The 72,089-nt window shown below is 38.0% G+C and overlaps 1 protein-coding gene across 1 annotated transcript; it reads right to left on the reverse strand.

Annotated features, from left to right (window-relative positions):
- Positions 1-5,475: 5,475 nt before the first annotated feature.
- Positions 5,476-46,240, reverse strand: PLPPR4 (phospholipid phosphatase related 4). The gene is made up of 7 exons (XM_032422876.1): positions 45,856-46,240; positions 22,970-23,155; positions 16,087-16,216; positions 13,729-13,924; positions 12,034-12,091; positions 11,093-11,266; positions 5,476-8,043 (listed from the first exon to the last, which is right to left on the reverse strand). The coding sequence occupies exons 1-7, from the start codon at positions 46,075-46,077 to the stop codon at positions 6,718-6,720; spliced, it is 2,292 nt and encodes a 763-aa protein (XP_032278767.1). The 5' UTR covers positions 46,078-46,240; the 3' UTR covers positions 5,476-6,717.
- Between the last annotated feature and the right edge of the window lie 25,849 nt (positions 46,241-72,089).

A 72,089-nucleotide genomic window follows, 5' to 3' on the forward strand; every position in this document is an offset into this window, starting at 1 on the left:
TGTGTGGTTTTGAGTAAATCACTTCTCACGTGTTCTACTTTTCTCATATGTGAAACGTAGGTAATTATAGTAATTATACCTAAAAGGATGAGTGATATCTCAAGTCCCTTCCAGCCCTAAAATTAGAATAAAGGAAAAATTGAAAATAAAGGAATATTGACATTTAGTCTTGAAGGACAATGGGGAAAAACGGGAACAAAGACTTTCCAGAGAGTTAAAAATAAACCACTCTCCGTCCCCCACCCACCTCCCCTCCCCCCACACACAAATGAAGAACCTGACCTGTTGCAGCAAATAGCTTTGTATGGAGAAGCAGTGAAATATAAGGCTCTATAGTCCTATTGTGAAGGGTCTTGAAGCTGGTATGACAGAAAATGATCATCAACCTCTGGGAGCCATTCTCATCCTTTTTCATCTAATTAGAAAAGACACAAATTTTAAGCTGGGCCCAGGGCACCTCAGCTAGAGACTACGTCCCCGGCCTTTCCTGTAGTAAGGTGATCTGGTTTGTGCCATTTGGGTAGATTACACATGACATATAAAACTTCTATGTCTTCTTTTTAAAGACAAAGTGCATATCTTTGAATTCCTCACCCCACTCCAACTGGAAAACTATGGAAGTTGTGTGGTAAAGATGACAAAACCACTTCTCCATATGTGGGCTGCCCATATCTGGACTGTCTCATAAGGTGGAATCAAACAGCGTGTAAACTTTTGGTAGTGGTTTTTTCCTTCAGCATAATTCCCTGGGGATTTATTCAAATAGTGCGCTATCAATAGTTCATTTATTTTTATTGCTGAGTAGTATTCCATGGTTTGTTAGCCATTCACTCATGGAAGAACATCTGGGATTGGGGCTATCAGTCATAAAACTGAGATGAATATGTAAGTACCATATTTTGGGTGTGGACATAAGTTTTTATTTCTGTGGGAAAATGCCCCCAAATGTAGTTCCTAGGTCATATAAGGGTATATTTAGTTTTGTTTTTTTAAAGAAATTGACAAATTGTTGGGGCGCCTGGGTGGCTCAGTCATTAATCATGATCCCGGGGCCCTGGGATCGAGCCCCGCATCGGGCTTCTTGCTCAGCAGGAAGCCTGCTTCTCCCTCTCCCACTCCCCCTGCTTGTGTTCCCTTTCTCGCTGTGTATCTCTCTGTCAAATAAATAAATAAAATCTTAAAAAAAAAAAAAGAAATTGACAAATTGTTTCCAGAGTGGTTATACCATTTTGCATTCTCACTAGTAATGGATAAATGATCCAATTCCTCCACATTCTTGTCAGCATTTGGTATTATTACCATTTTTTATTTTAGTCATTCTTATATGTGTATAGCAATATCTCATTGCAGTTTTAATTTCTATTTCCTAAATGGCTAATGATGTTGAACACCTAATCATGTTCTTATTTGCTCTCTCTATATCCTCTTTGGTAAAATGTCCCTTCATACCTTTGTTCATTTCTTATTTTACTGTTTTACTCTTTTAGTCTTAATATTTACTGTGTTATTGTTATTTTACTGTTGTTTAATATTTATTGCATTTATTGTCATTTTATTGTTGAGTTCTGAGGATTTTTTTCTATATCTCAGATTTGACTTTAAAAACATGGCCAAAGGGAGAGGACACATTGGACCTCATTAAAATGTAAAACATTTGCTCTTTGAAAGACCTTGTTAAAAGGATGAGAGGATAGACTACAGGCTGGAAGAAATATTTGCAAACCACATACCTAACCAAGGACTAGTAGCTCGTCCTAGTCCTAGGTCCTGAAGATTTCCTCCTGTATTTTTTTTATCAGAAGTTTTATAGTTTTATATTCACATTTAAGTCTTTAACCCACTTTGAGTTAGTTTTTTAAAATACTTCTTTTTATGCCTCTGGAAATATCTGTCATTATTTAAATTAGATGTAGAATGGGAAAGATTGAGCTGGGAGTGGAGTGAATTAGATTTTCCTAGTACACAAAGATAATGTACCTTTTCTCAGAAGGACATCTCAGGTTGGAAGGTATAAACCATAACATGGGGGGAAGAAAGAGTTTCTAGTATAGAGAATATCTAGCTTTTTTTCTAAAAGGCGGTACCTGGTTACAAAGTGTCCTGAAGCGATTAAGGAAAAAAAGAGATTTTAAGGGAATACCATTCTCATACTTTTTTTCAAACCCATTTCCCACTTGTCAGTTGTACTATTTTGTAAAGTTAACATTAAAGTTTAGATGGATTTTCCTCAAAGGCAATGACTGAGAATCTTAAGGTAGGGGGAGTCAAGGAGATAAAATGGGCATTAAACAAATTCATAAAATAGAATTAGTGGTAGAACAATAGATGTGCTCAGTTTGCTCTCATTATTATTATTATTATTATTATTATTATTAATCAACATATAATGTATTATTTGTTTCAGGAGCACAGGTCTGTGATTCATCAGTCTTAAACAATTCACAGCACTCGCTGTAGCACATACTCTCCCCAATGTCTATCACCCAGCCACCCCCTCCCTCCCACCCCCTCAACTCCAGCAACCCTCATTATTATCGACTACAGCACACAATCACAAACAATTAGGAGCTTTCATTGACTAACAATGGTATGGACAGTGAAATAAAAGTCATTTCTGTATCAGAGGACTCATCTAGATATTCTTTTGCACTTAGAAAGTGTGGTCACTGGGGATTTCCCATAATTGGATCTTACCTGTAATATCATATACTATTACTTAAAACTATATTTTCTTCAAACTGAACATTTGATCTTAGGACATTTTAGAAGTTTTCTACAGATTAAAGGCAGGAGACACATTCAATAAACAGAGGAAATGAAATGTCCAGTCACAAACAGACTTTTATCCATTTTCCTTTTAGAGGAAACCACTTCAATTCCTTTTGATTTCCTTCAGTTATATTATTTTAATTAAATTACTCTCTGAACCACGCTTAAATTTTCAATTCCCTTTGAGCTATAGTAGAAATGACCCGCAGGTATTCAGTAAAGACTTGACCTGTAAAAGACAGAAATGATATGATCCTCTAATGATAGCTTCTTGTGTATATGATCCAGAATGCACTCACCTGATACCTGATGAGAAAGCTACTAGGATCAGGGTTACTTGCATACCAATCACCTATTTTGACATATCATGTAATGATATGGTTGATGTAGACTCTTCGTAACCCCATTGTCTTGCTTATATCCGCTGTATGATCAAAGATGACAATTACTCATTAGTTAGTCATGTTAGGCCAGCAAGCTATTTCCTATTCTCCTGACATTAGTTTTTGCTCTCCGGATAAAATACTTAATAATTATCTATAGAAATTTAGAAAAGACTTTAGGATATCTTTTAGAAAGGATAATAGAGCTGAACATCCCCATTTTAGAGATGAAAAATCAAGACCTAGAGAGTCTTAATATTGTATTTCAGCCATGATAAGATACACATCATTATTCATATGTTAACATCTCTAAAATCAACGTGTTTTCTATAATGAGCAGCATTGTACCGTGGTTGTTGGCCAGGTGGCAATCTTGATATAGTTGCCTGGTATGCATGAACTTGATGGCATTCCTGGATAACTGTAACTTCATGTTTCAGTAAGTGCGCCACTTCAGGATCATTAGAGTAAAGCATAATTCCTGGTCGAGGTCTAAAAACTTGTGTTAGTACCTTCTAGTGAGACATACAGAGTATCAGCCGCAAAATTCATATAACAGATGCTAATGGCTTGGAAAACAATCCTTGGAGTTAATAGTAGAGCATTCTTTTAAAGACAGGCTGCCACAGAGGGCAATAATATTGGGGAAAAGAGGCCCATCAACTACTTTTAGTCAAAAATGGATTCAGAGCAATTGGACCTGACATATTTTCATTTTTACACTTTATAACATTGATACATGAGAAATCTATGTCTAAGTAGATCTAAAAAAGCTCCTGTGATAAGCATAAAATCAGAATTCTAAGTGACGTGGGAACATTATGGCATAGTTTGACAAACTTTTCTTTGTGAGTGCAACACTCTTTCTTCTAAACAGTTATGAATATAATCAGCTCTGATTCCTTCTTGTTTCTTCAGCTGTTTTCCTATAAGCCAAGTTATTATCCATTCGTACTCTGAAGTAAAAAACCAAGATGTTCCAATTTTGATGAAGAAATCTAATCTTTATTTCTATGATGTTAGCACAATATACTCACACAATAGCTTTAATCTGTACTTAACAAAATACATTATAGCACTTTACAAACTTTATCAGTTTGGAAAACATTGCATAACATTTTATTAAACACAATACTTTATATATATTATATATATTTTCATAATTTTATTTACTTTAAAAAGATAATTACTCTCTTTATTCAATACTTGGTTTTCTCAGTAAAGCACAGCCTAACAAAGGAAGAAGTGCTCTCATTAGCAAATCAGATAAATAGAACACTAAGAAGAGATACCACCTGTTAGTCTCATTTATTTTAAATTAAGGTACCAGTGGAATGTAAACAAATATTTTTTTGTAATTTTTTTTTTTACAAAAGATGTATTATCAAATATACATGCAGAGGTCTGAGTTTTAGCGACTATCATTATATTTCCTTAACAATGTGGTACAATTGGTTCAGTCATTAAAAACTGTAGCCTTTGGCACTTTGAGTAGAAAAAGAATATATCAATATTTATGTAAAGAAAAAAAAAAACCCTCAATGACTAGAGAAGTACTTTAAAATCTTTTGTTAAGAAATAGGAAAGATTAGGAAACATCTTACTGCACCTGAAATGCTGCAGCTTTTTTTTTTCTTCAGAGTTCTAAAACCAGTCCACCTTTCTCGCTATGAAATGGCAGAAGCCAGTAGGAGTGTGGTGATGGTGGTAGTGGCGAGAGGTGGGGAAGGCAATGTTTTACTCCCACTCCCCTCTCTGAAAAGGAAATTGCCAGAAGGGATATAGTTGAATCATATTTTATTGCCAGAGTTTTCAATTCTGCTGGTTTCAGCTAAATCCCTAATGCTTTTATGCTTTTAGGAGGTTGGTGACTCTAGAAAGCTTTGCCCTTTTCCTGTAGAAGTTGATAATGATATGATAGTCTTTATCTCTAAACAACTCCTTCTGTTCTCATGGAAAACGAAACAGATCAGATCAACCAGCTTTGTTGTTACCTTCTATCCCCTTGGCAATCATTGAGTGTATATTAGAATTCTTTAAGAAATGGTGTAAAAAAGGTTTGATACTAAGTTCTAAGAACGAAGTTATTTCTCCATACTTAAATTTTTAAGTTGAAAAACACCTCCAAATGTTCTGGTTTTATCTTCTTCTCATTGATAGTATTGGTTTCCTTTGATTTAGGCTGAAGGCTTTATTCAGGATAGGTAGCAAAACTGTTGTTTGCATATTAAGCACAAAATGGGGCCTATTTAGAGATTTTGAAGAAATACATTCTTAATTTATACTGTGAGATATTTTCACTTATCAATTTGCATTTTTTTTCCAGATTCTTCCTGTTGATGTCCAGGTAACAAAAATATCTGAGGGAAGAAGGTAAAACCCAACTCCTATTGCTCTAATTTACTGGTTGTTAGGATATCAAAAATTAATAATCTGGAACAAAATGAAGTTTTTGGATTACTTGTTAAGATAGCAACCAAAGCCAGCTGGTTGGAGACATCCAAGGGTAGACTCAACCAATATTGCTGGCAATGTAACCCACAATGTCAAGTGTTGGTTCAGATTAGTTGTTTATAAATTCACAGCGATATATTTTGCTCAAGGAATGTCAGCTGTTATTCTTGCTTTAAAAATAGAAAAACATATCCATAACATCAAAAAAATATTTTAATTCATAAATAAAGGAGGAGCCATAAAATGCAAAATATGATCACAACAATTTCAAAAGACTCTAAAAAGATGTATTTTTAAAATTATGCAAATTTACTCACTAAAAAACAGAATCAGTAATAGTACCTATACTTAAAAAGTAAGCAGCAAAAAAAAAAAAAAAAACCTATGTAGAAAAGTACTAGTTACTCCCTCTCACTGAAAATATTCCTACACAATTTTTGTTGTCGAAGAAAGCATAATTTTGAAGAAATGCACAAAACCTTTTCGTTTTTTTTGACTGTGACAGAGCCACTACAGAGAAGCTGCGGGGTGTCCTATTCTAACACAAAGCAGCCAGCATCTTCTTAATACAGTAGCATTTCTTTGACAAGGAATTGCACACCACTATTTCACAGCTAAATAGAATTTGAGAGTTTACATGGTATATGTACTATAATAATCAGCACCACCCTTACTGAGCTTTAGGTGCAGATTCTGCAAAATGAATATATAATACTGCATGGCCTCTGCTGTAGGGAAACATGGGTTCTGGATTCCCACAGCTAATTATAAAGAAAAATCCCTAAAGTTGGCACATTCAGGAAGTAAAATAGTATACACAGAAGGAAACCACTTTCTTCTGATACTGCCTTCTGCAAACCTTTTGAGTTTGAAGATAGGTCTTAAGATTCTTCACATTATCACATTAATTAGGTTCTTTCATTGTGCTTTTCCCTCCCCTTGATGTGAAATCTACAAGCTTGAGTGTAGTAGTTCTCAAGAGTCATTGAGCTCCGGGCTGATGGTAGATGACCCAGTTTGATGAGAAGGCTTCTCAATCCGCTGGAACAGAGCACAGATAGAATCAACACGCGGTCTTCTGGGGTTCGCTCAAGTGACTGAATTCCATCACTCAATCTTTGTAAGCCCGTGTTGGGGAGGTTCCCTTGTAGAAGATATTTCTAGTGTTCTCAGGGCTGTTACTTCTTTCAGGGATTAAGATGATGTTGCCCTTTCTCCGCAGGGTAGAGTCGCGGGAGGAAGAAATGGACAGCGTCTCTGAACCAATTTCGCTGCCCTCTACTGGGGTGACCCGGATGGTGGTGATTCCATGGTGGTGATGCTCATTGTTATCTATGTTGCTTCTCTTGCGGTCTCCAGAGCCAAAACTGTCTTTCAGGGACTCACAGCTTTCTGAGTCCCTGTTGAGATCATTGAGCTCATAAGTTTGGCGAAGGCTGCCCTTTTCAGGGGCTTTCCATTTCCAGGAACCACTACCTTCACCCTCGGTGGACGGGATCTGAATGATGGGCCTGTTGTTCTCTGGGTGAGCCTCAACCCTTACGATCCCACTGGGTTCGTGGTCTGTCAAGGTTTTGTAGCGGATGGAGCCAGTGCAGGAGACCGTGCTGCCTTCGGTGTTCTTGGGGCTGCTTTGGAGGACGCCCTGCTGCTTGGACATAGCGATTACTTGCATGATTCGGGGCTGACTGTTGCTTCTATTACAGGCCACAGTCTTCTCGGCAGCTTTCAACCACTTGGCTCGAGCAGAGCTGCTTTTGGGGGAGGTGCTTATGTTTTCCTGGGTCTCCTCAGGGATGTGCACTAACTGTGAGGATCCAGGGCGTGACTGAATGGACACTCTGGGTCCCCCAGGCATGCTATTGTTACACCCGGGAACAGTGCCAGGCTGGACCTTGAGGTACTGATTGCTGGGAGCATGGTGGTCTCCATTCACCCCCACCCTGGAGGGCTCTGAACTTGACCTCATTTCTATGGATCTAGGTGGGGACTGTCCAGGCTCAGTCTCTATAACTTGCAGGGACAACTTCCGACTTTCATTTTTATTCTTCCACTGGGTGAGAAGCTGCTTTGATCGAGCAGAATCCATAGAGGCATGAATGGAGGCATTTCTTCTGACAGGGTCTTCTACAGATGGGGTGTTGGCTCTAGGCAGGGTATTGCTAAAGGTAACCATGTTCTCCTTCCCCATGGGGCTCCGTGGAGTGATGATTTCTACGTCGGCATTTGCCCTTTTGAGGTTTGTCAATGAGCTAGCATCTCTGTGGTTTCGGTTGAGGATGCCTTCTGTGTGAGCAATTCCATCGCTGCTGCTGCCATTTTTAGCGGCTAAAACTCGGCTGGGGTCTTGGTTGAGGTCTGTCAGAGATCTGAGGGCATCTCTGTGCTGAAACATACTCTCTTCGCTAGGCAGGAAATTCCCCACAGCATACAGGCCCTAATATTGAAGAGAAACAATGAACAGCATGCACTAGAAGACACGGTTACTAAGAATTTGTCCTAGAGGACCCACTGAAGCATATAATAAATAAGGTATGTGCTCTCTATACACCATTGACTAATACAAATAATAAAAAACCCAAACTATAACTACTCAGGAAATCATTTATGAGTTATATCATAAATCACCAAACTATCTGTTTAGAAATCAGGAGCCCGTCATTTTTTGTTCGTTGGATTTTCTCTCCTTTCTCCATCCTACTGAGTGTTTTTGTGAATCTTATCCTCTGTATGTTTTGAGAAGAAAAGACAGACAATGAGAGAAATAAGGTCATTCTTCTGCTTTTCAAAGCAATTCATTTTCCTGGATTTAGGAACCTCTTGTTGAATGACACCTTGAATAGCTTAATTGATTTATTTTACCTTCCATTTTTAATCACACCTTCTGATGGAAAGCAGGGGAGGTGTGAAAAATATAAAACAACGAATCATTCATAAAGCATGCTATCAGGTTTTGCAGTGAGGTCAGAGACGAATGTTGTTACAACTCAGATGGAGCACAGCCCTGTGTGTTCAGCATTGTACAGAGAATTCTCAAAAGAGAGGTTGACCATCATCACTAGTTTGGAGCACCCACATTCTTTCCTTTAACTTGGTCTTAAGTTTGGAAGTAATATTTGATCAATTCAGTGCTAGTACACTAAATTTGAGCTAAATTTTATTTAATCTTGTCTTTATACTCAACCTACCAATTTTTTGTTATTTTAGATTTGGGGGATAAAAATTTGGATAAGGTAAAGTTTGGATTCAGAATTTTTACAATTTTTACACATGGATGACCAAATCCCTGTTGGATTTTCATCTTCTGAGATGCTTAGTTTAGAGATAAGAGAAAGCAACAGATACCTATTTGGGAGCTAATTTCCATAGATGGTAGCCACTTTTCAAATCAAACCAAAAGAATCCCATGGATTTAACATTTTATAGAGTGCTTAACAATTTACAATAGCATTGGCTTAGAACTGATGTATTTCCAATTTCAGGCATAGAGTGCAAACAGAAATGAAATAAATCCAGCTTCTGCCTCTCTGACTATTTTAATTCTTGGTTCAAATTTTCTTCTAAATAGTATCTATCTCTGCTCTCACTGCCAGAGTTCTCAGGATGAGCAGTCCCTACCTAATGCTCTATTAATGATTGTATTTAAAGGTGTAAGTTTGGGAAAATCGTCCATTAGACTGTAAGTAAACTCTGCCATATTGTTCAACATGCAGTGCCCAACACTGTGCTCAATAAGTATAGTTGCTTCATCCTTGGTGTGATATGAAATAGCCAGTTATTATTCTCATGTAATAAGTGAAGAAACAGGCTTCTGAGAGATTATGTAACTTGGCCAAATGTAAGATACTTGAGATTCAAGCCCAAATCCTTCGGACTATGGAGCCCAGGCTAATTTCAGGACACCATGAAATCACACCCACACAAAGACAATGCATGAACTTGAGAGAGGCAGTTCTCAGTCTTCCTTGCCTATTCTGTAAGACACATTGCCAGTCAACACTCTCATGGGAAACCCAAGCTTATGCCCAGTTCCTGGCCTGCTAACTGTACTTTGATCACTTTCTCCTCCACTGAAGAAAGCACACGCGTAAGCAGGAGATTTAAAGTGACAGTCCTGACCATGCTAGTTTATAAAAGTGAAAAATAAATCACCGCTTGCTTCAGGGCTTTTACAACTTTTTGTCATCATTGTCTTGTAACACCTTCCACAAACAAGGGCATCAAGATCCCATGATTGAACTGCTGTGATAGATGATTTTCATTTCTCTGTCAGTTTCTCTCAGTTTCCTTGGTGACTGCCTGTTTCTCTGCATGCTGCTGGTATGTGGGTGTGGCCTGGGTTCCTTTCATTCTTATGACCTGGCAATTTCATATAACTCCGTAACCATAATGGTACTTCCACCAATACTGTCCATGACTTCCAAATCTATTTCTCCACTACAGATTGCCCTTTTGAGCTCCAGATGCAACTCTTCAACTGCCTATTGATCCTTAAATTGAGCTCATCAAACCCTTTTCCTCCACCAACTTGCTTCCTCCATCATGTTCCTGGTCTGCTAATGAAGTCACCATCTGCCCTGCCTTCCAAGCTAGAAACCTGGCCGTTATCTCTCATTCCTTCTGTTCCCTCACCTTCCACTTATACTTGCTCTTTCATACATCCATTTTTGTGCCTGTGCGATTTCTTTGCTTGGATGTCCTTCCTCCTTTCTTTACCCTAAGAAAAAAATTTCTTATTTCTTAAAAACCACATCACTTCTGTGAAGCCTTCTCTAACTTCCTTCTTCAGTGTGCTATTCCCAAAGCATTTTGTTCACACCCTAATATACCATTTAACATCCTGCAACTATCTATATTCTTATTAGTCTTTACACTGAAAACTCTTTAAGGCTGGGTCTTATTTCTCACTGTATGGATGCTCAGTCAAGTACCTGGCACAGATCAGATATTGAATGAGTGAATGAATGAATGCATGAAATGGACAATCTCAATTTCCTTCTGCGGAGAATATATTCACTGAAGGAAGACTGGGCTTGAAAATAGAGTACTGTTAAAGAATTCAGTATTAGTTGGTGCTAATATATCCAGGTGCTACATTTGTGTTGCTGGGCATATTCTATAAACTTCCACCAAACCTTTACTGTCATGAACCTTACTTTCACTAATACTCACTTTCCTCATCTGTAAAATTATACTAGCAAAAATAGTCCCCGACTCTTTCTGGTGTGTGTGTGTGTGTGTGTGTGTGTGTGTATGAGGATAAAATGCAATAATCTTAAAGTTGCAGTTACTGGTCCATGGTAAGGGTTTAAAATATTATTTTGCTAAAAGTGGGAAATGTGTTTTGGCTTAGGATGGAGATGCACTCAGAGATTTTCTCACAAATATAAGCTACATTGCAAGTAAATTATTACAGTGCAAAAATGTTCTATGCACATTTTCCATTTAAACTGTGGTTTATCAAATGAGAATAGTAAATTGTTTACCAAGTACAGAGCAATTCCTCCTCCTATTAAAAAGCCACAGTAGACATCAACTGGGTGGTTCTTATACTGAGTTATCCGCGTGAGCCCACAGATGATCCCACAGATGATAAAGGTGAAGACCAAGAGAGGTTTGAGAAGCTTAGAGGAATCTGTTAATGTGGAATTGAAGTACATCTGAAAAGTGAAAGCAATCTGGTAAGTATGTTAGAAAGGTCATTTTACTATTCAATTATAATCATATAAAAAGTTAGACTCAAAGTCTAATTCGTACACTTGACATCAACTTAATGCTCCATTCCCCCTGCTATGGCTATATTCTATACCTGAAAAAGAAGAAGTACATAGCAAAACTCATCAAATAAAAAAAAGATCTCATTTAATTACATGAAATCTTGAAAGATAAATTGAAGCAGTAGAATTGGCCAGATAACTATTCAGTTTCCATGTTACTTGTCACATAATTGCTGTCAGCTTTTCTCACATAAGACCTGATAGACTATTGTATTAATCAGATACTATGAGGATTCACTGTATATCACTCATCAAGTTTACACTGACTTTGAACTCACTGTTACATAAATGCTGAAAGTAAAGCACATATGTGTGTGTGTGTGTATGTGTGTGCTTAACGCAATTCTTTCAGTTTGAGAATTTATAACATTCACATAGTTCACAAGACCTTGCCATGAGATATATTACACTGAAGGGATACCAGGCTGAATAAATATTCTGACTGTGTAGAAAATTTCTTTTACTGTACTGTTGTGTACAGTATGATCGAATTTCTGCTTTTGATGCAATTGTGTTGAAGGACTGCTGTGCTCAAGTTCACTGTTCTGTTATTACACGGCTATATCATCTAATTAGTCACTTGGAGATGACACTCGTTTGTCCTGATATTTTTTAGGACACAGACTGATGAAAAAGAGTCAGAGACTTACCGAAACGTACACAGCCGCGAAGGCAGCCAGGGTCGCATGTTGAGAAGGAAATGATTTTCTGCCAAAAGAAGACAGTCAAATGATGCCTTTTATTTCAGATCCACTGCTAACAATCATCTCAAGAACGCTGGGTGGTTAAAATGTTCAACTTAAAAGCCTCGAGGTAATAAGTGATAACTTTAATTTCTCTTTAGTTTTCTGGGGAAAGATCTGAGTGATAAAATAAATACTGCTAATCACTATTAGAATTAAAGAATAGTAGTAATGAGCTTTCCAATAGAAAGTGCTGGCTTTGGAGGGGATCACTTTGTTACACCATTGGAATGATGGTTGAAAATAGAAGTGGATTGGAAAACATTGTAATTGTTCTTTGGTATTCAAATTATGTCAGCTTAAAGTCAAAGTCCATAAAACCTAGGATTTTAAAGCCTTGAAACTTTTCCTATGCTCCTAAATATATGGTTGCATTTACATAAAACTTGAAAAGACAAAATTATTTTCTCACAGCATGAGTCTCAATGTAATTTTTACACTTTAGAAAACACAAGAAGTCCAATTTTAACAAAATGTTTCTCTGTATATTCCACTTTAATGTAATTATCGTCTTGAGAATCACAGAGCATCTTATTTAGTTAAATAATTTAAGAAGAAAGCTGGGAGAGAGGTGGAACACAGGACATGGGAGAAACACTGAAAAGGACAGGTGAAGGAAGAAAAATAGAGATTTCTTTTAATGGATAAAAAAACTTAAAAAGATAAAATTCAGTTATATTAATGTCCTCCTGATTATTTGGCACCCAATAAAAAGGATTACCATTTAACACAGACAAGATATGTAAAAAGATTGAGAAAGAATAGAGGACATAGGTCTTAAATGTAGCATCAAAATTATTGAATGGACCATGAGAACTTGAATGTGTATAATTACATAATATCAGGTTCTGCTTCTTGAAGGGCACTTATTAACGTATTTTCAACTCTTAAATTGATCTTGAGAATTCACTGGATGATAAATGCAATTCTTATAGCAATCACTTATTGCCCTTTGTCCTTTATAATTTATTTCTTTTGAATTTCCAAAACATTATCTCTTACCAAAAAATTTCATTTTTACTTTATTGATTGAAAAAAACTTAATGCATTGGTATTTTCTTGAGTTTTTCTGTCTTTTATTTTCTAAAATGCAAGGTTAGAAGCTATACTGATCTACTGGGTTTATACAAAGAAGATGCACGTATAAAACTCTACCAAAAGGAAGATTCACATGATTTTTTAAAAATACAACATACAATGGAGATGTAAATATAAATATTTAATCTTCCACTTAAGCAATACAGGACACATATTGACTGTAATTCATGATTATTTATAAACTTCCTAAATCGAACCAATTGTGATAACCTAAAACCATAATGAGGTCTAAGGTAGATCGCAAAACATGAATAGGATTTGGTGATATGAAGATTAGTGGCAAGAATGTGAGGCTGAAATTTGTGAGACAGAAGGATTTGGAATGAGCCACCAAAGAGTTTCTATGGTGTAACCACTAAAGAAATCACTGGATTGAAAATAAAGAAAAGAAAAATAAAACCAAAATCATTATGACCAAAAAATGTATGTCTAAAATGATACCCCATGCTATTCATGAACAATGAAAACACTGACAGGGGAAGGTTTAAAATCTCAATTTCTGACCTGCCACTGTTGATAACCGTAAGGTCAGATCCTGAGCAAATATCTTCTACAATGTAGGAATTTTCTTTGCAAGACACATTCAGAGAGGTGTAGTTTGGCTTGCACACGGTCAGAAAGTATGGTGCCTGATACCCTGTGGAGAGCTGTATGATATCTGTAATGAGAGCTGTGGAGCACAGTCCAAACACATGAACACCTATACGCAAAGGGAAAGAAATTGTTATCAAGTTAGTTCTTAATGTCGACATTGTGCCGTCATCAACCATGTTTATTACACGTTAATGTGATGACCTGCAAATCTGTCGTGATTGTTTTCTCTGAGTTTATTTAGAGAAAATAAGGATAGAAAATTCCTAAACCTTTAAACCAGATACTTAATTCCAAAATAAGGGCAACGAGTATATCCAAGGTAGTCATTTGGGGTATTTTTTGTCAGTTTGGTTAAATAGGACCCATTCTTAATATTATTACCATAGGTCACTTGTCAGACACCTGAGACATGTGAAGATGACCAACTGTGTGATTTGAGGAGGATTAAATATGCGCAATGAAGCAAAATTCAAAATAATTTAAAATTGCTTAGCATGTCTGAGCTTCCAGGGTTCCCTCTCCCCAGTACTCCTTAACTCCAGCCACAGTTGCCAAGCTCTACGGAACTGGTTCCAACTCCCCACAAGCTGTAGTCATACAGGGAATGCTAATTAAAACAGAGAAGAAGGCAGGCGGGCCCTGTCAAGGAAATAATAATCATATCTTGGGTACAGGGCTGTGGGAGACTTCCTGCATATTTGGAATTCAGAGATGATGTTCTTGTATTTCCCTGTCCAAATTCTTTCTTTTGTCTTCTGGGGCCAGCCTCAAACCAGAAACTCACAAACTGATTCAGACTTGTTCACTGGAACTCCATTCCTGCTCCAAGTCCCTTGCGTGGGAATCTAGCTCTGCTCACATACACATGATCTGAACTTGCCAGCTTCCTCTACATTGTCTCGACACCCTGGATTCACTCTGACTTGATAGTCTGGATTTTGATTCATGATGTGCTCATAGAAATCAATACAAGAGGCAGCTGGATAATTCTTCAATAAACTCCTCCAGACCATGGTCGCCGGCCTGCCTGTTACCCTGTTTTCCACTTTCCTTTTCTGCTTATCCCCACCTAGCAACGATTCTCCCAATTCCTTCTCCACCTGATCACCTGGGATTCAAGACATAGGACCTTTCTTTCTACATTCTAATTCCTAGCAGCATGCAAGGTCTTGGAGAAGAGTATGCTTCAGTGGGGAAGCCCATCCATTTTTACCTTTGGAAAATGAGAATCTCCAGTCCCTCAGAGGATGGGGTTGCTGACTCTGGGACACTGTCCTCTAGGGTAGGATGGACCATCCTCACAGGCACAAAGCTTTTCACAGAGGTTATATGCCCCTTTGTCCAAAGCATTTGTTACATTAGCGAAATTTTTCTCTCAGATCTGTTATATGTCCTGAAGATTTCTTTCTTTGCTTCAATTTGTGACCCCACTAAGGGGCCTATTCTTGGCTTACTATCTCCAAGTACCTTGATTAGTGGAGCAGAGTCTAGGGCATGATTTAGACCAGACTTTTCCTCTAGTGGGAGAGAAGGTTGTATTTAATTATTGTCTAGATATTAGATAAAATTACCTATTCTTTAGAGCTGAGAGGTTACAGGTGAAGTAATTTTACTGATTTACTGGGAATGAATGTAAAACATTCATACTGGTGTGGTATACTGTGTTTTGACTTCTCAACTCGGTTAAAAAAACAAAGAGGCCTGTGACTCAAACATTAAGATGGTCCCAGGCTAATAAGAAGAGATGAGGGTTTAGATAAAAAATAGGAGGTAAAGTTAGAAGACAGAACCAAGGAAAAAGCCATGATTCAGTTCTCTATGGTGACATTTCCATGTGCAGTAACTTCTGGATGAAAACACTCCAGGAGAACTGAAATGGAATCATTGATGTGGCTAAACTAATTTCTGAAGAGTTATCCATTCATAATGGCCTGCTGACATTTATTCTCCATTTTAAAAAATGAACACACATCCGGAGAAACCATTTTAAAGTAAATTTATGCTTCCACCACAGCTAAGACAAAAATATACTGAAATGCATGGCATGTTAGCTCTCAAAACAAGGACTATAACTGTAAATAACACATTACAGATACAAAGCTCCAGTCTTAGTGTTTTAATAGTTTTTTTGTATAATGTAAAACTCATCATGTACCCAAAATTATACATCTAAATTATAGCTTTAAAGACTTAATATCTGTAATTAAATATAACATTTCTATTTTGAAAAAAAAAACATTTCCTTTCTTTGTGGTTCCCCACACCCACCAACGAATCTGACGGCTCTTCTAAGGAAGGAGTTGAAATTGCAGCCTCCGGCATTAATGTTGGGCTCCAGTCCAACCCCATTTCTTCTTTTGGACAGGCAACAGTAGAGAATTCCTTCCCCTACCATAATCTGCAAAGACAGGATGCTGTTCAGAATGGACTCGATGGGTACAAATGAATTCTAAGTTATCTCTTAACACATCATCAATTCAACAAGGTAAAGATATATTTTTCTTAAAAGCGTTAGAGATGTGAGCAATTTCTTTTGAGTAGTTGAGGGAGCAGTGAGAAGAAGCAATCGGGGCACTGTGGAGAGCACTAGTTGAATCTTCTGTGTGCCTATGTACTGGTCAAGGGTGTGATATCGTCCTGACATTTTCTTGCTGTTGCAGCACTCAGTCTTTGGACCTTTGCTCAATAACATCCAAGGATGATGCCTTATTGATTAATTGCGCGGTGACTGATTCTGCCCTAACTCTTAGAGTCTTGGCATTTCATCTCTTAAGGCACAAAAACAAGATGGCTGGGGGGTTGGGGAGGAATAAAGAAAGCACCAGAGCTAGGATTAGAAAATTTTACTAGCATATTATCCCAATAAACCAATTCGGAATTGAACAGAAGGTTCAATCCATGGAGAGTATGCATGAGGTTAGAAAGGTGTGATCTAAAGCCAAGCTGTCCAATAAAAATTTCTATGATGATAAAAATATTTCCCATCCTGCCCAATAGGGTCACCACTACCCACATGTGGCTATTGAGCCTTGAAGTTTAGCTACTACAACTGAGGAGCTGAATTTTTTATTTCATTTCACTGTATTTAATTAAGTATTTAAAATTTAAATCAATTTAGACTTAACACGGAAAGAGCCACATGTGGCTGGTAGCGATTTTGTTGAAGAATGCTGGGTACTATTTCTTAGGTATAAGATTAGAAAGTGTATTTACAGGGGTCTAGGTGGCTCATTCGGTTGAGTGTCTGACTCTTGATTTTGGCTCAGGTCATGATTTGAGGATCGTGAGACTGGGCTCCACGTGGGGCTCTGCGCTAGGCATGGAGATTCTCCCTCTCTCTCTGACCCTCCTCACCCCACGCTTTCTCTCTCTCTCTCTCAAAAAAAAAAAAAAAAAGGGTTTACAATGGACAGAGAGCCATACTGTAGTATCAGAAGGATTAACATGTTAGATGAAGATGTTAAGATAAAGAAAAGTGTATTTGCTGTAGGATTCTAAGACATAGGACATCAAGAAATGGACCCAATACATTTAGGCATCATTTCCTTCAAGAAGTTTTCTTTGAAACACTCTACATCACCCTAAATTGAATTATGTCTCCTTCTTTGTGGCTTCCTTAGCACCTCATCCTTCCTTTTTAGCATAGCTTGGTTAAAAGACACTTCAATTGTTCATTTGTTTGTCTCTCACTAGACTATAACCCCCTGAGGGAAGAGCCATTTCTTATTTACCTTTTATTCTCACTGTCTAGCACAATGGTTGGCATTGTGGGATTTGCATTTGTTACCTTCACTGTGGGATGCTTATTGGCTAATTACCCTGGGCATTCAGGCCGTTAGTTATGCTGTACAAGAGAAGCAGGATTTGAAATTATGAGTTTTATTTATGCAAAAAAATTTCAAACATTTAAGATTATCATGTTTAAGAGATTATTGTGAAATGCGACATTGACTTCTAGAAATGTGTGGAGCTGAGACGAGTCAAATTACAGGAGATACTGGCAGTTTCTTAGATACAAGTGATGATGCCGCTTTAAAGGTCATGGTCATGATAAGGGGCTCAAACAAATTTCCCAAGGGAAACTTCCCAGTTCTCACTAGCTTAACATTTGTTTTATGAAGTATTTAAAATTATAGTTTTTTTTTTTAAACTAATGACAGTAAGCCTACGACCTTCTGTTTTGAGTGTTCAATCTGCTATATTTAATTCTGTAGGTATTATGGTATGTGTATAATTATAAAGAATCTTAATTTGTATAAAAAAATAATTTTCTTAATGGAATTCTACCAATAACCACACATGTGTGAAAATCGTGTGGCATATATGATAAATATCCTGAAGATCAATTGTATAGAAATCATCAAAAGGTGGGTTTTTTTTTCCAAATCATCGAACAGTGAGTTAATTATTTATACTTCTTGAAAAATATCATCCTACATTATCACTTTAAGCTAGACACAGAAACACAATAGGTCCTATATTCTGCATAGATAGATGTGACATGATATACCACCCACATAGAATAAGATAATGGTTATCTCAAATTCATCATTTCAAGAAAATTAACCACTCATCCTTGAAATGCACTGCTGTATGGTTAAAGATATTGATTTCATCTTCACTTCCTCAAAAATAATTCTGTGAATAATTTTTTCTCCTCTTTTCAATTATATATGTAATGATTCACATTTTGTCCATGAATGCTAAATTCTATAAGAATTTATTTGTGTAGTGCCATTAGGGAAATCTGTCTTATCATACAACACAATAGTCATGATCTCAAATGACCTTGAGATTTCAGGAGTTTTATTTTAGTTTTTTAATATGCTCAAAACTCATATGTCAAGAGAGTGCTTTAATACTATTTGGCTTGATTATAGATAGAGGTTTCTTGTCATTATTTTGACATCACCCAACTGTCCTCTCTAAGAAACACATCAATTTTCTCCTCACACTTCTATTCATTTAACCTTGATCTACATGTCACTGCATGAATTTTCAAAGTGGTTCAATTTTGTCCAAAGATGGAATTCTCCTCAGGGGGAGGGGAGATGTTTCCTGAGGTATTTCTAAATGCGCCTGCTCGTTTCCTCATTCTGAATGGCATGCTGGGTGTGCTAAAATACGGTTTCAGAGTTTAGGCTTTGACAATAAAATTATTTGTTGCTTTTGTCATTTGTAAATAGAAAACAATTTCTGAAAAGGATCTTTTCACAATATTCTGTTTAATCTGTATACAGGCCAAAAAAGAATTTTTTTTTTTTTGCTTGTTGAATATCATGGGCAGGTTTTTGGAAGAGATTCTGAAGTGGCTCGCATTCAGGGGAGACACAGTGACAAATATATTTCCTTTTATTAATCATATGGCACTGCCCTAGGAATAGCCACCACAGGGAGAAGTCACAATCAAAAAGTCTTTGTTGGGGCGCCTGGATGACTCAGTCCATTAAGTGTCTGCCTTTGGCTCAAGTCATGATCCTGGAGTCCTAGAATGGAGCTCTGCATCGGGCTCCCTGATCAGTGGGAGTCTACCCCTCCCCTCCATCTGCCCCTCCCCTCAGCTCATGCTCTCTTTTGCTCTCTCTCTCACTCTTTCAAATAAATAAATAAAATCTTTTTTTTTTTTTTTAAGATTTTATTTATTTATTTGAGAGAGAGAGAATGAGAGAGAGCACATGAGAAGGGTTAGGGTCAGAGGGAGAAGCAGACTCCCTGCCGAGCAGGGAGCCCGAAGCGGGACTTGATCCAGGGACTCCAGGATCATGACCTGAGCCGAAGGCAGTCGCTTAACCAACTGAGCCACCCAGGCGCCCAAATAAATAAAATCTTAAAAAAAGTGTTTGTTTTGAAAACAGCAAAAGAGAATGACAAAAAGTATAATATTTATCATAGTATCTTCAGTGTTTAAATTTGCAGTGAATGTCTTTTGGAAACCCTAATACATTTAATGTTGTACATTTTGATTGTCCTAAAGATAAGGTTACTGTCTAGGAACTATAATCAAATTCCAATAGAATCCTCCTATAAAGTTAGATATACTTATTCTTTAATAAAATGTAATAAAAGTTTACTCCCAGCAAAGAGAAAGTATACATTATTTCTGTTCATATAGATTCCATGAAGATTTATGATATCCTGGGTTGTTTTCCCTGAGACAAAATCTCCAAAGGACTGAACAAAATGCTTGTTTCATTATTACTTTAAAGTAAAGGAAAAGTGAGTATTAAGGATGAAATTTTCCAATTTAAGGGCAATTTCAGAGATAAGAAAATGTATTTCACAGACATGAAAGGAATTTTTACAGTTTCTGGTACAACATCACGAAGACGGATTATATTTTTAAAATGTCTCTCAAAGCATTTTAAAAAATCTGAAAAGCAAACACTAAGTGATTTATATTTAAAGGCCTGTATCAAAAATCAGTTGATCTTCTTTTGTTCATGTAAAGATTCTTTTAAAAAATATTGCTGACATGAGGCCTTTTGTTTTACTTGCTCTTCTCTCAGATGAGTGGGTGAATACAGTGCTTCTCCTCACAGAAGTGGCCTTTATTTTTTTTTAAATTTTTATTTAAATATAATTTACTTAACATACAGTATATCATTAGTTTCAGGGGTAGAATTTAGTGATTCGTCAGTTGCATATAACACCCAGTGCTCATTACATCAAGTGCCCTCGTTAATGTCCATCAGAACTGGGCTTTAAAAACCCTTTCCAAAGGAAGGATTCCTCTTGTTTCCCCTCCGTCACCACCCCATTTTGTAACAGGTTTATGCTACCATATAGATAAAAAGAAAACAGCAACCTTGAAAGTTGGCAATTAGAGTCTACTTGTTATTTTTCACCTTCAGGAACAGAGGAGAAGGAGATTAGAGTAGTAACTATGTAGTAAAATTAGAGACAGAATTATGGATCTGGAACAAGAAGACTATAGACCCCATAAGACCAATGTTGAGAAAATGAATGTTTTGGGAGAAGTCCTTAAAGATAGAGGAGAAAATGAAATTGGAAAGAAATCTAGAAGAAGTATGATATATGTTTGGAGAGAAAGGTGTGAAAGCAGTATTTGATGTGAGCAAGATTTGTTTTACCACTGAGTTGGTTATCCAGAGCTACGAACCCATTGTGGAAGAGAAGAACCACTGACTTCCTGGAGTATTGTGGAGCTCTAAGTGATATGGAGGAACTTAGGGACCCCAGAATATAAATATTTCCCTAGTTTGCCTCTTGTTCTATTAAGAGGCATGCAGCCACTATGGGGGCCCTGTGGAGACCCCGAGATTTCGTGGGCCCTTTGTAGGAGGAACTGGCACTGGGCTCCCGAGGTCCAACTTGGTGAGAGGTAGCCATGGCAGATTTGCCCTGTCATTTCTCAAGGCTCAAGAAAGCAAGCTTTGGCCTGGAAGCCCCGGAAACATCCCTAACTGGCATATTGAGAATTTATTAAGGAAATGAAAGATTCACAGATGCCGGAACACAGCGATGAGACCAAGGTCATTGTCCCCAGGATGTGTAACAGTGTCAGCAAAGGGATTGATGTGAGGTAAACGGTGTCAGCAACAAGTGCCACAATTAGACTTGCTTTCCTAACAACTTAATAAAATACCCTAGGGAAGAAAGGCTTCTGGACACATAAAAAACCAATTATTTAAATGATTAAATATCAAACATAGTCTTGTGTTAAATAACACAACATGTTCAACATGAACATTTGTACAGAATTTTATTTATTTTATTGCAAGTATTCTATTACAATCAATTTGGGGGTTACACCCCAACTAGGAGAAATGCTTTCTGGTGTAACAGTTTAAAGCATACATTCTTTTTGCTCTTGTCAAATGACTGATGATATGGGTTTTTTAATAAGTCATTAGAGAAATGACAGGAAAATGCTGTTATTCTGAGCAACACTGCACTTTAAATATCTTTTATTGGAGTCTCAGCTATTTCCAAGCACATCATTAATAGTTCCAATCACCCTGGAGTTAACTGGAGTTCAAATAACTCATTAATTTACAAAGGATTTTGAGACCTTTTAAGTATGATAAAGTTGTATGGAATATTAAGTTCTATTTTACCTCCTGAAAATGTTTTGTATAATTTATTTAAAGTGTAAACATATGCTGTAATTATTTAATGCAGGGGAAATTTTGAAAAAACAAATTCATAGCTACATAAAAGTATAAACTTTGGAAGGCTTATGTATAGACCTTTCTAAAATTGCTGATGTGCTGAACCAGAATTGCCTGATTCATTAGGGAATCTTGTAAAAACTCCATTCAAATACAGCTTTTCATTTAATAACCACTCCCTCTGACATTCATGAGCATGATAAAAGCGAACTAAGAGCTCCTACTGGTAGAAATAAATATTATTAAACTTGAAATATGTTTCTTGTCCTTTATGTGGGATTCTGGGTGCAGAAGAGATGGTGGAAAGGCTTGTCCAGTCTTACTATTAATGGATTAATGAAAATGTGTTTATTCATAATGTGTAAGTTAGCAAACTAAAAATAACTATGTTTTAAATTCAACTCCAGTAGGTTAGGGCATTTCTTTATAGTATATATTTAAAAATACAAATGCCTGTTTTGCATCTATTTTATTTTTGTGTGTGCACGCATGCGTGAACCAACGTGCCAGGAATGTGAGTTGTGCCCTTTTTACCTTATAATTGTTGGTGCTCAGTGCTCATAATCAATAAAAAATGCTAATCCAGTACAAAATGAAACTGTAAATGATATCAACATGCTTTTTGAGAAGAAAGTTCTTGGCTATATAATTAATTTGTTTTTCCCTTCCAGCTTTCCAGACTTCAGATACCATATCAACACATTAATTAGGAAGTATATCAGAAATGTCATATTAGCTATTCAAGGGGAATTATGCAGTTACAAACATTTTTTTAGAATGATTTGTAAAACTGAACATTAGAGACCCATCAATTTTGCAATTATACAATCTTAACTTTTAATGCCAGTAATTTTCAACTATTAAGTCACATGACATTTTCAAAATATCTCAAAGACATGATCTTTCTGTTCCAAGATGGCGAGTTCACTTTTTGTTTGTTTTTAACCCATTTGTTATGCACTTGTGGTCATTCTTAGTTTTTTGGGGACTGGCAAACATAATTTGGGGGCAATTCTTACCGTAATTGCAGGTCCAGCAAAAGCCAAGCTCAGCAACATGAGGAATGGAATTGCCTCCTGGGTTGGCTCAATATACGGCATGCTAAGACTCCGGTCATAGCAGCTGAATCCAGAGTGCACAGGTTTGAAGACATCCGTGAGTTCAAGGAAATACAGGCTAACCACCGATGATGCCAATATAGGCAACTGGGAAGGAAGGACATAGAAGAGCAATTCATTATGGTGCACGGCTCACACATAGGACCAGTGCATCTTTAAGAGGAAACAAATGGCTATTTCCCCTTCTCTCACCACTCTCTTCCAATCTCAGACTTAAAACCTTTCATAAATGCTATGGTTTCTGCTTTCAGAACATCTAATTCACCTACCTCTGTCACCAGCCTGCTATGAGCCCATGTCTTGTCCCTCACCTTTGCTCTCAGATCACCTCCTAACTGGTGTTGTACTTTCAAGTCTTCTCTCCCCACCCCACCTATCCTTTTTCCACCCAGCAAACCACGGGGTCTTTGGAAAATATTTTTGATCATATCCCTCCCTATCTTAACCACTATAGTGCTTTCCATTCTACCTGAATAATATCCAAATGTCACATCATGGAGTATAAATTTCTGCATGAACTGGCTCTTGTTTCAGTTTCTTACATCTTCTTGTACAGTGTTTATACAACTCCCCAGCCTCCTGCCCACTATAATCTAATTGGTTTCCACACTTTTCCTAAACAGTCACATTCATTTCTACTTAGTGTCCTTTGCGTTTGCCGTTTCTTCTTCTTTTTGTGCTCCTCCTCTGGCTCTTTGTATAAACTGGCTTCTTTTCATCATTTAATGATGACTCCTGTCATCAGGTCTCCCAACAGCCAGACAAGGCAACACGGGCCCTTCCCAGTGCCACCGGGCCTAGTGGGAAGTCAAAGGTCAAAGGCAGAAGAACTAGACAAGATGGTGAGGCCCACAGGAAAACAAAAGCTGGGAGTCAGAGTTCAAAATCCACGGTCCCCAAGGGCAAGAATGGTGCTGCTTTTCCAGCCAAAACAAAGAAGACAGTTGCCCTAAAGAAGTCGTTGACCATGTGGCCAAGGAGAGGCCCAAAGCCAAGACCGCTGTTCCTCCTAGGGGTGGCAAGTCTAAGATGGTGTGTGAACCCCTGGTCAGGAAGACAGAGGCCCCCAAGGGCTCGAGGAGGCTGGGCATGCCCACCAATGCCTCATCATCCAAACTGGCCAGTAGGAAGGCAGAGGCTGAAAGCTAGAGCTGGGGTGGAGACATGGAGATCCTGCCTGAGCTTTTATTCCCCAATAAACCGTCACTCTATTTAGTTCATTGTAAACTATTTATCAATAAAGGCTTTTTTTCCACTCACACACACACACACACAAAGGTAGCCCTTGATCCATCCTTCCCTCTCTGCCCTTATCATCTTGCTTGATTTTCTTCATGGCATCGATCATTAACCAAAATTACCTTGTCAGTTTAATACTTCACCTGTTTATTTTTCATCACCCTCTCTCCGTCTCCCACTGAAATACATGCTCCATGAAGTGAGAGTCTGCCATTAATATTTATTTATTGCTGAGTCAGGGCATAGAATTGTTCCTGGCACATGGTGGGCATGTAGTACATCTTTTAATAATTTAATACTGCAATAAATACTTGTTGATAAATGACTAATTGAATAAGTTAATAACTAGACTAGAGTTATCAGATTTAGCAATGAAAATACAGGTCACCCAGTGAGATTATAATTTCAGATAAGCAATGAGCAATTATTAGTATAAGTATGTCCCATGCAGTTATTTGGAGGATACTTATGCTAAAAATTATTTACGGTTTATCTGAAATTGTAATTTCATTGGACGTCCTTTAGTTTGTCTGGTTAAACCTAAATTACACATTTACCTTTGAGACTTTGTATTATGGATTCAATTATTTATTCACTCAACCTACAATATGCCAGGTACCATGTGGATGCTAGCTATAATATGGTTGAACAGGACATGGGCTTGGCCAGCAAGGATCATAAGATAATGAGACACTTGCTCTCAACTTAAGAGAAAATACTGCATGTACATTGATGGTAGACCTTTCAGAATTTGAAAATTCAGATTAAATCACACATATATTAAGAATTGTTTAGCTTAAGGCTTTGTTACTTTTAGAGGATACAAGATTAGTTGACTAAACAGAGCAGATTTTTGATGAAGACATTATTGACCATCCGTGATATCTGGTTGTTCAGTTAAAAAAATAAATTTACAAAACAGCATTATGCCTTCTTTTCCCAAGGGTCTTTTTTTTTTTTTTTTTTTAAAGATTTTATTTATCCATTTGACAGAGAGAGAGACAGCGAGAGAGGGAACACAAGCAGGGGGAGTGGGAAAGGGAGAAGCAGGCTTCCTGCCGAGCTGGGAGCCCGATGTGGGACTCGATCCTGGGACTCCAGGATCATGACCTGAGCCGAAGGCAGTTGCTTAACCAACTGAGCCACCCAGGCGCCCCCCCAAGGGTCTTTTTATAATGAGGTGAGAATTAGGTTTATTAGAAAAACTAATTATGTATAGGGATTAATCTGGCATTGTCCTCCTGTTTTTCAGATTGATGTTTTTCAATAGAACAAAAAGTACATCAAAACACTCACATTTCTCTTATTAGAACCCATGATCATTTGATCACTCCAAATATCTGATCATTTCTCCCCACCACCCCTCTCTCCTGTAATACACAACTAGGAGCTTTCGGTCTCAACCAGTAAAGCACCACTTCATGCTGCATGTGCGTGTTTGAGATTTTTCACTCAAATCCACTTAAATATATTTTACTTTTAATTTAACAAATAATGCATATAGCCCTTATTATGTGCCATCAGTTTTCTATCTTAGAAACCTTAAATAATTTGATTAATTCATTTTTAACTCATTTAACTTAAGACTTTTTATTATGATATAACATAGGTGCTATTATTATCCTTGTTTTGCAGGTGGATAAGCCCAGTCTCCTCTAGTAAGTGGCAGAGGTAGATTTTGAGCCCATGAATTGTAGCTCCAAAGTCTTATTTATTAACCACTATTCTATGCCTTTTTTTTTTCCTTCAAAAATGGGATTAGAGTTTTAGGGTAATGAAATACAACTAGCATCAATTAATGGGGGGGTGCTATTTAGCTTAAAGTTCTGTTTAACTAAGGGTTTCTATTTGCAAATCTTTAGATAAAAATAATGTATCACTTTAGCATAAATAGACATTATCTTAAAAGTACTGTCTCCATAAAGTCAGTAAAAGTTTTCCCTCCATTAATGTGAATGTTAAGTATTTCATTTTTTTTTATTATGTTATGTTAATCACCATACATTACATCATTAGTTTTTGGTAAGTATTTCACTTTTAAACCAGATTTGATGACCCATCTTCTTTCCTCTTTCCCATGCCTTTAGTTCATATTTTAGGTCTTAGAAAGATATTTTGTAAATGGGAGTCATATCCGAGACCCTTGATGCCCACGGAAATGACATTGGATCATCTCAGTTTAAGATACTAATGCTCCAGTAAAGTGAGTTTGATGTCTTTTGCAGAAAGGTGAACAAAATTTAATCAACATGACCAATCTGAAAATTAAACAAATCTTCCTTAGTAAAGACATTATTTGCCATTGAATTTTGTGGATGATTACTTTAGAATCTGCTTAACTGTACCAATGAAGATGCAGCTGTGAAATGAAAGTTCTATTCCTATATTGTACGTGTGTCTATGTGTTTACATGTAGGTACATGTGTATGTGTAAACAGGGAGGGACACTCTGAATTCAACATACTGTAGTCAAACCAGTGGGGTCATATAGTTTTCAAGGGAGGTCCTAATATCAGCTCTTCCACTCACTACCACCAGTGTGACCTTGGAAATGTTTTCCTTAAATCTTGTCTTCTTATCTATGAAATAGGTACATTGACAGTACGTAGCTATCATCACAGGCAGTTGAAAGGATGAAATGAACTATTGCAAGTAATTTCCAACAATACCTACAATGAAGAATAGCTTATAAATGTTAGTATTATTATTATTATTGTTGTTGTTGTAACTATTAATAATACTATACTTGTCAAATGTCCCCTTTTTCATAATTCTTTATATGGTAATCCTTTTTGAGAGTAATTTCCTCACTCTTAATTCCCTAGTACTTCTTTTTAGGAATTTTTTTTTTTTTTTATTTGAGAGAGAGAGCAAGTGCAAGTGAGAGAAAGATAGAGTACAACCAAGTGGGGATGTGCAGAGGGAGAGGGAGAAGCAAGCTCCCTGCTGAGCAGGGAGCCCAACGACGCAGGGCTCGATCCCAGGACCCTGAGATCATGACCTGAGCTGAAGGCAGACGCTTAACAGACTGAGCCACCCATGGGCCCCTCTTTTTAGGAAATTTTTATATGCTGTTCTTTATTATAGTTATCTGCTATAAGTTAGCTGGAGCCTTTGCTCTGCTTCCCAAATGAAAATCTCCTTGAAGTGGGGGCCTAATCTTACTCATTTCTACACTTCCACTAATATTATACATCAGAATGACTTCCAAAATATATGCATATATATGAATATAATAAATTAATTTTTTGAGTGAAAATAATTTCCTTCAGTAATGTTATGCACCTTAATCATTTCAGACATCAGCCTGCTTTCAAGATCTTCCCAGCTTTCTACCCATGTATTAATAGCTTTTACAGTTCTATAGAAACATGTTTTAAGACCCTCATCTGTTTTCAAAATAATGGCCATATTTTTCTTCCTTTTGGTGTTGGTTTCTCTGGATTTTTTAAAAATCTTTTATCCTTTGCATTCTACTTCAGTTTGTTTTTAAGAAATAGTGATTTGGGGATGCCTGGGTGGATCAGTCAGTTAAGCATCTGCCTTTGGCTCGGGTCATGATCCTAGGGTCCTGGGATCAAGTCCTGAATCCGGCTCCTTGCTCGGCAGGGAGCCTGCTTCTCTCTCTCCCACTGCTCCCCCTGCTTGTGCTCTCTCTCTCTCTGACAAATAAATAAATATCTTTTTTTTTTAATATTTTTTTTTATTATTTATTCATTTGAGACACAGAGATACAGAGAGAGAGAGAGAAAGCATGAGCAGGGAAAGAGGCAGAGGGAGAGGGAGAAGCAGGCTCCCCGCTGAGCCAGGAGCCCGATGTGGGGCTCGATCCCAGGACCCCGGGATCATGACCCGAGCCGAAGGCAGACGCCTAACCATCTGAGCCACCCAGGCGCCCCAATAAATAAATATCTTAAAAAAAAAAGAAATAGTGATTTGAACAAAATATTTATAATATTTGAGGAAAAAGTAATTTTATACATTGTTGTCCTATATTGTATTTTACTATCAGATAACATAATAAATTAAATTACAATGCTTCCTTCTAACACACTTATCCTCAGAGGTATCTTTCATCTTTTGAAATACTCATCAACAAATGGAAGAATTTTAACAGATGGTATGTACTAATTTGGGTACAAATATAGAATTGATATATATACAAAATAAAATCGCACAGACATCTTTCGATTGCATTTAAAATGAGATTTTAAAAGAGATTTTAAAAGATCCATATAGGCAGGCATTAGGAAATTTATTCTCTAGTTATTTTGTAGCCAAGAAAAAAGTATGAACTTGCTATTTTTATGCAATGATACAGAGGAGGGAAATTACCTGAAGATTAGGAAAATTTTTTTTCTTTTTTAAAAAAAGAGATTGATTCTTATAATTACCATCTGCTAAGGAACTTGTGAGTAAAAATAACAGAAGCAATCTTTAAGAGACGATTACAACAGTTTTAGAGGACAAGGCAAACAAAAGAAATGCGATTCAAAAGATTACATTTGCTAGATAATATTGATTTTTTGAGGCCTATTTAAAAAAAACAAATCGACGGTATGTATCAATTTTTGCAAAACATTTTATGGAATCTATCATGACATTTTATCTAGGTCAGATAACTTACTTGCTTTTAGCATGTTGATAATGAGAACAAGCTTTCCTTCTCATTTGGGAGCGTCTACTTTGCTCTTGGCCTAGAGTAATACAGGTCAGTTCCATTCTTTTCCTTTTTCATGGCCATCATGAATGTAGAGTCTTATGAAATCCTCTTAAACTGGTGGGAACATAGTCGCAAAGAGCCATTTAATGTATATAATATTAATACTCCTTTATTTATTTATTCAACAAATATCTCCTGAGAGCCTGCTAGCGTTAGGCCTGGGAATACAGATGGAATAAACCAAAGTCCTTGTTCTCATGAAGATTTCGTTCTCGCTGAGGAAGGCAGATAACAATTTAAAAATTATAATATGAGAAAGAACATAGACTCTAAAGAAGATAAAAGAGAAGGCTGTGGTAACTGAGCGCCTGGATTGTTCTTTTAGATCAGGAAAGGCCTACCTAAGTAGGTGTCATTCAAGCAAAAACTTCACGGGGCAAGAAAGAACTAACCATCTAAAAACGAGGTAAAAGGCAGACTCAAAAGGGAGAAGTGACAGAAGAAGTCAGAAAGGTGGATTTGGGGCCAAGCTTTGCAGAGAATTGAAGGCTGTGGCCGGAGTTAATATTTTATGCAAAGTACGTTTGGAAATGCTTTGGAGAATTTAAGCAGAGGTATAATATGACTTGAAATATATTTTACAGACATCACTCTGGCTGTTGGGTTGCGGATGAATTGTGGGGAGTCAAAAGTAGAAGCAGAGTGAAAATTTAGAAGGCTCTTCAAAACTCAGCAAAAACTTACTGACTACTACGTAGTGTGCACCTGACACTTCTCTGTGAGTGAGGAAGACCTTGGTCAACAACAGAAAACTCTCCGCATCCAAGGAGCTTCCATACTAGTGGATGTGCGGCATCCATGGCAGCAAGACGATCACAGGTGCAGTACTGGAGATGTAGAGAAGTTGCCAGATCCAGATACGATTTTGGAGACAGAAATGACAGGACTTATTGATAGTCTGGTCCCTGAAGGAAAAAGAATCAAGGCTGATTTCGAGGATCCGCGGCTCGAGCAATCAGGTCAGAGACATTTATTGGAAGAGGGAAGGTTGGGAGAAGCTTGAGTAGGAGAAATCTAAGGTTCTGTTCTGGAAATAGGAAAGTTGAGATGCCTCTTAGGTATCAAAATGTAGCTGTCAGAAGAGTAAGATGCCAATCTGGACCAAGGCTGCTAGTGAAAAGCTGCACATGATTGATACAGGATGATTTAAACAACATCACACTGGCTTTTGAATGCTTGCACAAGAAATTTCAGAACGAAATTACTTTGCTTTTACTACAAATAATGGCACAAGAAGTCAAAGAATGTAATTGTGTAGATTCTTACCACTCATATGCAAGAGGTAATCTATAAGAAAAGAAACATTTTTAAATGTAATAACAAATTTAATTTAATTTTTTTTGTGAATAACAAAGTTTAAATGGGAGGCTGGGAACCAATTCTGATAAAGTATCCCCAAATCATATAAAATGTGAAATTTAAAACATTAATACAATATATTGAAATCAAGTTGAAACTGGAAGAAATATTAGCAGATCAAAGTAATTTTACTGGGGCGCCTGGGTGGCTCAGTCGTTAAGAGTCTGCCTTCGGCTCAGGTCATGATCCCAGGGTCCTGGGATCGAGCCCCACATCGGGCTCCCTGCTCCGCGGGAGACCTGCTTCTCCCTCTCCCACTCCCCCTGCTTGTGTTCCCTCTCTCGCTGTGTCTCTCTCTGTCAAATAAATAAATAAAATCTTTAAAAAAAAAAAAGTAATTTTACTAAAACTTGTGCCACAAAGGAGGTTGTCATAGGTGAACACAGTGATGATAGAATTTTCCACTTCCTACAGTGCAATATTTAATGATATTTCTAGTAATGTTTCCTTAAAATATTGGCAATTATAATAACTAAAAATATATACTATAATATAGTATAGGGCTTTATAGTTTATAACACTATCTTAATTGCAGCATATTTAGATGAACTACAATGAATCTCAAAAATACGGGTTATAAAAAACGCACTGACATGTGTAGTGTTGTTAAGGGAAGGAAAAGGTCAAGAATGAGTCTGTATGTAAGACCATTCAAGGTCTAGGTATCTAAATTAGTTTTCACAAATACACTGGCTGTGGTTTAAATGGCATGCATAGATACAAATTCAAATGGGACAGTGTGTTAGAAGGAAACTAATGTCAGCCTCAGAGCCAGGAGAAGCCACTTTCTCCCTTCCTTTATTCCACTAGCTTCTAGAATTTGGGGCAAGTCGCTTAACCTTTCTGGGCCTCGTCTGTTCTCAGTGAAATGGGGGGCTGCTTACATTGCCATGTAGTTCTAGAATTCTCCATGTGCTGGCATGATTTCAGAGACATTCCACTCATTTCTTTTACACGGTCACTACCCTCTATAATGTATTAGGTCTTCTACCTCTGTCCTCTGCGTGATTCATTTGATCCTCCACATTACTTCTAGGCTGAGTTTTCTTTAAGAATGTCCCACCAATAACTGAATAAAGTGCCAATTTTTTAGAATGACACTCATGACCTTTTATATTATAGCCTAGTCTGCTGTTTAATTTTGTTCCATACCTACTTTCCACTGTCCCAACTCACAAACAGCCATTACACTTACGTCTCAAAAGACATGTTCTAGTCTCTGTTTGACATTACATTTTCACATTTGTGTCCCATAAAAATTGTCCTCATAAAGGTCAAGATGACATGATTTTTTCTCCCTGAAAACTTCTCCATGCTTTTCATTCAGAACAGAAGACTCTGACTCCTGTACTCCATATATATTTTATTGTAGGACCTGTTTGCTTTGGACGATAGTTTTTTGCATATTATCAACCTTAGTCTTAAGATTAAGTACTTAAAATTGAGACCTGTGTATTTCACACAGTGCTCTGAATGTTTCAGGTGTTCAGTAAATGTTCACCAAATTCAATCAAAAGAAAATAGGACATTACTATTAAATAAACAGAAAACATGAACGATTTCTTAACAATCCCATAGCATATGTTTTGGGGATGTGGGTGCTAGATACTGTGTTAAGTTCTATAACAGATTGCTGCATTCAGTCCATACCTTATAAAGTATCTACTGGTATTCCCAATTTACAGATGAGAAAACTGAGGCAGATGTCAGTTACATAAATTGTCCAGGGGTCACAAAGCTGATGAGTGGGAGCACCCAGATTCCTACCCAGGTGCCTAAGTTCAGGAAACATGCTGTCAACTTCTTTGCTCATGGCTCTCAACCTACTGTCCCCTCAACATTGTTACAAAGGCTGATTGCCACAGGGAAAGAGGGTGTTGCCGGAAATGTGTGCCATTTAAAAAAAGTCACCCACTTTTTCACTCTTAAAGTTTCTCTACCTCTTTAGCTCCCAAACATGAACATTGGTTCTTTTTTTAAAAAAAAAAATTATTTATTTATTTGACAGACAGAGAGTACAAGCAGGGGGAGCGGCAGGCAGAGGGAGAAGCAGGCTCCCTGCCGAGCAGAGAGCTCGATGTGGGGCTCGATCCTGGGACTCCGGGATCATGACCTGAGCCAAAGGCAGACGCTTAACAACTGAGCCACCCAGGTGCTCCATGAAAATTGCTTCTTGTGCTCAAATCTACTACCTATCTTTTCTACAGCTCAGTTAACTTTCAGTTACTGAAAGTAGAATTTATTGGGGCGCCTGGGTGGCTCAGTTGTTAAGCGTCTGCCTTTGGCTCAGGTCATGGTCCAAGGGTCCTGGGATCGATCCCCCCGTAGGGTTCCCTGCTCCGTGGGAAGCCTGCTTCTCCCTCTCCCACTCCCCCCTGCTTGTGTTCCCTCTCTCACTGTGTCTCTCTCTGTCAAATAAATAAATAAATAAATAAAATAAACAAAAATAAAAACAAAAGAAAGTAGAATTTATCGAGCAGCAATTCATATCTAAAAAGAAAAGCGCTTTTATTGGGTTTTTATGTAAGCATCATGACCTCTTTGGGAACTGTAAGATAAATTTTGAGAAAACACCCTGCTCCAGATACGTTAAACAGCTTGCCTGGCTTCTAAGTACCAAGCCAGAGTGGGGAGCTGTATCCGTTCAACTCCCAGAAGCACGAGCCTCATTCCACCCTGCTGCCGCTCTGGCACATGCCACCATCTGGCATTAGTCCGGTGCTTTTCAGGAAAGAAGAACCCCAGCCTTCCGTGGAAATGCCGCGTAAGGACAAAGGCGAGAGATGGCCATGTGTGCAATGGGGTTTCAACAGCAGCACCAAGAGTGAAAAGTGCTAGGCACTTTCAAATCACACTCTTGATCATCTGATAGTCCAAGGTCTTAAAGCTCTTCCCCGTGCGGTTTCTCCAATGGAATTTTAATGGTTTTTTGGTAATATCTTAAGAACCCTTAATTATATCTTGGATGTTTTCTGCTCTTATCTTCACTTTTGTTTTCCCTCATAAATAACTTCTAGTATAAAATACCAGGGATTGGGCACCTTTAAAGCTCCAGATGCTTTCCTGTTCTCATTGTTTCCTCTGCACTGCTTTCTCTAACTGCACAGAGACAGACCGAGGAATGCCTCTGTCATAGGGATTGTCATATGGGATGGCAGTTGTTCCTCCACTTTTCTCTTTTACCCAGTGATACGACCCTTGAGAACAGAGAAATGGTCTTACTCACTTCTCTGTCCCCAGGGCCTAGTACAGAGAAGGACATACTCAGTAGCCTCAGTGTTGAATAAATACATACATGGATGGATGGCTCTAGCAGAGATGTTAAGTGGTTTACACAATTCTTGCCGTGTGGTTAATATGATAAAAGAAAAATACCCATGTTAAAAGATCCTTGCCTACTTCTCTCACAGAACATGCTCCTATTGTAAATTTCTAGAATTCGAATAACGATTTTTTTTAAGCATTGAAGAACACAAGAAACTCAAACTAAGTCCCTCAAATAGCAATGGTAGTTAATAGGGATGAGCAACCAGACCTAACATATATGTTAGGTTTAATGAGAAAGCTCTGTTCTATGTCTTTATATCCAAATATAAAGTACACCTTCATAGCTCTAAAAACATTAATTAGAATCATTCAATGATCAAACAGTAAAGTTTAAAATAATAATACATGTCCTTTATTATCTGAATATTGACCCAGCATTAGGCTTGGGGTAGTAAGCTTTGTAATCACCAGTTTTAACCTCAGGTTTTGAAGATTTGCTCCTCTTACATAATTAGACAATGAGGTATATGCATTGTCTTGGAAAGCATTTTGTTCTTTAAACCAAATTAGACACTAAGACCTGAGGCTGGGGACCTGTACCTCAATTGTTAAAAGTAATTGCTTTTAAATCTTTCTAGAGTTGTAATTTCTTTTCCCTTAGAACATATACCCGACTTTTAAAAATATGGGTACAAGTAGCAATTTAATGCTGCTAATATTTTCCAGGTGCCATTTAAAGAAGTTTACATTTCTGAACTCATGCAATCTTTGCAAAACCTCTTACTATTATTAGGTACTATTATTATCCCCACAGATGAGAGAACTGAGGCATAGACATATGACATGATCTGTGCAAGATTATACAGCTGGTTAGCTAGATTATAAACTCTAAGAAGCCCAACGCCTGAGTTCACGTTCGTGATCATTATACTTACTGCCTTTTGCTAAAACTTCCACCTCTGACCTTTGCCTTCACAAAGACATTGAGAAATAGCAGAAGTAAACTAATATAAAGTACATTTTATCTTTATATACCATGGATGCCTCCCTACAATTTCTGCTATGATTGGTATTACGCATGTATTTTTGATATCTCCTAAAAATTTAAAATTTTAATATACTTAGATTAAATGGATTTTACTATTAGTTGGATTATTTTCACTATTACTTGGATTATTTTATTCATGTAGAGAAAACATATATATTTTCACCTGAATGGTCTTACAAAGGAAATACATAGTACCTTTGGGGTCCAATACATATATCCTAATATGAAACAACATTGAAGTAAAAGAAAAATAAATAAATATTGTCAGGCAATGTCAGGGAAATGACATGTAACTGAAAATTACTAAAATTTTGAAATATGGAATAACAAAACCAAAATTATGATTTTGAGATCTAAAGTGACATATAATTTTATGTTATAAACACAGAAATTATTGAATTAGAGATCAATCTTTTGAAAAATTTTTGAGTTGTTCACTAAATTCAGGTACCAAATTTATCATTAAACTATTTTATGTAAGCACTATAAAAGTTTATATTTTTTATTATGTAATAATTAATTGATTTAAATCATAACATTTATTGAGTGTATACTTTGTGGCTGATATATTTTATTTGACCTATCAATTATCCAACAAAGGGATTTTTAATCTATTTTTTTAGATAAGAACTTAACAATGTCTCAAGAACCACTCTCTCCTTCAAGCTTGTCTCCTACGTACTTAGATGCATACTTAAATGCATATTATGAGCCCACCTTCAAGATTAAAGATTTTCCAAGGCTGCTAAGGATTTTATTTACTTGAATGTATCTGTGAAAGACAACAATGAATATAAAAGGAATATTGAAGGTGGAATATTAATGTGGGACAGGACATTAATAACTTTTACTTTCCAACATTCTAAGGCTGTGATTAAATTAAGTATAATTGTATCATGTGTTTCATTTTGACATGCATCAAAAAGTCAGATGAATAAATATACACACCAAATACAATGTAATGTGGCATACAAGTACATCTGGCAAAGAGGCACATTTTATTACTCAAGTTTTAAATGAATAAATCTAATTACTGCTGGATTGCTTGACCAACACAAAAACCTGGGAAAGTAAGTAGTTTGAACCAAAAGTCAAAAGAGTAAATGAGATCGTGTGTGTGTGTGTGTGCATGTGCACGCGCACACGCACGCATGTGCCATTTGGCAGACTTTAATTAGAGTTTTACCTGGTGCCATGCACATATCTTTGGAAGGTGGCCCAGTAGGATGGATGTCTCTGAGCTGGAGGGACCATTAAGCAGTGTTGTGGCTGATGACATTTTAAAGCAACCTCTCTACCCATTTCAAGAAGTAACCATCCATCAGAGATTTGGTTAGCCTCTGCACATATGCCAAGATTTGAGCAGCCTCTGATTTTGGCAACCCAACCATCTGGTCTGTGTAGCTAAGCAGCCCTATTTTGCTGTTGAAGAAGGGGAGGTCCCTGCCTCACTGCCCAAGCTCAGTGTCTGCCCCTTTGTTATGCTTAACTGCCTCTGTCTAGATCAGAAGTTGTTGTCCTCATTATGGTTTTTAATATGGCCTGGAAAATGAAGAAACAACACAGGAGAGGATGTGAGACTGAAACACAGCTCACTGAGGTATTTGTGCTTCTTGCGGTCATCTCCTATTACCCATCTCTCCTCTCCTCTGTTGTGTTGACCTCTGCAATCTTAAAATGCAAGAGTAGTGATGGAGGAAGGGACAGGTGGGCTGGGAGTTTTGGAATGAACAGTCTGTAATATTATTTTATAGCCCCAGAGAGCAGGCATCTTCTGGGAGGTGCTGCACTTGGCCCTTCTTGGACATGTTGGAACACTTATCTGGGTGATGAAGTCTTAGCGATTTCTTCCCTTGTTTCTGAACTGGACTAAAAGGACCACTAGCCTTTGGAATCAGGCAGAGAAGACTGAGGCCAAGGCTACAACTAAAGCTGAGGCTCAGTACAGTCTCTATCTCCCTATCTCCATTAACTGACAGATTTCTTGACCAATGTGACTTTAATGCAACACAAATTTATGAGAGCCTATTATCTTTTCCCTGCTATTTCTATCACTCTAGAGGTTGGAGTTCTAAAAAAATGAAAAAAATTAATTATCTTAATTATCTCCTGGTCTAATTATCTAAAAGTCACTAGAACCAATATTGTCCATGAAATAACTATATATGCATGAAACTTAAATATCAAAGAATCTAGCATCATTGAATAAATTTCTTCATGTATGTATAACATTCAAGTGGAAGTAGAAACCCAGGGTAGAAAAGTTTCAAAAGTTCATTTCTTTCTAGTATACAGTTTGCAACAGATTATTGCCCATCTTTTTATGTTTTCCCATGGAGAAGACTCATGATCTAAACCCAAACCTTTACAGTTGGGAGCTGTGTTTTAATCACTCAGATCTCAGTTGCTACAATACAAGCATCTCCAGATCATCACACAGGAGGCAAAAAATTTGTTAATTCTTTGGGGTGTATCCAACTGTCTCAAAAAAAAAAATTCCAAGAATTTCACCTTAATAGCCTAAGTGAGGTCACTTATTCCAGAAGATTAGATTACCCTTTGATTCATCTTTTCTTGTAGAACATAATTTTTTTTTTTAATTTCATAGATGGCTGAAATGAAACATGAGAAGATATGTAATTTGCACTGGATAACTGCTGCTGAGTTCATATAAGGTATATAGAAGATGTTCAGTAAATGTGGTTTCCATTTTGTGAGTGTGTTGTGTGTGTGTGTGTGTGTGTGTGGTGTGTGTGCTTCTATCAATAAAAAATGAGCATGTAGTCCAATAAGCTTTGGTTTATATGTATTTATATATTGAAACGGATTACTTTATCACTATATGCACATTATAAAACATACCAAAATGTGTGATACAAAAAAAAAATCAGGAAAACAAACTCCTTTCTGGGGAATCTAGTAAAGTCTGAAGCCACATAAAAAGTTAACTTTAGACAAGATGAGGGGTGGGTGGGTGGGTGTTGGCAAATGGGAAAGAGAAAACTCATTTACTAAGCACTCAGTTTCCATTAGAAATTGCTAGCCACATTATATAATTTGTACACAAAGAGTCACAGAAACAAGTGTGCCCACAGTTTTTGCACCTTTTTTACAAATGTGGAAATTGAGACTTGGAGAAAGTGAGTTACTTGCCCAGAGTTTGCTAGAATGTGTGCCTTATGTAACTAAAAGTATTATCTATGAAAATTAAAACAATTAGTTCTTTGTTTAAATGACACCGATTTGAAGTCTCAAATCTCAAAAACTCCATAGGTATGCCTTAGATCATAAAATGAGTATAAGAACTGAGGACTCATATAGACCTTGGAGATTGATTTAATCTTCCATTGTTCAATAATTCATGAGACAGAACAACATATTTGATGGGACATTCATCAGCACTTACTTTATAAATAAAAACGTCTCCATTAGCTGAAAAAAAGAAAGTTAAGGACAAATTTATGTGCCTATTAGTGCTGTTTTATTCCATCCATTCAGTGAAAATTTATTGAAACTCTACTATGGACTAGGAAGAATGCCAGTAATGGTTCCATATTATTTCCACTAATTTAACTAAAAGGCACATAATAAGCCATCAATAAATATTTTTTCAGTGAATAAATGAACTGTCATGAAGGTACAAACAGATTATACCTGGGTACTTCATTTTAGCACCCCTTTTCTGGAGACTACTTAATATAAGATTGGTCTCTTTTGGGCTCTGTCCACGTGGGCCTGGTTTCTGAAGCATGATTAAGACTTTATAAAATAGCAGTTTTACCACTAAGGCAATTACATAGCCCAGGCTTTTGGTGAGGACATTAAATTGTAAACAACACATTCACACATACTTTCATGGTTCCCACTCCCAAACAACAGTCTGCTAAACAAACTGATACCTCATTTACCTTTTCCTTTAAATACATTGATTTTAATTACCTATATTTCTCCCTCTCTTTAATTTATACCTCAATGGTCTAAGGCCAGTTCTAGAAAAATATACAGAAGCCATCTTGTTATAGCAAATAAGGAAGTAATTATCTTCCTTTATGTTGAGTTAACATAAATGTTCTGTGATTTGAAAACAACCAAAGAATAATGGAACTACAGGGCAATTGATTCAGTGTCTAATTACTGAAAAACACCTCCACATTAATTGTGTCAAAATTAACATTTCTGTCCTTGGCTTCCATATTCCAAAATCCACTTGACCATGAGGAAATTATTGGAATTACATTTCTCAGCTAATTAATTCTAGAGGAAACCATAGAAGCTAAGATGCTCATAAATAGACATTTCACAGTCTAAATACAAACTTCTTTCTTTTTTTTCTTGTGCTCAACATAGGAGTATAGTACTACTTGGGTTTTAGGCATATACTTGGACCTCTTTGAGTCTTAGTTACTTCATTTGTAGAACAGAGTTAGTATCTACTGCTCAGTTGTATTTAAAGGATCAAAAAAGACAATGATGTGAAAAATTACATTACATTATAATAGAAAATTCAGTTATTTTGTTACTGATAATGTAAATTATATTCTTATTCCTTCAATGTTTTCTCTTTCTTTTCCTGTCTGTCAGAGACCTCATGTCAAAGGAAGCAATTGTGAAATTATAAGTGGGCAATTAGGCAATGAGAAAGAAAAATATCACTTCCAAATTTACAATCTTTAGCAACCATGTTTTTCAAAGAGCCTAACAATTTGGAAAAGCAGAAGATCCATTCACAATTGCTTTAACATGTTGACTAACGTAATGCAATGTCATGAAATGTGCACCCTACGTCTTGAGATGTAACTTTCAAACAACTAGCACAATTTGCTCAAATGTACAATTAGAATGACCTGTATTTTTAGTGTTATAATCCAGGGGGAAATTTTCTAATATGAGGAATTCTAGAAATAGTAATAATTAGGACTGAGCACTAGAACAGGAGGCGGTTCTATTCCCGATCTGATATTAACCAGAGTGTGTCTTTAGGTAACTCAGTTAACCTTTTCAAGGCACAATTTCTTCACCTGTGATAGAGGAACCAAACCAGACGTTCTTGGAGTGCATGATTTTATTAGACTTAATTCTGTAATACAATATTTCCTCACTTTTTTTAAAAAGAGAGTTTGCCTGAAACATAGCCTGGGCTGTATATGTATGCTGGTAGGAAATCTGCTGTGCGTAATATCTGTAATACATTCCTTACATAAACACTGACAATTGTGCCTTCAATGCTTTGTATTTAACAAGCGAGCTTAGACAAGCCAAATGCCTAAAGGAAACTCCATGGCTTGTTCACAGACTGGAACCCCATTCCCTCACACGCATTTCACACCTACCTTCTATTTTCTCACGCATCTTCTCCTAATCCCCCCATGGCCTGGCCTCTCTCTGTTTCTGTTGTCTCTTTGGGATTCTTTCTTCCACAGACCTGCATATTCTCCTTTTCTAAGCTTTATTTCAGTTCCAACTCCTCCTCACGCCATCCCTAGCTGCTCTTTTGGTCTCCACAGGAGACTCATGGGTGCCCTGTGCCTTCCCGCCTTTTTAGGCGGACAGATACCGTGTCATCTACACCTTCGGGTCACGATTAAATCTCTTCCTGTGAGTAGGAGATAGCACTAATGGAGCCAAATTCAGTAGCCGAATAAAAGAGAAAAACTTTATTCCACAACTCAGAAGGAGCCCTGACCAGACATCTTTCCAGGACCTGCCTTCAGACACCATGAAGCTAGCCTGGGAATGGTAGAGGTGGGTATCCCCATCACACTGCTTTGTTACATTTAGTAGAGCATGAGTGATGGGGAGCAGTGTGATGGCAATGTGAGAGTGAGATGCACCAGCATTCGGATCCTGGCTGCTTCACTTCATTGCCGTGTGTCCGCACAAACATTTAGCTCTCTGAGCTCCAGTTTGCTGATTTAAAACATAAGGATAATAATCTTTTCTTGGTACTACCTCATCACAATATTAATACTAGTTCTAGGGTAGTTCTCAGGATTAAAGATAATGTATGGATAGGGTCTGTCACATAAAGAACTGAAATTGATTCTTCTATTTATCATTATTGTTGTTGTTGTTGTTAATCTCCTCTGAGGTTGGTAGAAGCCAAATGTTTTGGGGTTGTGTTTTTTTTTTTTTTTTCTGTTAGAGAAAAGTAGACCACAGAACATTACGAGTGACCTGGCCATGGACACACAGTTGGATGGTGATGGTACCTAGAACAGCACAGAATTCCCTAGTAGCAGGTTCTGCATATTTACCAATACTTGGTATTTGTGGAAATGTCCTCATTTAGTCTCTCTAAAACTTAGGAATCTATTCTTTATTTCCTTCTGGTTTTTCATCAGAGGACTTTGTGCACTGTGACTCTAAAAGAGGAGGAAAATTTGTCAGCTCATCTCTGTTGGCAGGTTTGCAGGACTACTTTGAGCAGACTATTTCGCCATGCCATCCAGAAAAGGGAAAAGCCTTCGGGTACTATTTTGGTATGTGCAATGCAGAAATGTGATTTTGTACTTCTTACTGGTGCCAAAGTTTATGTGGAAGGAAATAAGCTAGCTATATTTCCCAGTGAGAAGATCAAATGAGTTATATAATTTTCACACAGATCATGAGCTAGAACAGAAATTGTGTGAATTAAGGTTTGCCACAATTAAGAATCTGTGGACACTTTCCAGTGGGAAGAAAACAAAATTCAGATTAACGTTTTATCAGGACACCAGAATGTCTGGGCGTGGTGTTCAGACACCTAACCAGGGTATCTGTGTTCAAATAAAGGCTTTTGGAAATTCTCCAGGTAGGACAGCAACCGAGAAACAAGGGCTTTTACTCTCAAACACACTGTCTGGTTACCAACCCTACAGTAATTAACCTGCCTTAACAAAATCCTGAAACATAGCCATTGTTAAGTACAACATTCAAACTGGTGAAAACTTTCTGTATAATTTCAAGTTTGCTGTGTTTAAAATATTCTGAATCTGCAATGTTTCAGATACCGCTATTTGATGCTTAATGGATAGAGACGATATTCTCACTCAACCTGGGTTTGTGCTTGCCTATGTGTGCAGGTGTGTGTGTGTGTGTGTGTGTGTGTGTGTGTGTAGAAAAACAAGAATTTCAAACGATCTGTCTCTGTGATCCTATAAAAATATCCTGGCATATTGGTCAAACACAGCTCTTCGACCTCCATAAAAAGAACATTAGATTAGTAATAAAAGTGTAAGTCATAAAACAGAACATTTAAATGAAAAAAAGCTCTTTCCCATTTATTTATTAAAAATATATACCTTTTTGGCTTAAAAGGTATTTGTCATTTGTTTATATTACCTACTGAATTGATGTGAACTCGTATCTTTGAATAGGATGACTAATGAGAACAAAATGGTGAGTCTGAGCAGGGGCACAACCATTATGATGCCTTGTATAAAAGAAATGCATTAGGCACACAGACAATCAGCCTTATCACATGTAATGTTGGATGATTAAGCTTGAAAGACCTTTTACTAATTCTAGGTGTGCTGCCGGCTGCAATCGCCACCGTAAGTGATACGACCATCAGTTGGAGAGTGCTTTGGAACTTTAAAGGCAAACGAAACCTTTTCTTCAGTGGAACATTCCTTTTTAACCTGCTTTTCTGTTCAACCTGATAAGGCCTTGGATATACTTGTTTGAGAGTTTCTTTCAAGTTGAACAATGCCAAACCAAATTAACAAACTTGTTCATAAAGCGAGGTACCCGGCTGGAAATCATCATGTGTTTTTCAAATCACCATGTAATATTAATATATTTAGTTACTGTCAAGCATAAACCCCTTCGTCAGCAGACAACTGGCAGCATAAACTAAAGATGTAAGAAAAATGAATTCTATCCATTAATTTAGTGTTTGCTTAACATTGAGTTTGGTGGTGAGTTGGGACAAGAATACTTGATTTTAGGGGCTGAACCACTTAACCCAGTGGCCACAAGGATGTAATCTCCACCCTCTGACCTTCTGCACATGGACTGCCAGGGTCTCCACTCTTTCTCTGTACCTGGTCATGGGGACTTGTTGAGGGGACCCTAGCAGCTAACTAGTGAATCAGTATGGGGAGTGGACACTGTCCACCAACGCTTTATGTCTAGAGGGATCCTGTGGAGGGGGAACTCAGCTGAGGAAGAAAACTATGGAAAAAACTGTCATCTTTGTCGATGTGCCTTTCTTTGAAACTATATATTCCTATGTTTACCAGTGGGAGACCACAGGCAGTAACTTTGCCCCTGTGAATACTCTTTCAGTGTGCGGAGAGAGACAGTTGGTGCAGTGGTTAGGAGCACATGCTCTGAATCAACCCCTGGCTCTACCTCTGACCCGGCTTTGTAAACCCCAGGCAAGTTGTTCAATTTCCATGAGTTTCTGTTTCTTCTTCTCTGAAACATAGATAATAATGGCGTTTTTCTTAATGAGAACCTTTGAAAACGGAATGAGATGGTGCAGGTAAAGCATTTAGCTTGCTTTATTCCTAGTATCTATTAAGTGCTTCCTAAATGGTTGTCATTATTACCATACAAACTGTAAATAGCACTCCGTTGGTTACTCTCTCCTTTCCTGTCCATTAAAATAGGTCCATTTCAGGAATGCTCTGGAACCCGAACCACCTCTAGAATTTGGGGAGGAGGTGGGGGCTTAAGTTATTGTCTGAGGTAACAGAGAAAGGCTTGAGATACGTGCTTTGGGCTGGTCTGTGATGGAAGATTCGCTCATGTTTCACTTTTCCATTTTAATTACTAAGGTCTTGGGAAACTATGTGTAAAACAAAGTGTCATTATTCTAGAGCATTTTACTGACATGTTAATTCCTGCTATTTATTCATCCTCCAAAGGAGATACAAAGCTCATTCTCACTGGCTTCTAAATGAGTCATTCCGAAGAAGCTTGGTAGTGCATCCTGTCAACCCCTTAAATAATTGGTGTACTAATGTCTTCTCCAATTTTCTAGAGGTTCTTTAGTGGTTCATCATGCGTTGAAGTTTCAAGGAGGTAATTTGCAATCCAATTTTTGTGGCTCTCACTTTGAAATCTGTTACCCCCAGGATATAATGTTATTAATGCTCATTCAAACTCCATGCATAGTCTTCAAGTAATTATTCTATAGCTTGCCCTGCTAAGGAATTTGTAGAGGGTTATTTGAATGGGTCAAAGGGAATGTAATGATTTGGGGCTATTTCCACTCATGGAAAAGAAGTGACATTTGTGAGATGTGTGTTCCTAGAGACACATTTCAAATGCATTATGAGGCATTTTTGCTTATAAAATTTTAGATTAAGTGATATGTATGTACCCCTGTGAAAGGTACTTCAAAAGTGCACACACAGACTCTTCAAAGGCATATACTTAATTCTCTGGTTTGCATCCTCTTTCATAAAAGTGTTTTCCTTGAAGCCATACAGCTGCAATCCATATGTGGTCAGCTTCTAGCTGACCTCAGGTGTGCTCCATCCTGGAGGTGGAACCCAGAAATGAACTGATTTCTCCTAGAACACATAAGGGGTCCGGACATGGATGAAAGTGCTTTAGTATAAAACCACAGTGGCTTAGCAATGCGACAAGTGGCCTGACATGATTTAGCTTAAAGTCAGGTATCCCATTTTCTTTCTATTTATTTTCCCTTTTCATCATGGAATCTTCTGCTGTCCACATTTTTTCTGGAGAAACTATTATCTTTCAACAAAATTATCTAAACCATGACCTCAAAATCCCTTGTGAGAGAGAAAGGGCAAAAATAAATGAATCAATTAATTACTTTAAATAAACAGGATACCTCTTTTTTTTTTTTTTTTCTTTTTCTTTCTTTTCCTACGGGTCATGGATAAAGGAGTCACCCATCATTTTTCTGAGACTTATGCAAGTCACATACATCTTTCTTAAAACTGAAACCATTTTTAGAATTTGGGACACCTAAGAGAAATTTGCAAATATACTGTCCTCTACAAGAACCATCTGACAATGTCCCTTCCCCCCAAGTTTCAAGGCAATGGCTATCCCTCAATAAATAAATAAATAAATAAAAACCCTCATCAAATACAGAATCTACTATCTGTACTTGGAAGTGCTAAACCTCCATATTTGGCTGAAAAGACGGCCAATGAAAGATATTTATAATTCAGCAACACTCTAATATTCTCTATTGCAATCCAGGTTTTAATTACAGAACATAATTTTATGACTAAAACCATTTAATTTCTCTAACCCTATCCATTGTATCTCTTTTCTACCTCTGACTTAATAAACCTCTTGCCCCAAAAATGTCTTCCTAATGCAATGGACCACGGTGCATGGAATCACTGTACCTGTCAATCTTTATAACCCTCCCATAAATTGTTCCTTTCTTAAATACTGCATTTTGGTAAGTTAGAGGTTCATTATGATTACATCTGCATGTTAATTGCTTATCCTTAATACTGCTCAGCACAAAATAGATGTACATGTAGAAATCATGCAAAAGCAGATTGTGTCACATATTTTTAAAATATTATACATACATATATACATACGTAATTATACAGGTATGTACAATTTTTGTTAGCCATGGAAAAGGGCCAATAGATTGATGCCTAGAGCTGCAGACCCAATTTTAGAAGCAGATATGAGCACCATAGTAATTATAATAGGGGAACGCTTGTGTGTGTGTGTGTGTGTTTTAATAAAGCAGTCAGTAATTCTAGTGCTCTATAAACATCCCAGACCTCATACAACCTGAGCATGGCTGTATGCATTTGAATTCTTACCAAAAGCTCACAGAGTTCTAGATACGTACTCGTGGACTGAAAACACAAATCCCGAAATATTGGCATCATGGCCCCAGTGGGCCACGGACGCTGTGCACACCGGCAGAACAGGAGGGCCAGGGAACTAACCCCACACTCACTCACACAGGTATCTCTTCCCTGCAGGCCACCCAGCAGCGACACCACCAGTGATAATCACCCCTGGCTGGCAGACACTCACAGGCACACTCGGGGGAGCTCCGGAGAAACCTAGGGGAAGGGGGAGGGTCGGGCATTTAGGGCAGCGGCGCGCGCCCCGGCACAGTCTCCGCGCCTCCAGCACCGTCCAGGACCCGAATTCGCTCCGGAGCTGCCCGCAAGATCTGCATTATGCCAAGGAGCTGGACCAACTCACCTCCACGAAATAAAAGCAGGGCAAGAGGGTCACGCTGTCCTTGATCACTTTGCCCTTTGGCCTCTCCTTCGCCGACATCCCGGCCGCCTGCCCGAGTCCGCGTCCTCCCCCGGGCGAGGTGTGCACCGCGCAGCCGAGGCGAGCTGCCTTCTCCAGCCGCAAGCGCCCGGCGCCGCTGATGTCACATTCCCCGCGGGCGCCGCTGGAGCCAGCGCGTTGCATGCAGCGCCCCCGCCTCTCCCCGCCCCTCTTTGCAGCAACCCGGCGGCTCTCTAAACGGGCAGGTCCCCTCCCCCCCCCCTCCTCTGGCCCCCGCTCCCGGTTTTGCTCCACCGAGAGACGTCCAGCTCCCTCCTACAAGCTGTTGCTGCAATGGCTTCCCCTCCCTGCCACCCTCCCTCGGCTCTCCACCGCCCTTGCCGGGCTCCGCGCTGTCTGAGCTTGACGTCAAGAATCGGAAAAGGGGGGACGCACCCCTGGATATTGCAGCAGCGAGGCTGAGGAGCTAAGACACCCACGCCCCCCTGGAAAGCCTCCTGGGCCGCTCCAGGCTCTTACTTAAGGATTGCTGGAGAGCAGAAGCCCAGCTCCTGCGCACTGACCCACAGCATGCACACCGACCTCTACCTGCATGAAATTGAAACTTGGATCCCATACTGAAAAGTAGGCCGTGGTGGGAACTTATTGAGAGCTGGCAGCTCTCCAGGAATGAGGGCCTCTAGGAGACTCCCTGGCTCCCTACAACACCTTCCTGCTGATAAACACCATCACCTGCCTGGGAATGGTGAGGGTTCCCTGCACCAAGGGAGGCAGATGTGTGGGCTTCCTCACTGAGCCCAAAGGCCAGGGCGTGTTCTAGCCGCCTCATCACACCTCCAGAACAAAGCCAACATCACAGTCTTCACTGTAATCGGAGGCACCTCTTCTTCCTTCACCTTGTTGACAGTGAGCTTGGCTGGTCTCAACTTGGTGATTATTCTGACAACCGAGAAGAGTCAAGTGATACAAAGGAAAAAAACATCCAGCAAATATAAAACACTGTACACACTGTATTATACTAATAAAGATAACCCACTTCCATGATCACGTGCCCCAATCTCTTCAAGGTCTCCATTTCAAGCATCTGACTCCAATTCCAATTCCCTCATGACCTCATCTAAACAATGAACTCTCAAATGCCCCGGCCTCCAAATACCATCACATTGGGGGTTAGGGGTTCAGTCTAAGAATTTTGAGGGGACACAGAAATTCAGTCCACAGCACACGCCAGTAGATCTTTGGCAGCAGGGACACAATCTGATCCACCAATGTCCACATTTCACAGGCAGTACAACCTTATGCCCTCATTTTCTTGGGTTCCAGAGCCCAGCTGTACAAACCTTCATTTCCACCTCCCTATGCACCACTCCTAGCAAGCGAAATCCCGGCCCCAATTAAACCAGATTCTCTACCCTCGCCAGAACAACTGAAGGTGTGTAGAGAAAAACACACAACCATGTGGTGGTGTCTCACATTCGACTGATGACCATGAACTTCAAACAGGCCCCACTACCCCACAATCCTAGTATTTTTCCAGAGTCTGTTCACTTTCTCACTCTCTGGGGACCAACTCACACTTTTTTTTTTTTTTCTTCAAATCTTGTCATTCTCAGCTAATGACATCAACTCATTTCACCCAGAGAGTGGAAGTAATCAGAAGAGAACTATGTTACCTTCCAAAGCTGACTACTTGCCCCCATCCCTCACCCTCCACATCAACCACTGTCTCTTTCCTGGACAAGCACAATAGCCTCCTGACTGTTCTACCAGCTTCTACTCGTGTTAGCCCTATAACCTACAAACTATTTCTTATGCGGGAGGAGCCAGAATGGTCTTCTGAAAAGTAAATCCAATTGTGTCACTCCTCTGTCCAAACCCTCCAAGAGCTCTCCATCACACTCAGAGAAAATCCAACCTCCCCATATCTTCTTTAAAGCCCTACCCCAGGGCTCTGCCTGATTTATTGCTGTATGCCTTAATGATCTGGAAATCCCAGTCTAGCTTTGCACAGCCTCAGGGACTTTGCACTTAGTGTTTCTTTCTCCGGGAATGCGCTTCTGTCAACATTGTAGGGCTTAACCTCTTACTTAATTCATACCTTTGCCCAAATTTAAACTCTTCAGGACCACTCACTCCACCTAAATAGCATTAATCACCTCAGGCCTCCATTACTCTTTATCCTTACATATTATTTTGTTCTTCTTCATAGAATTTGTCACTATCTGATAGTTTATCCAGTATTTATTGGTCAATTTTTCATTGACTTTTATTGACTTTATGTCCCATTAGAATATAAGCTCTAAAAGGTCAGTAAGTCTTATCTAGTAACTGAAATTGTGCCTGGCATATAGGCATTCAGTAAATATTTGTTGAAGAAATGAATGAATCAATTAAATGATGGAGGTGGGTGGGGGTATGGGTAGAAAGAAATAAGCAATGCATATAAAACCATGTAACGTAGTTTCTTCCACATACTAACTGTTCAATAATTGTTAGTCGATTCTGTTTATCAATCATCATGCTATTAATCAGCAATTATACTTCTCATTACTACCAAAGTTCTTTTGTGGGTGTTTCCTTTTTTCAACTCTCTTAGTAGCTCAGCAGAATTTGTGATTCTGTTGCGGTAGCGGTAAAAAATAAGAAGATTTCTGAATTTATCATCCAGGAAACTCAATTTTTCTATATGAAGGGGAGGTGAAACAGAAGCCTAAAACTGTAGCTCCCTAATGTCATTAGGCAAGAGCTGAAAACCTGTGATAAAATGTCAGAGATGCATGCTGACCACACCTCAATAATTCAAGAAATTATTGAAACATTAGAAAGGTACTTTCCTTTTCTCTCTAGGTGGCCTGACCAGCGTGACCTGACCACATGGTCCGGGATCAGGAAATGCTTCAAATTCAAAGCCAATTCCTACTTAAATCCTTTATCCCTCCCTTTACCAGAGTCTCTTTTCTTCTCTTTCACCTGTTTTAAAATATTTTCTTTTCCTTCTAAAGTCGTTTCACAAAACAATCCAGCTACCTTTTGCAATCCCCCAAATACTAAACACAATAATAATTTTACATTGGGGTAACAGTGTGATGTATTTTACCTATTTTAACTTTTGATGTTCAGAACAACGCAATGAACAGGGCAAATTATTTCCCTCTTTTATAGAATAATCTCGTAGATGGGATTCAGAGGTGGAAAACATTAAGAAGAAATAAAAGACTGAACCAGAAGAGAATGAGATTTGGAGTCAGAGACCAGAGCTCAAGCCCAGGATTTATATTTGAAATCTGCTTTCAAGCAAGTTACTCCACATTTCAGTTTCTTTTTTTTTTTTTTTTTAAGATTTTATTTATTTATTTGAGAGAGAGAGCACGAGCGGGGTGGTGGACGAGCAGAGGGAGAGGGAGAAGCAGGCTTCCTGCTAAGCAGGGAGCCTCAAACGGGCTGGATCCCAGGACCCTGGTATCATGACCTGAGCCAAAGCAGACACTTAACCGATTGAGCCACCCAGGTGCCCCAACATTTCAGTTTCTTAATACATAAAATGAAAGACGTATTGGTGCCATATGACAGCCCCCCTTGGGAGCTCGAATGTGACAATATATGTGAAAGCACTTGGGACATTATCAGATTGGTCCATCCATTCATCTATCCATCCTTTTGACCTACAAATATTGATTGATCCCCTACTATGTGGGAGGCACTTTTCTTACTGGATACCCATTGGATAAAATAAGAGATATGGTTCCTGCCCTCACAGAAATCAGAGTCTAATGCAGGTGGAAGGGGAGAGACGCACGACAATAAATTAATCATAACAATAGAAAGCACTTACATGATACTCACTGCAGATGAGTCACTTTTAGAAATGCTTTGCACCAGTTAACCTCATTTCAATCTTACAACATCTTTAAGAACTGCATAGTACTGTGTCACATTTTTCAGTTATAGGACCTGGGACTCAGAAAGGTTAGTTATTGTACGTAAGGGCAACAACTGCAATTAGCTGAGATTTTGAACCCAGTAGATTACTCCAAGCTCTGTGATTTTTTTTTTTTTTTTTTTTTGCAAGCTCCATGTCCAGTGTGGAGCCCAACACAGGGTTTGAACTCACGACCCTGAGATCAAGACCAGAGCTGAGATCAAGAATCGGATACCCAACCAACTGAACCACCCAGGCACCCCTCCAAGCTCTATGATCTTAGGGGCTACTACACACACTGCCTATCGTAACAAACATATAATTACCTCTTGTGATGTGCGCTACTAAGGAAACAATTAGGATGCAGTTGTAATTACTATGGAGAAACTTCTCAAGTGTGGTGGCCAAGGAAGGCTTCGGGAAGGGTTGACCTCTGAGCCACTTCCAGCACTGAGGCTACTAAAGGACATTCCTGAACTAAAAATGCTCCACCCCACACTCACCATGTACGTCCGCGTTTGTGCCAAGGGCAGAACTTATATGTTGAATGTTGCTTCATGTTTGCTGGTAGCAGCTTCTCATAATAATAGCGGCATTAAAAACAATTTAATGTGCCTCGCAGAACTTGAATATTTTTCAGTGGAAATCCTGTTCCAGTGCATTCAAATGAAAAACAGCACCCACTGAAAGCACAGCACTCTGACATTTCCCAAGACAGAGTACTTCACAGCACAAATAACCTGGAAAAAACATGACTGAAAATGCATTTGACATGATCATTAAAACTGTCAGACTCCTGAGATAAGAAAGAAGTCGTTTTCCTATGCGTTGGTTTTGGGTGCTCACAGCCAAATACAAACTCTTCCTCAGTTTTTTGGCAACCATGCATCCTTGGGGTATTTGTCTGGCATTTATCTTTAAGGTTGAAAAAAAGTGTATTTAATTTAGTAATGTATTTCTCAGACATCAGCCCACTTCACAGCAGTTTGGGGAGGCAATGTAAGATTTTATTTCATTTTCCTAAAAGAGAGAGGTTTAAAAGGACTGAATGTGTGAAGGAGAAAAAGTAGTAAAGTGAGGAAAGTCCTGGCAGATGGGAAAGTGATGTTCTAATTCTGGTCTCATCATGGACTGAGGAGAACATTTTACCTCAGGGACTCAGTTTCTTCACCTAAAAATGGAGTTAGAATGGTAAAATGAACGTCTGTTGTTTTTGTTGGTCCAAGATCCATTGTTCCTTCTTGTGACAGTGTCTTGAATTTTCATGATGAACTGTCTACTCTTGCCTTCAAAGCTATAGTGAAGGTGTTCAGTCCTCTCTAGGCCAACTGGGCCAAACGAATGTAATCAGTTCCTCAGGAATTTGAATTTTGAAGGGAGTGATACGGAGATGGAAAACTCTTGGTTTTGATCCATGGCAGGTGCAGAGAGAACAGCAATTAATGTTGGTCTTTCAATTCTCAGAACTGACCTATTTATTCCTTTCCTTTTAGAAGTCTGGTTTTCTTCTTTCTTTTGTTCCTTTGCAAATTCCCATATCCTTTCAAATAAATTCTTGTCTCTGTCTCTCTCTGTCTCTGTCTCTCTCTCCCTCTTCCCCTCTCCCTTTCTCTCATAAATTTAGCCAGGGTCCACTTCGGTGGCTGCAACCAAAAACCCCTAATGAATACAAAGACATTTATTCACTAAAGGATTAACTTAAGACCTTTTAAAAAAAATCTGACACCTAACAGTATTCTCTGGCAGGAGATACTTTTTAATTGAGTTTTACATTTTCCTACTGTCAGTGACTTTTGCCCACGATGGTCCCCTGTGATTTCCCATGAGGGCATGGTAAAATGTGGCTTACACAGTTCTAGTGAGCCCCATTCCACAGGAACATGCCTTTGCTCTGAGAGTAGCGGCTATCCTAAGAAATCCCATACAGTGACAGAAGGAACCAAACAAAAAGTTGCATTGCTGAGCTCTGCTGTGGGTGTACATTGATATACTAATGTGTTGAGAATGGGTGACAGTTGCCCCACAAAATATTTACCTGTTCAGAAGTGTGGCAGGGTCTGTGCGGGACCTTCAGTGCAGGTTGCTTCTGTTTGCAAGCACTCTGCTTTGGGTAGAGCATCATATGACAGCAAGCCCAAAGGGCTGCGAGCCAAAGGAACAGAGGAGGAGCATCAGAAACAGCTTCTCCACCCCAGTGCACTGAACAGAGCCAGGAAGGAGCCCCACCACCTGGAAACCCACTGGACATACCCCCCAGACAATCAGCCGCAGAGCATGTTACTGCCCAAGGGGCACTGGGCACAACCCCAGGTCTGTTGGGGGTGGTGAGAGAGTGGGGAGACCCAGCAGCTTCCTCATGGATACAGATAAAAGCAGTGACTACGGGGCACCTGGGTGGCTCAGTCGGTTAAGCGTCTGACTTCTGCTCAGGTCATGATCCCAGGGTCCAGGGACTGAGCTCTCTGCTCAGCAGGAGCCTGCTTCTCCCTCTGCCCCTCCCCCTGCTCATGCTAGTGTGCTTGCTCTTTCTCTTTCTGAAATAAATAAAATCTTTAAAAAAATAAAAATAAAATAAAAGCAGTGACTAATACCTCTCTGTCTTATATCTGTTAATTTTGTCCGTGGTGACCAATGTCTCTTTTATGGGGGTGCAAATGCCCTAAAAACACATGCACATTTTGGAAATAAGAGCAAAATTTTTGTTTTGAGACATTTGATATAAAAATTTTAATTGGATTTGAAATCATGCAATTATCACAAGAAATTTAAACACAACTTTGGTCAACGAAAGCAGAGCTGTTGGATTCTTTCAGTGTCATTTCAAGGGTTGTTCTATTTTCAATGATTGTAAAGCAATGATTTTAGATTTTTATTAGCTACTGTACGAAGAGTTTTTTCAATGGTAGTTATCACAAAGTCAGAGAGATCAAAATTTTTAATTGTATATAGCCATTCCACAAAATCATATTTATGACAGTAAGCTCGAGTTTCTCATTTGATCTGTCTTCATGCTTACATACTGTAAAAATATAATTAATTTTTCCCACCAAGTTTTATATAGCTGCCCTTAATTTTCTTTTACTTTACCTTAGTGTGCTGTATGAATACACTATTTTGTGTGTGAAAAGGTTGAGAAATACATGAATATAAATTGATGCTTCCTTTTCTTTCAGTGTCACACTGGGCAAATGGTTCTCTACTATCTTACCAGTAAGTAACAAGCAACAACTAATTAAAGTGTAAGATGGACCCAACCACTCGGTCTAAAAATCTCGCTCACTATCCTCTTGGATTTATTCGTGCCTTTCATCCCTTATATTTAGTCTCCAATCCTTTTGAATTTCCAGTGAAATTTTGTTCTTTCGTATTTGTGTCTCCTCTATTTCCACTGGCATCAATTAATACCTGGTTTCCTACAAAAGTTTGCTGTGTCCTCCAAGCTCTTTTTGCCCTACAACACGCCTCTAAATAAGGGCTCCACTGGACACCCCTTGTCTCTGTTAAACAGCCTCATTTTCCTCTCTGCAGACTGTGTCCTCTCCTGTGATGCGCTTGTTTGAGCCATACTTGGATCATGCTCATTCTGCCTCTGAGCCCACTCATATGCTCTTCACCTATCCCGGAACACACGCACACCTCACATTTCTGAGTTTTATTGATGCTACTCCATGCTTCCAGTGACCTCCGTCTGAACAGCAGTAGACCTTATTTTGCACTGCACGATGTAACACTTGATTATGACCTTGATTATTTTGTTTTATTTAGTATATTTGAACCTTGTATTTCCACCTGTAGGAGTGGATTGGGGGAATGACACATGTCATTTCTCTGCTATCCATCCCTTCCGTTACATTTCTGCTCTCACCACTTTGTTCCAGTCTTCATTATCGCTATGATGTTACAATAGCCTCTGGGTCAATTTCCCTGGCTTCATTACTTCATTTTATGATCAGTTCTTTAATTTTGCAGCAAGATAATTCCCCCAAAACACAATTCTGATCATGTCACTTATTTGCTAAAAAATAGTCCATGGTTCTCCAGTCTCTTACCTGGCATTTAAGGGTCCTTGGTCTGGCCTCCACCAATCTTTCTTTCTCATTTCCCATTGTCCCCTGTATAGACCCTACACACAACCCCTAGCATCGTATTCCGTACATTTCAAGAGTTCAGTGAATACTTTTTTTTTTTAAAGGTTTTATTTATTTATTTGACAGAGAGAGACACAGCGAGAGAGGGAACACAAGCAGGGGGAGTGGGAGAGGGAGAAGCAGGCTTCCCGCGGAGCAGGGAGCCCGATGCGGGGCTCGATCCCAGGACCCTGGGATCATGACCTGAGCCAAAGGCAGACGCTTAACGACTGAGCCACCCAGGCGCCCCGAGTTCAGTGAATACTTATTGAATAACTAAATTCCATAATTTCTATTCTCCCCTACACTGGTTGGTATAACCCTGGAACAATAAAGATTCTGAGTAAATACTTTGATTAATTTAGCGTTTCATGATTTATGATCCTACTGGGATTAGCACTCTCTTTCTTCTTTCTCTTCTCTCTCTCAACACTTCGAGCACATTGGCAATTTTCACAAGAAGTGTGAAAGGCGTCTGACACACAAATAAGAACCTATTTTAATTAGTCCAAAGCGACTCCAGTTCTCTTGATCCTTCTGCAATTACCCATTGATTGCATAGAGTTTTTATAATAATTAGTCCAACATGAGAATTTTGATCCTCTCTCTGGAGCTGCAGAAAATTGTGCTCCATTAAAGCAGCTCTGCATCTTTGTCTCTTCTCTTCCTAGTGTGTGGCTAACCATGCACTCTCTTAAATACTGCATCTCAAATTATCTTAAAGTCTACTGAAGACTCACTTCCCCTGTGAAGTTTTCCAGCCTTATCTCCAGTCTCTAAAAGCCCCAGATGTTTTCTAGAATCCAAATGTGAGCTGTTCTCTTTTTCCTCTGAGCACCTGTGCATTTAGGTGCCTCTTACATATATCTTTTCACCTATCCTGGTCTCCTTGGCTGTTGAACTCCTCTGTGGACTGGGAATTATATTGTATTTGTCATACTAAACTAAAATTTCTCCATGTTCCCTCTTAATTTGAATGTCATGATCATACCCATGATGTTTTTTTTAATTGATGTATAATTGACGTTTAACATTCAATTAGTTCTGGGTATACAACGTAATGATTCAATATTTGTATGTATTGCAAAACAGTCACCATAATAAGTCTAATTAACAGTCATCCCTATACATAGTTAAAATTTCTTTTTCTTGTGATAAGTACTTTTAAGATCTACTCTCTTAGCAACTTTCAAATGTGCAATATTTCAAATATCCCATACGGTATTATTAACTATAGTCACCGTGCTTATGTTTTATAACAAATTATGAGAAAAATTAGCACAAGAGTCCAAAAGATTTTAAGAAGGAATTATTAAGAGACATGGAAGGACATGTAAGATGCTATAAATCAGTGGTTCTTAACCATTGCTGCCACTCACACCACTTTTGTTCTTTCAGTATGTTCTGGAAACAATTGTGAAAAGAGCGAAAACAAGAAGAGTTCTTAAAATTAAGATATTACATAACTTTAAAATAAAACAAATAGAATTACAATTTAATTTCACAGTAATGTATAAACTACATGAAAATTATACACTTAAAATAATTTTTACCCCTTCTGTTATACCTTTGATAAAGATTTGTTCATTGGTATTTGAAAAATAGGTATATTAAGGCTGGACCTTATTTTGATGTACAAAATTAATACAAAGTTGATTTCACATAGGTATGGAGTCACAAATGACAGATCTTTGCAAATGTGGAGATGGTGCCCATTGAAATGGTGCCCAGTTAAATGCTAGAATTCTTTGGTTCACCCTTTACATTGAATTATATGTCACTGGTTTATAATTTAGTAAACTATTATTTCATCAATTGTTTATCTTTTATAGATTCCAGGCATTGGAAACATCTAGTGTTTTGGTTTACATCCATCCTTTCTTCTGAGGTAGGACCTCTTCTCCAAATACAAGCCAATATGTGGTCCCAAGGCATGGGGACATTTACTATCTCAGAACTCAGCATATTGGTCATAGAGTGAGCACATGACTGAAGTGAGACCTATCATATATGATATCCTACCTTCTGGCAATAGAGATTTGCCCAGAGATGGTCATAAAACCAACAGGAACCTATCAAAGTACCCTCGCAGGGGCTTCCTAATTAGAGGCGGAGGGAAGTGTGCCCTTCCCTCTCTTTAGGTAGCAAGGCTTGCCAGTTTAAGTCCCAAGCTGCCCATGGTCCTGTTTCCTCTGCCAAATGAACAAAGTCTTATAGTAGTAGAAGAGAATAAAGCTGATGTTAAGGGAGAAGAATATATAAAAGAGAGCTTTGAGTTCTTGATTCAATTATCACAAAGCCAGCTGCAACAGAAGCTTCTCTGGGATTCAGTTACATGAGTCAGTAATCACCTCTTTCCAAGCCACTTTTGCCCAAGTTACTTTTCTTTGAGTTCCTGTCACTTATAAACCAAAAACTACTGTGTTAATACACACTCTATAAGATTGATACTAATGATATTGTAAGAGTTTTTCTCTGGAAATAAAGTATGAGGTGTTAATAGGCGGTATCTAATTGATTTCAAGCCACAGTCCTACCATGCCATCATCCTGAAATGTATCCCAATAAACTATAAATTAAAGCTCAACGCAAGTTGTCTACCACTGTATTTTTTGTGCCACCCACAATCTGCAAAAAGGGGTGATGACAAAAGTGTCCATGAACCCCTTCTAAGCACTGGTTCTGGAGCTTCACTACTTGCAGGCATACACATCTTGTTCATGCACGGAGCTCACTGGGGTTAACTGAGGTTGACAGATTTTGGTTGGTGAACTGTGCAGATTGTGTGATGGGCCAGCCTATGTGAGATGATGCCAGAATAAAGAGAAGTGGTGCACTGGCAATTTAAAAGAATCAAGATATGTAGTGTTGGTCTAATTTGCGTTTTAGATAATTTAGCTTCTATTCAATTTAGAAAATCTAGCTCTTCCAGAAAGAGCTGCTTACATCCCAAAAAAATGACCTCACACCTGAATAAGAGCTTCTTTTAGACAGGGCTAAATTTTCTTTTTATAAAGACAAACTGCACATTCATTCTATAGGCAAAGAAAGAAGTCACCTTGGAGCAGATCTCTGCTTTGAGAAGGGTTGACATAGGCAAATGTAAATTGAATAGAACCCACTGTCCTTAGAGAAGGGTATCATACAACTTCTTTTGCCCAGGGGACTACTTTTCTATTTTCTTTGGTATGTTGATAGATGAATCAGCTTTATAAAAAGCTAAGGTCTTGGTGGAAGAAAAGGAACCAGACTCTGACCCCAATTTAAAAATGAAGGGCAAAAAAAAAAAAAAAATAAGGGCAACTCTCAAGGTGATCTGTGGTGTCTCTAAACAAGAGGTCTTCAGGTAGGAGGAGTCATAAAGATTCCTAAGAGGAACCCATGAGAAGGGAAAATATCTCTGGTTTCATGACCCAAATCTAAAATAATAGGACCCAAGAGTTGCTAAGGAAGAGCTAGTTCTGGAGGGATATGTAACTAAGTTTGGAAAGCCCCTCTGGACTTGGCCCTGGCATGGTGCTGTGCTTTGAGACCAATGAATGTTCCAAATGGGCAATGCTGCAGACTCTGCAGGGTTCCAAGTCACTGAGAGAATCTCAGCAGCCTTGGACTAACTTCCATTGGATTATGGAGGACCAGGGTCTGGCAGCAAATGGAGCCAAGATGCCACAGAAAAAGCAAGGCTTTTGATTCTCTCTTCGGCCATTGAAAGTAGACTGAACCCTTCTAGCAAAAAGTTAGCTCCTGGGGTCCTGGAACCCCTCTTCAGCAGGGGTTGGTGAGCCACCAGCTCACAGGTCAAACCCAGCCTGCTTTTATAAAAATGTTACTGAAACACAACCACACACATCCTTTCCATGCTGTCTATGCCTGTTTTGACACTACAGTGGCAGAATGGCAGAGTCAAGTAGCTGGCACAAAGATTATGTAGCTCGCAAAATGTAAAATATTTACTCTCACTTTCTTTATAGAAAACTGTGTTGACACCTGATATAAACAGCCTTCAGAATTTCCCTTCACCCCATCTCTCCTAATTCTCACTAATTTCCAATTTTAGTCTCTGAGTTTATTCTGAGCCCAAGTGGTTGATCTTACTGTCTCCAGGATAGACCCTGACTTTTTCTGCATATACCATTTCTCACCAATCACTCTCAGAGCAGAGTTCGTAAACAACCTTCTCCCCCACTGCAATATCTGGTCTTGACTCTTTAATGTTACATCTATGGACGTGAATTCATGGAGCCCTGCGAATTTATGACATGACTTCAGGTACACAGAAATAACACACACAGAATAGTCTATAGTTTATTTTTCACAAAATATTTGGCAGAAATTAAAAATATTCCCTAATATGCCATAAAATCCAATAGAGAAAATTTTAATATTATATTTACATTTCAGATATCTATTTGCCTTTGTAAATACTTTCAGAGGAAATTTTAAACCTTAAAATGTCATAAAATGGCAAAAGCCACATTATACAAATATCTTTCATTTGTTCAATCTGTGCTGAGTTTTTTCAAGGTTACTTAAAATGGCATGCAAATTAGAGTAAAATAACCAATATTTCAGAAAAAGCAGATGGAACCTTGGTCTTAATGTCATTTGAATACTGAAACCAAGTGTTGTATTGATTAGAAAAGAAAATGACTAGAGTTAATGAAAATAATGTTGTTTTCCATTGCTGGTGAGTTACTCATTGACATCATACACAATGCAATTTTAAAATTTGGGAAAAAAATAAAAATTTAATAATTCAAGAAATATTTATTGAGGGACTATTCTATACAAGGTACTATACCAGATACTAAAGGTGTAGAGATAAACGAGGTCAGTTCTATTGTTCTAAACAAGTTTATACTATACTAACTGAAGTTACGTGAAATCAAATACTTAGAAAACAGACACTAGTGTCTATGTATGTGCTATGGTGAGTGCTGTGAATTGTGTAAGACTGATGAATCACAGACCTGTACCCCTGAAACAAATAATACATTATATGTTTAAAAAAAAAAAAAGAAGATAGCAGGAAGGGGAAAATGAAGGGGGGGAAATCGGAGGGGGAGATGAACCATGAGAGACTATGGACTCTGAGAAACAAACTGAGGGTTCTAGAGGGGAGGGGGTGGGGGGGTGGGTGAGCCTGGTGATGGGTATTAAGGAGGGCACGTACTGCATGGAGCACTGGGTGTTATACGCAAGCAATGAATCATGGAACACTACATCAAAAACTAATGATGTATTGTATGGTGATTAACATAACATAATAAAAAAAAAAAGAAAACAGACACTAGCCTTCAAAATTTTTCTTATATGCCTCTTAAAATAATATGAAAAAAGCTTTTCCTTGTCCATTTTGTGTTAGTATCTTAAATTTTAAGATATTTTTAAACTAGTGAAAATGATATAATTTTGGCATGTTGTAAATATTGGTAATATTAGATAAATCTGTGAGATCATTTTAGAATGTGTGTCCAGTAGACTCTAACTGCCATTATGATTTGATACCTACCTTCATTCACTAGTAATATAAATGAAAAAAGATGCTTCCAGTAGTGGTTATTTAGGGGATTTGACTAACACTTGCTGAGAATAAATAAAAGAGCTAGACAAAATACAGGAAAATATCTTCCTAATAACATCGAACACTCAACAAGTTAGTGAAAAATAACCAATCTTGGACTAGTGAGGGTGAACACCACAGAGAGGTGAACTAGAGTTGTTGACACCAGAAGTGTTTGCCCAGGGGAAGGAGGCAACTCACACTTCTGTGAAGAGGATTGGGGTGACTTGAGTGGGAACACCCCATAAACAGCAGAGAGGCAAGCTGTGCTTTGGGGTAGGTTTCCCAAGGCAGGGAACTGAGCCTGAGCTCAGCAACTGCCAAAGTTGGCAATAACCCATCCCTGTTACGAGCAAACACCTCAAAGAGCTGCATTCTGGAAGCAGGATGTAAAGATTACTCTGGGGACTCCCTAGGCAGCTCAGATGCCTTAAACATTGAGCCTCTACTGCCAGTGTCCACAGGGAACTGAAAGCGGGAGATAAAATCCTTTCTGAAGAATATAATATCGCCCAAAGTGACACACTTTATCCGAAAGATATTTTTTCAAATAAAATTGACCATCAAATAATTTACTATTACAAGGCATATAATAAGATAAGTTTGCATGAGCCAGAATCAGCAGGAGCAATAGAATGACTCAGAAGAACTCCAGATACTGGATTTACCAGACACACACTAGGGTAAAAAAACTTATTCTGTTTATAGAGATAAAAGTCAAACTTAATTTTTTTCAAGGGATTTAAGTATACAGACTTGAAGAGGACCTCTCTAAAAATTATATAATTGAAACATTATACAGATAGGTCTAACAACTGATTAGACCCTCATGAAAGCATAAGGATGGAAAAAGCATGAAAGCCAGGGAAGAGTCAAATAGGTCTATTGTGTTCTAAGGTTCTTTCATTGTATTGAAGGAGGAAGAAAAGAGGAAAGGAAAATGTATCAGGTGAAAAAGAGTATATGGGGTGGAACAAATAAAGAGAACATAGGAAAATGGAAGATGTAAATACATGATACATAATGCATAATGTATATACTATATCATTATTTAGATACAATTGCAGGCCTTCAGGTTGACTGCTATTTAGTTAAAACATGAGGACCAATACATCAGATTTAAAAATTAATTATGTCCAATTTGCAGAAGATTTTGAAAATTTGAAAATGGAAAAAAGTGAAATAATACACCATATAAAAACTTGCCCGAAGAAACTGACATAGCTGTATTAATTTACAATGGAATAAAAAGTTATCAAGGTCTCATAGGAATTAATCAAAAGTTTTGCAAAATCTCTACAGTAAAAGCTAAAACATTTTAATGAGAAAAATTAAAGGCCTAAATAAATGAAGAGCTATCCATGTTTATGGAGCGGGACACTCAATATTACAAACTTGTTGATTCTCTCTGAAACCACCTGTAAATTTAAGGAAGTCCCAATACAAATTCCAAAATATTTCTTAGAAGAACTTGACAATTTGATTCTAAAATTTATATGAAAAGAATTTTGCCTATCTTGAAAACGATTTGTTAATTAGACATTACAGTCACTTGTTTTCTCAATTTCTTATATCAAAATATATTACAAAGACATAGCAACTTACCAAACTATACCTTATTCATTCAATTAGAAGCACTTTGTTTATCAAGTGAAGTTTATATAAGAGTAAAAGGAACTCTATAAAATTAGAAATTATTTTTCGAGTTTGTCTATTAACTTCAAGTAAAAAACATATATTTATGCCATATCTATTTCAAATGACAGAATACTTTTTGAAAAAGATTTTATTTATTTATCTGGTTATTTGAGAGAGAGCCCACGCATGTACATGCGTGAGTGGGGGGAGGAGCAGCAGGAGAGGGACAAGCAGACTCTGCCCCGAGCGGGGACTCCCACATGGGGCTTGATCCCAAGACCCTGGGATCAGGACCCAAGCCTCCAACACTTAACTGATTGAGCCACCCAGGTGTCCTGCCACTCAGAGTACTTTAAAATTTAAAACAAATGAACAGAGAAACGGACATGAGAATTATTGCACAAAAATTGGTTAATAGCTTTTATAGTTAAAAGTGATTACATTTAAAGTTATGAATTTGAGCAGCACATCTCTACCCTAGGAGGATAAAATGATCGTAATTAATTGAAACCAATTGTTTAAATTCATCATATTAAATTCTAGTTTGCATTGTGGGATCTGATACACCACAAGAGTAAAGGTGGGTGAAAATTATATCCGTCTTTTGTAAGGTGGAAAGAATGGCATACTTCTCATTCTCTGGAACCCTGTTGAGCAGCTATGTAGTTGAGCCTGGGCTAGCCTACTGGTTGATGAGAATCACATAGACCTATTGCATCACCAATATCCAGCCAAACATCAGATACAGAGCCACCTAGTTCATTGGCATCTGATCACAGACCCATGCGAGAACCCAATTCAAATTGTTGAACCACAAAATTGTAAGCTAAACAAATGGTTGCCACTAAATTTTGGAATGATTCATTATCCAACAAAAGTTATTTCAGTTGGAATGATTTTGCCTGCGATTCTGGTTATAAAATCTTTATTTTTTTCCCAAGCCTGGTTTTCAGCTTCTTAAATAAGTTCCTTTTCTGCTTAAATCAGCTAGAAATGGTTTCTGTTGCTTACACCTAAGAACTCTGACCAATACAGTTGGAATAAGATAGGATTTTGATATTATAATGCATTTTTTCATTTCTAGTAATTTATATAATCTTATGACTCTTTTATTCCAAATAGCCAATATATTATATCCTAACTTATTTGGAGAACAGATAAAATATATTGCAGTGAACCAAAAAGGCAGTTCTTAGTATAGAAAAGAAATTTAGAATGAGTAAGAAAAAGCTTATCATTTTCCCTGTCTTCTCTACCTACCACCTTTGGCACCCTTAGCAAACCCAGAGAGGGAGGTTAAGAAAAAATTGAAGGAAGAGAAAAAATTAGAAGTAGAGCAAAGTGAGCTTATTTATTGGTAGATCTCAAAAAAGAGGTTGAACTCTGACCCCTCACATGTGGACTGACACTCATGAGGTTGCAGGTTAATAAAAACTCAGATGGTTTAGCGATCTGGGAGCAGAATGTACCTGCAAAGCTCAGAGAGGTATTAAAATTTCAGCATTCCAATTGTCAACCCAGGAGCAGGAAAAGTGTGCATGAGACGGGTCTAAAGGAATGGGTCTCAGACCACCTCAGCAACCACCAGTCCCTCATGTTACTGAGGCGCATAGGTAACCTTGTGTACCAGGGAGAGCATAAGACTGTAGTTTCTGTCTGTGAATCACAGAAGGCAATAACTTTCACTTGTCCAGGATAGCTCAGACATGGCAGAAGAGCAAGCAGGTTTCAAGAGACCTCATACTGTTATACAAGGGTGAGCCCAGTCATGACCAGTATGGTTTCTCCATCCAAGAGTAGGGCAAAAAGCCTAACTGTGTGGGGGGCTGGATAACATACCTTTTAAGCTGGGCACGTTGCCTTCCCCAACAAAATCACAGTTCTGATATTTGGGTGAGCGATTAGCAGTTTCTGTCAACTGTTTGTGCAGGTAATTTGTGAACTCTAAGGAAGAATTAAATGTAAGACAATGTTTTTATATTTGTAAAACATGCTTTCTTTGTTTTTTTTATTATTATGTTATGTTAATCACCATACATTACATCATTAGTTTTTGATGTAGTGTTCCATGATTCATTGTTTGCGTATAACACCCAGTGCTCCATTCAGTACGTGCCCTCCTTAATACCCATCACCGGGCTAACCCATCCCCCGACTCCCACCCCTCTAGAACCCTCAGTTTGTTTCTCAGAGTCCATAGTCTCATGGTTCGTCTCCCCCTCCAATTTCTCTCCCTTCATTTTTCCCTTCCTGCTATCTTCTTCTTCTTTTTTTTTTTTAACTGATATGAGGAATTCTTAAAACATGCTTTCTTTGAATCAATTTCAGATGTATTTACTGTCAACAGGATATAAAATTGGAAGAAAATGTACATGTTACCTAATTCAATCTAGGAATTAGATGGAGATTTTTTTTTTCTTTAGCATCACTAACAGATGTTTACTAGCCTCTACTTGAAAATTTCTGACAGTGGGGCTAAAAAAGTATCTGGTTAATGAATTATAACATAGCTTAGCATATTTTTCAGAAAACATACCTGTGAGTACTGAAAAATAAATGATGAAATAGTGAAAATGTACCAACATTGAAAGTGTTAGCAATTTTTCATTAGAACCAGGGTGAAATTTCCATTAATTGAGAAAGGTAATCAATACTTACGCTTTGTCTCAGGAAATCAAGTAATTCTTCCCCTTTGAAAGAGGATGGAAAAAACCTAAATTCTTCTCAAGGGCATGGTTCCAAGCTAAAGCAATTGTTTTTATTTGTTTGTTTTACAAACCAAGAAACTGAGGAGCTATTCCTTTTCTTTGGAATTGCTAATTTTTGTATAACTACCCTGATATTTTTGTATTCATTCAGAGACTACAACTCCCAAAATGCAACAGGGAGAGATTTGCAATGGTGCGCTGCATCCTGGGAAATTAATTCCCCACTTTGAGCAGAAACAGAGGAAGTTGAAAAAGCCTAGATAAAAGTGCATGCTGAGGACTGCAGTTTTTCCTGGATTCAATTACCTTATTATGGGAGAGAATCAGACAGCAGGAGTTTGAAAAGTTGCACTTCAGTACAGCAGAACTGCACCAAAAATGCATGCCTTGTACATAATGACAGTAGTATGGTAGCCATGCATTTCTGCTAGCTACCAGCCCTCCACTCATTCATTCACTGAGCAAATATTTACTGAACATCTATCACATGCAAGAACAATCTAGGCATAGGGAATACAGCAATAAACAAAGAGACTAAGTCCCTGCCCTTCAAAGGACTACATTCTAATGGAAGGAGATAGACAAATACAAAAATAAATATATGTCATACAGTGAAGGTGATGGAATTAAAAGTAAAGGGAGGCTAGAACAGGCAGGGCTGCATGAGGAGTGGTCATTATTTTCTATATGGAGGTCAGGGAAGGTGAAGTGAGAAAGTACATTTGAGAAGATCGTTGACAGGAAGGAAGAAATCCAGCAGCCCAGGTTAGTTTGTATGCAGAGCTGAAGCTGGAGCACTCTGCACTTGCCAATTCTCTCGACCTGGCACGCTCAGCTCTAAATTACCTGTGTGGTTTCTCCCTTACCTTCTTCAGCTCTCAGGAAGAAAAAGGAGATCATCTATACACAAAAAAGAATCAGAGCACTGATAATTGGCTTCTCAAGAAGAAATCATGTCTGTCTTCAGTTTATGTAATTTGAGATAATGATGTTTTTGTTTCATAAATCATAAACTTAGGTTTTTGCAACTAAAAGCATTACTACTGATAGGGCTAGGGAGTGCTGGATTCGAAGCCGCCACCTGCCGGTCTTTGTTTTTTTTTTTTTTTTTTTTTTTTTAGATGGTACAAATTTTTATTGGCCTTTGCAACCTCATAAAACGAAGGACGAGTTCTGACTATATGTTTTTTAACAAACTTTTTACAAAAATGTGGTTCGCTCTTGAAAACACACGAAAGATAATAAAAATCACTTGCAAAGAAATAAAATAAATCAAAAACATAAAAATCACTTGCAGTGTCATTACCCAGTTATGACCAGTCCATATGGCTGGTCTTTGTAATCCTCTGAAGGCCATAATGTTTTCCTTTTCTAGGGCTGCCATGCTGCATAACCGCAGGGAACACTATTCATAGTGTATTCTATATCCTGACCAGAATTGTGCAGCGAGACAGCTCTCTGCCCACTGCATTATTATCCAATGACACAAATAAAGACAGGAAAAGCCATACACAGTTTGTCCTACATTTACAATTTGTCACTCTCTCACTTCGCTTTCTGTATCGCTTGGTATCTATTTTCATAATCCATTCTAGCACCTGGGGTACAATTGTTTACATTTGTACTTGGTACTTTTCATTAGGTTGAAGGTTACTTGAGGACATGCGTAGACCATTAGTCATCTTTCCTTCCTCAGTCTTACATAAATAATTGACAAGTGACTCAATAAATTTAAAAAATTAGAAATTTTGTTAAGCCTCCATTTCCTTTGGGGGGGAGCTGGTCTGCATATTCTTTTTCTCACATATTTCTGAGCCTAAAATATGTGACAGAATACAATTTAGCATCAATTGCCAAAACAGCTTCAAAACAGTTGTGTCCACTTATTTAGGGCATGCTTGTGAATGGCCTTTCATCTGGGTTAAGTAGCCATTCTTTTAAAAGAAGATGACATTGTAATTGTAACCATACATCTGGCCAGACACAGACGGTCCATTGTTTTCCTAAGGCCAAAGAAAGAGCTTTTCAAGCTGTTTGTCAGAATCATTGGAAGCAGAGTGTTTGAACTCCGTTTTGGCTACAAGAAGTATGTGACCAAAAAAAATGCACCCAAAATTTTAATGATTCCTTTTCTAGGCATCTTACAGTCTTTATTCAAAAAGCACAGGCTCAATTAGTAAGTGTTTAGTACATAAAGTTTAGCAAATCTAGGACAACAGAAAAATACACTATACTGTGATAACTATTAACACATTAGTATGTATAGTCCTTATATTTTGTTAGACATTTGAGTTGTTATCAAATTTTCTTTATTATAAAAATCTATAATTATTTCTTTAGAATTCATTATCAGAATGGGGGGGGATTTGATTATCTAGTACATTGAAAACACTTTATGTAGTTCTTAGAAAGTTTGACTTGCCCACAAGATTTTGTGAACAAATGCCACATAAAGTTATCCAGCCTCCTAAAGCCACTGTGGTGACCTGAGTCCGTAAAGCAATGGCTGTTTTTAACAAGCCAAGGCCCTGTGGATCTCAGTAAGTACAGTGCATTCATTCTATTGTCGCAAAAATGATGCAATGGGCACAGCACGCTATAGGTCCCATGGCAAGGCCAACTGAGAGAGGGGTTTGAATATCAGGAATTCTATCATTATGCAGGGTTTTTATGTCTTTTTGGCGCTGGTGGATGGAATCAATTTTGCTGTCTTTGTTTGGTTCTTATCTAGAACTTCAGGCCAAAACTTTATAATATAAAGACAGATAAGATTCACATGGTTCTCAGAGCCCTAGTGCATGAGATTCTAACTGAAATGTGGAGGGCCAAGCATAGGTAGGTGGCACTTGGGTTGAGAGCCCAAATTCTGTTCTTCTTTATCCTGTTTTGAATTTTATTCAGGGTCAAGAAAGGAACCTTCTTGTGGAAGGGCTAACCCCTTAAGATCTTATTCTGAGGCTCTTAAATTCATCAGTAGTGGGCTCATGCTGCCTGTGGGTTGGATTTTAATGTCATAGGCTCTATTTATGTTTTGTATATCAAGGACCCAGAGTTTAATGTTTTAGTCAGTTTGAGCTGCCATAGCGAAATAATATAGACTGGCTGGCTTAAACAGTAGAAATTCATTTTCTCACAGTTCAGGAGTTTAGAAGTCCAAGATCAAAGTCCAGCAGACTCAATTCTGGTGATGGCCCTCTTCCTGGGTTATTGACAGGCCACCTTATTTCTATGCCCTCTAATGGTGGGGAGAGAAAGAGAGAGAGAACTCTCTGGTGTCTCTTTTTTCTTTTTTTTATGTCTGTTCTTATAAGGACACTAATCCCATCAGATCAGGGACTTACCCTATGACTTCATTTAACCTTAATTACTTCCTTGTTCCAAAACAGTCACATTGACGGTTAGGGCTTCAACATGTAAATTTTAGGGAGATAGAATTCAGTCTGTAGCATTTGGGTTCTAACACAAAGGGATTTAACAATATCAGAAAAGGGGAACCAAAGGGATATTTTTTGAACTCAGGGACAGAATTAAGTCAATGCAATTATTATAATCCCTGGTAAACTGAGAAGGAATGTAAGCAGGCTGTAGTTTGGACAGTGTCTCAAGGAATCAAGTTTGCTTAGATTTTCCGGGGCAAACTCAGTTGCTTTAGGGGAAAAAAAAAAAAAGTAAAATTTGAAATTAGAGCGAGGATGGAAGTGGGTAAATGGAAAAAAAAAAAAAAAATAAGAAAGTACCTTCTTTTCTAAAAGGGTTTAAATTTTAGTGACCAGTTTAGAGGTTTGGGAGTGACTAGGTTACAAAGTAATGAAAGAGAAAAGATCAAATCAAATAGATCAAATCAAATAGATCCCAAAGATGACATTTCAAAAAAGGGGAATTATAGTGATTAATAAATCAGAAGGAATGGTTAGAGCCAAGTATGGCCTAACCCAAGAGAAACAAGGTAACATCTTGGAAAGCAAATGACTCTCAGGAGAAATCAAATACAGGAAATTATTGGGAGGCACGACCTGAAAGCTACAGGGATAGAATCAGTGGTAAGAATGATTGAGGAACCTTCCATGTTGGAAAACATGGCATAACAAAGTTTCATGTGGGAAATTAAACACTGAGTGAATTTTCAATATAACTATAGCATGCCTTTAGGGCTAATTTTATTAATTTTTCACCCAATTAGATTTCCTGAAATATTTTCCATTTTCTCAGAAGGGGACACAGAATTTTTGTATTTAGGAAGTTGGTTTATGAAGGTTGAAACTGGTCTATTCCAATAAATTCCTGAAGGATATAGACACATTCTTTGTTAAGATATGGGTTAATGGGTATTTATAATACTTAGATTTATATTTTATTCTGCCATTGCACCTGAAATGTTAATACTTGTTCATAGGTTGATTCTAAAAGCTGAGAAGCAATAAACGGACATTCAATATTATTACCACATAAATATTCACTGAGGAACCAATAATGTGATTGTGTTCATAAAGAAGAAAACATAACCTTACACCGTTTTATTTTTTCTAGTCAAAAGAATATTCTAAAGAGCAATTTCGTATGGATTATCTTTTCTCACTCCCCATTATTTATTCAAAATTTTGTTCAAATCTTTATCTTGGTTTATTCTTTTGAATAATAGTTACTTAACAGCTGTCATATTCCCCTGCATTTTTTTAAATTTTATTTTATTATGTTATGTTAATCACCATACAATACACCATTAGTTTTTGATGTAGTGTTCCATGATTCATTGTTTGCGTATAACACCCAGTGCTCCATGCAGTACGTGCCCTCCTTAATACCCATCACCAGGCTAACCCATCCCCCCACCCCCTCCCCTCTAGAGCCCTCAGTTTGTTTCTCAGAGTCCATAGTCTCTCATGGTTCGTCTCCCCCTCTGATTCCCCGCCTTCATTTTTCCCTTCCTACTATCTTCTTTTTTTTTTTTTTAACATATAATGTATTATTTGTTTCAGGGGTACAGGCCTGTGATTCATCAGTCTTACACAATTCCCAGCGCTCATATGTGTTACACCATAACACATACCCTGCCCAATGTCTATCACCCAGTCACCCTCCCACCCCCCACCACTCCAGCAACCCTCAGTTTTTCCCCAGCATTTTTTATTTCATATTATATTAGCTGACAAGATTTAATATATTAAATAAAACATATACTTTTGTCTTATCATTAAGATACTTCTGGATTCTTAATTGAACATATAATTTACTATTCAAATCTACTTTTTTTCTGTAAGTCATTCTTCTGAGGGCTTTCTGACTTTCTGTTATAATTTAAACTAATTTCTAGGCTGGATTCAGAATGGTTTCTGGAATTTCTTTTCCTCATATTCTTAGTTAATTATACTGTTTCTTGTAGTACACATCTTGCTTTTTCTTAAATATAGTTCTCATTTTGCTGAAGTGCATCCTTAAGTATTTTTTTTTCCAAAAAGAGTGCTTAAGAGGTAAACTTTCTGTCTAAAATTTTCAATGACTTTTTTCATGTTTGATTTATAATTTGATTTATATTGTTTTAAAATCATTTTCCTGGGGTGCCTGGGTGGCTCAGATGGTTAAGTGTCTGCCTTCGGCTCAGGTCATGATCTCAGGGTCCTGGGATCAAGTTCCACATCGGGCTCCTTGCTTAGCAAGGAGCCTGCTTCTCCTTCTGCCTGCCACTCCCCCTGCTTGTACTCTCCCTCTCTCTCTCTCTGGCAAATAAATAAATAAATAAATAAATAAATAAATAAATAAAATCTTTAAAAAAATAAATAAATAAAATAAAATCATTTTCCTTTAGAAGTTTGGAAATGCTTGCTTTATTGGAACTTTGGAAACACTGTTCCATGCAGTCTTGCCTATGACCAATGACAGTTCTGGTTTTTTTGTGGGTGTTATGAACAGATTTGTGTCCCTCCAATATTTATATGTTGAGCCTCTAACCCTCAATGTGACCACATTAGGAGATAGGACCTTTGGGAGATAACTAAGGTAAAATTAGGTCAGAAGGTTGGAGCCCTAATCCCATACGATTGATGTCTTTGTCAGAAGAGGGACAGACACCAGAGATCTCTCCTTCTTGTGTACTCGAGGAAAGGCCACATGAGGACACAGAGATAAAGTGGTGTCTACAAGCCAGGAAGAGAGACTTCACCAGAAATCAACCCTGATGACACCTTGATCTTGAATTTCTAGACTCCTGAACTACAAAGAAATAAATGTCCTTTGTTTAAGCCACTCAGTCTGTGGTATTTTGTTATGGCCATCTGAGCTGACTAATATAGTAGGTAATTTTTTGCTTAGAGTTTTTAATTTTTGCAACAATATGTTTAGGTGTGAGTCTTTTCATTTACCCAACTCTTTCCATCTGAAAAAACAAGTTTTCAAATCTGGGCACTTTTTCTTCTATAATTTGTTTGAATAAGTCTTTCCTTCTCTTGTCTTTATTCTCTTTATGAAATTCCTATTACACAGAAGGTGACCTGAATCTTTCCCTTCCTCCCCATGTTTTCCATTTTAGTATTTGCTCAATATTCTGGGAGAGTTCTTTCACTGTATTATAACTCTATTATTTTAATTTAGTCATCAGCCATGTCCTTTTATAATTTAGTAGTTCTATTGAGTTCATTTTAAATTTCATCAATTATATTTTTAATTCCTAAGCATTAAATCTTTTTTCCCCTCAAATTGCTTATTTTCCATCAATGCCTCTTTTTATTTTGTGAATGCTATATCCTCAAATTTTTCTGAAGATGTTTATATATAATATATATCCTTTTTTACCTTGTATAATCTGCTACTTCCAAGGTTAATTTTTCAGTTGGTTTATCTTTATCTTTTTCTTTTATCTCCCGATTTTTTTCAAATGCTTCTTCCTTGGTAGTAAAATAGTTTGTTGATTTGGTCTATATACTCAAATGGCATTTTCCTTAAATGGGAGGGCTTACTCAGGGTTCTAATAAGAGAGAAGATCTTGGAGGCAGAAAGGAATACGAGTTGTTGGGGCTGGAAACAGGTAAGGAGGCAAGGCTTTCCAACAAAAGCCAAAGTATAGAGGACTTCACTCGGAGTAATTCAGGATATTCAGATACCTTCCCTTTATTTCATTTTTACATCTTTACTGTTTCTCTCCACTTCCTAACTGAAGTGTTGTCTCAGTTCTTGGGATTCTAGCTTTACCTACAGGAGAGCGCTGGTTCAACCTGAGCTGGCCTAGCCAATTTGTGGCAAGTCTTCCATGACTACTTTGAGGGAAGAGCTACCTGCATCGGCCCATTTCTACTCTCCGTGCCTGTGCCTCTCCATCTGTGACTCTGGGATTCTAGTATAAACAGTGACCCTTATTTGTGCTTCAGCTTTCTCCTGGACACAGTTGCCATTGCAGTCTCCTCCATTCTGTTTTCTCTCTTAATACAATCATATTGCTTTAAGATTTCCAGACGTTAGGGGTGCCTGGGTGGCTCAGTTGGTTAAGCATCCAACTCTTGATTTTGGCTCAGGTGATGATCTCAGGGTGGTTGCATTAGGCTCCACACACAGCATGGAGTCTGCTTGAGATCCTTCTCCCCACCCCACCCTGCTCACATGCTCTCTCTCTATATATATATAAAGAAAAAAAATTCCAGATGTTAGAAAAATTGTTACCAATTTTTCACACCTTTTTTTTAGCACCAGTATAGATTTATGTTTTTATTTCATCTTCGCAGTCTCGATGGAGCCTGTCAACAAGAATCAAATGCAAGTTCTCAGCCTCTTGATTCTGCAAAACAGAGCTGAGGTGGGGATAGGGAGGTGAGAAATGCTGTTGGCCTGATCCTCCTAGAGAAATACTGTGATCCTTTGTTCTTGGCCTCACCCACCTGGAGTGGAGCATCTGTCATGCTGAGCTTGGGAGAAGAAGGTAGGGTGTTTGTTGTGGCCCAAATACCACAGACTCATGCTGCTTTTTCAAAGATTTAGTACATTTCCTTGAATGAATGCTTCTCCATTTGCTGTCTGCCCTAAGGACAATGTCTAGAAATTTTAAATGATTTTTAAAATATAATTTTCCCTAGTTACGCTAGTTTTACCTAGAAGAGGGTTTGCTGATCTCCTCACACTGCCATTCTGGAAGTAGTTCTCAATCAACGTTTTATTTTAAGCCTCTAAGTTTTGGGGTGTTTGTTGCAAAACAAAGGGTATGAGAGACAGGTATTATTGTTATTACTGTTATTACTGTGATTGTTATTACCACCATT

This window comes from Phoca vitulina, unplaced genomic scaffold (genome assembly GCF_004348235.1).
Source record: "Phoca vitulina isolate PV1807 unplaced genomic scaffold, GSC_HSeal_1.0 scaffold2, whole genome shotgun sequence".
Taxonomy (NCBI): Eukaryota; Metazoa; Chordata; class Mammalia; order Carnivora; family Phocidae; genus Phoca; species Phoca vitulina.

Bases quoted from the DNA above. Each gene is read 5' to 3' on its own strand.
- PLPPR4 (XM_032422876.1), bottom strand. From the start codon at position 46,077: ATGCAACGCGCTGGCTCCAGCGGCGCCCGCGGGGAATGTGACATCAGC. The intron at 16,217-22,969 runs GTAAGAATTGCC...CTGTCTTTGCAG, and splicing joins TTGCTGGACCTGCAATTACG to ATTATGGTAGGGGAAGGAAT. The intron at 13,925-16,086 runs GTGGGTGTGGGG...CTTTGCGTATAG, and splicing joins AAGAGCCGTCAGATTCGTTG to GTGTTCATGTGTTTGGACTG.